Source organism: Bombus terrestris, chromosome 8, assembly GCF_910591885.1.
Source record: "Bombus terrestris chromosome 8, iyBomTerr1.2, whole genome shotgun sequence".
NCBI classification, from domain to species: Eukaryota; Metazoa; Arthropoda; class Insecta; order Hymenoptera; family Apidae; genus Bombus; species Bombus terrestris.
In genome coordinates, this window is record NC_063276.1 from 2152970 (window position 1) to 2223457 (window position 70488).

At 34.8% G+C, this 70488-nt stretch overlaps 7 protein-coding genes and 1 long non-coding RNA gene across 20 annotated transcripts in view; 3 read left to right on the forward strand and 5 right to left on the reverse strand.

Annotated features, from left to right (window-relative positions):
- Nucleotides 1–3533: 3533 nt before the first annotated feature.
- LOC100645006 lies at nucleotides 3534–28352 on the forward strand. 2 transcript variants are annotated; one of them, XM_048407936.1, is made up of 6 exons: nucleotides 3534–3950; nucleotides 6038–7127; nucleotides 23624–23767; nucleotides 25785–26086; nucleotides 26382–26638; nucleotides 27235–28352. In XM_048407936.1, exons 2-6 carry the CDS (start codon nucleotides 6815–6817, stop codon nucleotides 27983–27985), a joined length of 1767 nt encoding a protein of 588 aa, XP_048263893.1. In that variant the 5' UTR covers nucleotides 3534–3950; nucleotides 6038–6814; the 3' UTR covers nucleotides 27986–28352. The 2 variants fall into 2 exon arrangements, with proteins under 2 accessions (XP_048263893.1, XP_003397055.1); XM_003397007.4 differs by having other exon boundaries at nucleotides 3534–7127.
- Nucleotides 26051–27354, reverse strand: LOC125385529. The gene is made up of 3 exons (XR_007224913.1): nucleotides 27218–27354; nucleotides 26338–26511; nucleotides 26051–26187 (listed from the first exon to the last, which is right to left on the reverse strand). It is a non-coding gene; the product is annotated as an uncharacterized LOC125385529 (long non-coding RNA).
- LOC100645127 (ATP-dependent RNA helicase DDX24) lies at nucleotides 28343–31771 on the reverse strand. Of its 3 annotated transcripts, none has more exons than XM_048407935.1 (10): nucleotides 31644–31771; nucleotides 31267–31472; nucleotides 30391–31149; nucleotides 30161–30306; nucleotides 29775–30067; nucleotides 29481–29703; nucleotides 29317–29428; nucleotides 29048–29165; nucleotides 28792–28969; nucleotides 28343–28708 (listed from the first exon to the last, which is right to left on the reverse strand). In XM_048407935.1, exons 2-10 carry the CDS (start codon nucleotides 31450–31452, stop codon nucleotides 28423–28425), a joined length of 2301 nt encoding a protein of 766 aa, XP_048263892.1. In that variant the 5' UTR covers nucleotides 31453–31472; nucleotides 31644–31771; the 3' UTR covers nucleotides 28343–28422. The 3 variants fall into 3 exon arrangements, with proteins under 3 accessions (XP_048263892.1, XP_048263891.1, XP_012166340.3); XM_048407934.1 differs by having other exon boundaries at nucleotides 29481–29553; nucleotides 31611–31758; XM_012310950.3 differs by having other exon boundaries at nucleotides 31611–31757.
- Nucleotides 31772–32564: 793 nt separating this feature from the next.
- On the reverse strand, nucleotides 32565–35541 carry LOC100645377 (conserved oligomeric Golgi complex subunit 8). Its single transcript, XM_048407932.1, has 10 exons — nucleotides 35243–35541; nucleotides 35048–35119; nucleotides 34853–34977; nucleotides 34497–34772; nucleotides 34219–34432; nucleotides 33990–34150; nucleotides 33647–33922; nucleotides 33282–33470; nucleotides 33042–33197; nucleotides 32565–32958 (listed from the first exon to the last, which is right to left on the reverse strand). The coding sequence occupies exons 1-10, from the start codon at nucleotides 35295–35297 to the stop codon at nucleotides 32641–32643; spliced, it is 1842 nt and encodes a 613-aa protein (XP_048263889.1). The 5' UTR covers nucleotides 35298–35541; the 3' UTR covers nucleotides 32565–32640.
- Nucleotides 35542–35705: 164 nt separating this feature from the next.
- LOC100645493 (39S ribosomal protein L48, mitochondrial) lies at nucleotides 35706–37358 on the forward strand. 2 transcript variants are annotated; one of them, XM_012310953.3, is made up of 4 exons: nucleotides 35706–36018; nucleotides 36103–36154; nucleotides 36276–36409; nucleotides 36491–37358. In XM_012310953.3, exons 2-4 carry the CDS (start codon nucleotides 36152–36154, stop codon nucleotides 36780–36782), a joined length of 429 nt encoding a protein of 142 aa, XP_012166343.1. In that variant the 5' UTR covers nucleotides 35706–36018; nucleotides 36103–36151; the 3' UTR covers nucleotides 36783–37358. The 2 variants fall into 2 exon arrangements, with proteins under 2 accessions (XP_012166343.1, XP_003397059.1); XM_003397011.4 differs by having other exon boundaries at nucleotides 35745–36018; nucleotides 36103–36180.
- On the reverse strand, nucleotides 37036–42371 carry LOC100645249 (WD repeat-containing and planar cell polarity effector protein fritz). 6 transcript variants are annotated; one of them, XM_048407930.1, is made up of 16 exons: nucleotides 41934–42370; nucleotides 41617–41746; nucleotides 41351–41528; nucleotides 41078–41271; nucleotides 40863–40963; nucleotides 40614–40728; nucleotides 40341–40550; nucleotides 40088–40251; nucleotides 39890–39997; nucleotides 39608–39816; nucleotides 39407–39530; nucleotides 39171–39340; nucleotides 37677–39101; nucleotides 37405–37436; nucleotides 37196–37328; nucleotides 37036–37135 (listed from the first exon to the last, which is right to left on the reverse strand). In XM_048407930.1, exons 1-16 carry the CDS (start codon nucleotides 42014–42016, stop codon nucleotides 37050–37052), a joined length of 3462 nt encoding a protein of 1153 aa, XP_048263887.1. In that variant the 5' UTR covers nucleotides 42017–42370; the 3' UTR covers nucleotides 37036–37049. The 6 variants fall into 6 exon arrangements, with proteins under 6 accessions (XP_048263887.1, XP_048263884.1, XP_012166342.2 ...); XM_048407927.1 differs by having other exon boundaries at nucleotides 37405–39101; nucleotides 41934–42094; nucleotides 42184–42369; XM_012310952.3 differs by having other exon boundaries at nucleotides 37405–39101; nucleotides 41934–42369.
- A 2574-nt stretch (nucleotides 42372–44945) lies between these two features.
- Nucleotides 44946–58304, forward strand: LOC100644176. Of its 3 annotated transcripts, none has more exons than XM_020864110.2 (4): nucleotides 44946–45261; nucleotides 53336–53445; nucleotides 57008–57291; nucleotides 58172–58304. In XM_020864110.2, exons 2-4 carry the CDS (start codon nucleotides 53406–53408, stop codon nucleotides 58223–58225), a joined length of 378 nt encoding a protein of 125 aa, XP_020719769.2. In that variant the 5' UTR covers nucleotides 44946–45261; nucleotides 53336–53405; the 3' UTR covers nucleotides 58226–58304. The 3 variants fall into 3 exon arrangements, with proteins under 3 accessions (XP_020719769.2, XP_012166439.2, XP_048263908.1); XM_048407951.1 differs by lacking the exon at nucleotides 44946–45261 and adding an exon at nucleotides 51632–51779; XM_012311049.3 differs by lacking the exon at nucleotides 53336–53445 and having other exon boundaries at nucleotides 44953–45261.
- Nucleotides 58305–59503: 1199 nt separating this feature from the next.
- The window catches only part of LOC100645597, an 11189-nt gene continuing 204 nt past the window's right edge, over nucleotides 59504–70488 (reverse strand). The window contains exons 1-6 of one of the 2 annotated variants that reach the window (XM_048407950.1): nucleotides 70405–70488; nucleotides 69354–69456; nucleotides 61112–61147; nucleotides 60435–60684; nucleotides 59789–59969; nucleotides 59504–59677 (exon numbers count right to left, since the gene is read on the reverse strand). The exon at nucleotides 70405–70488 is cut by the window's right edge and continues 30 nt beyond it. In XM_048407950.1, the coding sequence (XP_048263907.1) occupies nucleotides 59651–59677; nucleotides 59789–59969; nucleotides 60435–60684; nucleotides 61112–61147; nucleotides 69354–69456; nucleotides 70405–70488 (681 nt within the window). In that variant the 3' untranslated portion in view covers nucleotides 59504–59650. The remainder of the gene's footprint in view (nucleotides 59678–59788; nucleotides 59970–60434; nucleotides 60685–61111; nucleotides 61148–69353; nucleotides 69457–70404) is intronic. The other variant, XM_003397012.3, reaches the window with a different exon arrangement.

The window sequence follows — 70488 nt, forward strand, 5'->3', positions numbered from 1 at the left end:
GTAGGAACCTTCCGATCATTGTATTTAGTCATTACTTAAAATCGCTGTACTTATAAACATTATTACGTGGTGAACAACATCGAGTACAATATGCTAACAACATTGTAAGTACACATAGCTACGCGTAAATTGCTACTGAAAACGAAACCAGTACGTTTCTCGTCGATCGTAAAAGTGTTGCTCGATATCTACCTTTTTCGTATTAGTATGTTAAATGGCGATGCAGCGGTCAAAGTACCGAACCTGTTCTTGCTTGATAATTTACGATGCTAATTTTAGTTGGAAATTTCAGTTTCTCGCTTGTTTGAGAAAAGTAGCTGAAGACTCCGTGGTACAGGTACGATGGACGTTAAAAAGAAAAAATCAGAGCCGAAAGTGTCGAGTACGGCATACGTATTGATGGGAAACGAGTCGCATAATAAATATCAATTATTGGATCGAACCACTTTGCACCTGTTGATATCTAAAGCATTGTACGCGAACGCAACCGAACGAATATCTGGCGTGCAATCTCTTCGCGGACGAGGATCGAATTTATCGGTTGCCGGGAGAGTAGTGGACCGTCATCGTCATCGTATTCGTGCGGTGCGCAAAGGTGCGGTCGCCACTTTACCGTGACACTAATGAGCAGAACAGCCGGTCCTGTGGCCCGTCCCGCTGTAATTGGTTAGTTAGCACATTTATTTCATATGAAAACGCCGAATGAAAAATGCGAAGCGCGTGCGTCCTAATTGGCGGCCGTGCCATTCTCGGCGTGAATCGTGAACAGATCGATCCGCACGATATCGGATCGTTGACACCGGTGACCGAATAACGTTGCCCTTAAACATGGCGCTCCGATGCGTGTTTTCCGTTTGAATGGAATACAGCCAGCCTAGCCATCGACTAATTAGCGATAAATCGATAGAACCAGTGGTATTTGCGAATAAACGGAATATAATGTTAGCCGAACGAGGTTATAACTTACACGGTAAGTATTAAAACAAATTGAAGGTAATTAAAGTTTGCGTTTAAAAAGATGTAAACGAGCGGTATCTTTTGTTTGATAAAAAGAAGATAAATATAGAGAAAGACATGGAAATAGCAACAAGTCGAAGATACGTAGATTTTGATAAAACGAAGCGTGCCATCTTTCTATTTCTTGAATCTCAAATTGCTGGACTATCGATAACTCGATTACATGGCAGAAAGGCCTAAATCCGAAATCGCGGATCATCAAATCCTCTGGAACACGCTAGAAAATGTGAGCACCATTCAAGCATAACCGTTGCGAGTACAGGTGCATTCGATGCAGACAACACGGCTCAAGGGACAAAAGCGTGAAATAATTGTTGCGCTCTATTACGATTCTTCGTCCCTGACCTTGACGCCCGTAAAAGTGCTTAATCGCGCATTCTGCATCATCATGCCACTCTCCAACGTATTTACTCTCTCTCCTTCCCTCTCTCCGTTCCTCTAATTCCCTCTCGCCTTTCTGCCTCCGTGTAGCCGTGGCAGCTTTGTCTTCAGACAGAAACACCGAAGCCGCCACACCCTGGGCTCTCCGGGTAATAATAATTGTTTGCGCGCTTACATCTAAAATGGCGTCCTTGTCCTTGCAAGGCTGCGCTCACACCGCTTCGACTCGCTTCTTTCCAACGAACCTCTGGCCAACACACCGTGGGAAGATAGCCGGTTCGCGATCGCAATGGACCCTCCGGCTTGCCTTGACTGATCCTTTCCACAGATTAGTCGTTATCTTCGCGTACCTACTAAACGCGACCGCGATAAATATAGAATTAAATGGACCGAGACATTGCAACAGACGTTGTATTAATAAACCCCAAGTTTCACGCATAGTACGTGTCGTACCATACCGCTCCGCCATCGTCGCCGATCTCTACTTCTAAGATCCCTTTAGTTCCGGCGAAGAAACTTTCGCGATGATAAGGCAACGCGAAAAATCCATGGTGTTGCCAAGCACTCCGATCGCCAAGCGAAACGTTCAAAGCTGTCTGCTTTGAAACGTCCTGTACAACGATGGCAATAGTCCGAATACGCTCGAACGAATGTTAAATAACCAAAAGGTAAAAGAAACTCGACAATGTAATAGGCGAGATTCAGCACAGCCTGATATTACACGGCGATATTTTACCATTTGTTTTATTTGGAAATTCTCCTATACCGTACCAACATTTTTCCTACCTCGAGCTACGGTCAACATTGAAAAGCATTTGAGACAATACGAATGACCATTTTGCTGGTAGTGCCACGGCCTATCCTCCGTTCGAACCCTTGTGTTATGTAGCCCCTTCTCGGATACAACGACCACGATACGCCTTCAATAGTCCAGATTTCATGGGTACGCCCAAGGAAGCTTGTCCAACAAGCCGTAAAGAAGTGTAACGGCCAAATAAATGCTACTATAATGCATTTCGAGGATACGGGACGCCAGCGACTTTGTACTCGTAAATGTTTATCACGATGAGCTGTCCCGGTTTTGTCTGCTCCATTAATAGCACCGTTTCAGCGCTTCGAATATCGCGACTGCATGCCAACGGACGTGTTCCTCCACCGAGATCCATTCGTTTCGATTAAATTTTTCTCTGTCCAACGATACCAGGATATCACGAAGGATCGTCGCCCTCGAAAAAGTGAAGATCGTAATTAATTTCAGAGCTGCGAAGCGGAATCGCGGGTTATTGCGTCATAAAGTTGAAATGGAACTTTTCTCCTTCGCGAGACGTTGAATCGCAGATATTACGCGGTATCATACCAATGGATGCCTATTCGTTTGAATCGTTGCGACATTTGCTTGGTAAATTTTCGGGGAATAAAAGCTGAAATTAAATTTGCTAAAAGATATAAATTGACACGGGTCTAACGTTCCAGCCTCCCAAAAATACGAAGAAAATTCAGGATTATTTCCTAACGTCGCTGCGTCGTTATCCGCTAGATTTTTAACTTAACCGTTCAATTAGCGCTCAAGTACTTGCCAACGGCACTGAATAAAATTCCATAATTTCCCGCCGTGCAACGTGCTCTCCTAAGTAAGACACGCACTCCGTACCAAACTGCAAAGTGGAATAAAAGCGAAACGAAATAAAACAGGGAACAAGTAACACGCGTGTTACGAATACTCGCCAAATTTGGAGCTCGCTAGCACAAATTTAACCGTACGTACAACGTACGCTACACCTTGTTGCGCATGATGTCATCTGGAAATCGTAAAAAACTGAAAAAAGTAAAATCCCTGGTTGAAATGTTTTGTACTTTTTATCCGCGGTGTCGTAATCAAGAAAGACGCTGCGTTTTGTCGCGCACTTTGGTTCGCACAATCTTTGGCGACGATCTGCGAGTCCGACTTAAACCTCTAATACTCCATTGTGAAACATCTAGCGAGATTACGTTTCAACCGGATTCTAACAATAAGCAAGTTCAATCAAAGAATTCATAAATTCGCGTGGATGTGACAACAGCCTCTAATGTGTTCCTATTACACAACCGTTCTTATCTGGCTGCTCCACGGTATTACAATTTCCTCCCTGTCCGTCAAGCAGAGAGAAGCGGTAGTGTAAGCACACGCACGACACCAGCAGGATATCTCGTTGCTCGGTGTGGCAACGATCTCTCGCTGTACTGTACGTCGTCGTTAGTCGTTACACGTCACGGCGCGCGCAATCGGCGAACAAAAGAGTGTGATTCTCCGTGATGGAGGAAAAAAGAAACTAAAAAAGACAGCGATGTAAAGAAAAAGATGGGAAAGAAGAGAAAAGAGGCATCGCGAAACGATCGTGCGAACTCATATCACTAGACGTGATGCAACGTGTACACGCTTGTTATTCTTTCGCGAGGAGATTCGTTCGACAATGAAACTCAAGGTCGTTCCACTTTCCAAGCTTCCCAGGAATCATAGCCGTTCCATCGTGATTTTTATTATCTGTGGCGCGCATCGTTGAGCAACGAACGAGGTGAATAAAATGATATAATTAAATATACATCCACCGAGACCAGGTATGTATCATTTCCCTTTAGTGTCGGAGATAACTGTATAAGGAAAGGTATTACGGGTACGAGTTTACGGGCGAACGTAAAGTTTTACTTTGGACGATCTTTTATAAGGATCGAGCTGCCTCGCGACTCCTCGCGTATATATTTGCTAGTGAGATTGCTTTTTAAGGCGTCACAGTTAGAAACATCACAGTTGCAACGAGCCTGAGATTCCAATATCAAAATAGATCAAAGTACGAATATTTCTCGAACGATGAAATATCATATACGTACGATACAGCCTATTTGAATGTAGCCAGAAAGTTACTCTACTCCAGAACGTTAATTTCTCGTCGCTTGTACAAATACAATTCCATATCGTTGCTACAATTACGTATTTAAAACCGATCGTCATCGATCAATGTTAGAAAGATCGGAAGCTACAAATATTTGTAAATAATTAACTTATTATGGATATTATAAATATCGTATAAGTTTTACGTAACCAAATTATACTACCGTTAAAATCTTGTGTAAGAGATATCTGGTGCAAATTTAGCATGGAATCTCTAGATAAGTATTTATGTAACGCGTCTAACGTATCCAGGAAAATATCAATAGAAATCAGAGGAACGCTCTTATGCTAACGGTACCAGTCAACCAGTACGTTACGCGCATAGAAACGTGAAAGAACAAAAAACAAATTACGCCTAATCCACTTCTCTACTGGTAGTCGTCTTGACAGACCCCACGCAACGTTAATAAAACCATCGATTTCAACTGGAAATCAAACCGCTTGGTGAAGCACATCGAACCTCGCATCGGTGATCGGTACCAGCACGAAGTAATCCGGATCGATTCCGCTACGATGATTCGCTAGTAACGAATATCACCGTCTTGCTCGTACCCTGTCAAACTATTGATACTCGTACACGGAGACGCATACACGCAGCAACTCCACTTACTACGGCCGATTACGTTTCTAGAGAAACTATTAAGGGGCGGTTCGCTTCTGTCGGAGCGCAACAGTTCAGCTTCGATACAATAGAGGACCCCTATTGAATAAGCCCAGATCCTTCGTAGGTTGGCCGTGGTATAGCGTTCGTGGTATAGCGTCCGTGAGCCTATGGTATAGCCGTGTATTCTGTTAACCTGCACTTCCACCGAGAGGACTTAGAGCGAAGTTCGCAAAGCGCTGCTGGTAGTACGGCCACTGACAGTGCTGCGTGTAGTAGAGGCGGTACGACGAATCGTACGATACAACCAGTTGCGAGCGTGTTAGTGTCAGTGGGCCTCTTACGCTGGGCCTCAGTCACGCCGGGCGTCAGTGACTTCGCGTCCGCCGGTTCGATCGGTTCTTCTTCTTCCGAGGCTTGGGCAACGTCGCCTCGTCCCACCGTGAAAAGCGTCCAACGAATTTCGCGCTCGCGACATCCTCCGCGATTCTTCTTTCGTCCTTAGGATGCGAGAAACTTTTTCAAAAAGAAATAAAATTGGAGAAAAACAGCGTGAATCTTTGCCGATCGTTGTGAATCGGACGGAGAAGGAAAGTTTGCACGTGCTCCTTGAAACGTTCTGCTCGAAGTATTCGATGAAGATTTGAATTTTGAGACTTTATCAAGTTGGTTTCTTGCCATCTTCCTTCGACGATAGATTCTGCTAAAGGCTACCAGGATGCGGTAGTTCAGCCTCGGTGATAGAGGAATCCGAGGGTGAGGATCGCGAAGGCTGCGAGGCGATAAAGCTAAAATACATGTTCCGAGGCACGTGAGAAGTTCCATTAAATCGTAAACGCGACGGGAATCGAGCCGCAGGAGATGCGATTGCTCCAACGCAGCCGGAAAGAGCGGACAGCGGTTGACACGTCGGTCGATCGATCGGTTGATTTGTATCGACGTTTCGCGATTAATAAATGGAGCGGAATTTTCGAAGCGAAGGAATGCCAATTCTGCAGAGCGAATGGCGTTTCCTGTGATCAGTGAGCTTTCAAAGAACTCGTGAAACCGATCCACGATCGATCGAACGAATCATCAGCTGTTTGGAAGAATGACGCAACGTTTTTCCTTAGCGACTGTCGTCGTCGTCGTCGTTGAAAAGGAAGGGATCGTCAACCTTGGTGAGCAGTGCAATGTCGAAGATGGGTCATTCGCGAAGGACACGAAAGCACTCGAGAAGAGAATTTACACGGTGCTGAGTCAAAGGATCGGTAACGCGAAGGATTAAACGAATTATCTCCGGGTTTTGCAACAACGACCATCGAACCGTGATCGCTAATCTCACTGCGTGCTGTTGCTTGCGGTAACAGTTAGTGTCCAGTGAATGAATTCTCGGTCGCGCTCGATGACTGCAACGATCGGCTTTCAGCTTGATCGAGATCGATTCTGAAATCTTGTCCCGCCCGTTCACGATCCGTCTATCGTCGATCGTGGAAATAATTATCCGCTAACTTCTCCGCAACGTTGAAGTGGAAAGTGACAGTGACGTCCAGATCCAAGTGACATAACCGAAGAAAGTGCCTGCTGAACCTGTTGCCGATTGACAGCCAGTTTCCGTCGACGTTCTGGGACTGACCAGATGACGCGGGGATAAAAATGCTGCCAAAAGTAAACGCGGGATTCGTTCTTTCACGACTACGATTCGATGACGTGCCGCTCTGGAAAGTTCTAAAGAAACGTCTCAAAGACTTTCTTCGTTACCGATACGCGACTCTCTCGTGAAATTCCTAACTTTGTCCATGTTGTAACGATGCAGAATCGTGTCACCGATTGGCGAAGAACGAACGGAACGTAGTGTCTGCGATCGAGTTAAACGAGATCAGTGAAAAAATAATATATAGTGCGGAACAATGTCGTCGAACGGTGAGTTTTCGACGATGTCCAGCGAGGAGGTACCTTCGCTGCCAAAGTCCCTGCCTAGTTCGAGGGAAGCGACGGCCGAGGGTAGTTCCGGTTCGAGCGGCGGCTACATGCCCCTTCGAGAGTTCCTTGATCGATTCTCGTTACCGAGAGTGGTCAGGCTCGAAGGTACCGGCGGCAGGCCAGTGTTGCTGTACAAACAGCAACAGAGATCGCTTCGGGTTAGTGCAACCCTATTGATCCATCGTTATCGGCACGACGTTAAAGTAGGACCGGAAATAGTCATTCCAGAGGGATACCCGGGTAAGTTTCACGTTCGTATTTCATAATAATACGGATTAGATATATACGTATGAATTAGATTCAAGTAGAGTAAGTATCTTCTTCGTGATATCGCACGAATATCGTTGATTTCGTAAAAGAGATACCTATACGCGTTAATGCAATTGCGATTTCATCACGTATCGTTTTTAACTTAATCGATTCCATAGACAAAGTCGATCGTCTTTGACCTCCTTTACCTGTTTAGGATGCCTAACGAGCATACTGCACACTCCCTCGTAATTAGACTCGAGGAGATTCGTTTGAACGTTGCGTCGGTTTCTTTCGCAAGAGGTTTGATTGCTCTCAGTTCTTTTTTCTTTTTCTTTTTTTTTTTTTTATTGAACGCAATTACTGTCATTTATGTTTGCATAATATATAATCAACATCTTCCATACTCTAAACTCGAGATGAAACTAATAAAGTATAGAAGCTCGGGATTACATCTATGCCCTTTTATTTCTTCTATCGTACGTCACGTATTTTTCATGAATCTCTATTTCGTTCGCAAGATTCGACGCGATATCAGTTTCGCTAACTTCCTATTCATCGTTTAACAATGTAAAATCAACGCCACTCTCCTTTCCGATTTTTCACCCGGGCAATGAGTCAGAGCTCATGAAACCTGTTCAATGGTAAACGATCGAAAAAAAGAACAAACTATTAGAGAAAAGGAAAGAAAGGAAGGATGGAAAAATAAAAATGAAAGAAGACATCAGGGTTGGTTATAATTGATAGTGAACCATAATCGTCGGCAGCCAGCGGTTAGCTCTTAATGGGCCCGGTATCCGGTAGACATTTTCAGGAAAACGTAAATTATGCCCGGTAAAGCAAACGGGAACGGTTGTGATAACCAGCTTAGATCACTGAAACAGGTTATACTGTATGCTCCGCGAATGCGTCGACAACGTTTGAAAGAGGTCGCTAATGCTTCGCGGCGAGAACCCGGTTGCTCGCTATCAGAAGTACCAGAACTTGTCCTCTCCTCCTTTTCAATCGTAAACCACTTTGTAGCAATAAGTTTGCAAAACGGGCACAGAGACCACGACCACGATCACGACCATGGTCTCGACCTCTACAAGGTAGATTTCTTCCCCCGAGCCTTCTCCATATTGGTTTTCTGACATTTGCAACGGAAATTACGAGGTAATAAACCGGAGTAACGCGAACCTATTAGTTTCAACCGATAAGAATAAAGCAAGCAAAGTTTAAGATCAGGGTGGTTGCTTCTTCCAACCACTGTCCCCGTAACGACGTCGGGTTTCTTAAAATAAAAAAAATGATCGTGAAATAAATCGATTCTTTACCCTGTTGTTTCTTTTTCCTTGTTGCTTTAATCGCACGTAGAGTTGCAAGTATATTTATCGGGTCGTAACATAAATAATATATCTCTCTTATTTTCTACATTTACCTGTAAATAAAAACATTTTTACAAAAATGTCGAGATAACGCGTTTATTAGAATAATCATGTACGCGTACGTCCAAACGATTTCAAGCCTATTTTAACCTCGGTCGAAAGCGATTATCCGTCCTCGACCTCTTCGGACGATCTAATGAAAACGTCACGAGTGGGCAGTGGGCATGGTGGTTAGCATACCTGCCTTGTTACTCGATAGTTGCAACACGACAGAGTTATTGAAGCGACGCCTAACGGATTAACCTGTCGATTGCTGGCCGCGACGAAAGGAGGTTGCAACGACGGTGACGTCAAGCGTCCAAGAAACCAGCTACGAATTTCGTTTTTATGTATGTGCGTCGCGTGCGGAGATCGTTGATTCATCGGGGAAAATTGCTACGCCGATTGCCACACTTTTACTATTAACGCCGATCGTGTTCGGCCCACGTTTCCAACGATCCGTCAATGAATCACTGTTTCCAGTTCTTTGAAACATAATCGAGAAATTACGCTTGGCTCTACACTGACCTTTCCATCTGGAGTAAACATTGATGCATATGTATAACCAGAAACACGAAACGTCGTTCACTAATGAGACGATGGAAGAGCACAATTTGAAACATTCGTCTCATATTATGAACCGAACGCTGAGATCTAAAATCTAGTTCGATCTGACGGATTGGAATATATTATACTTAATATATTATACTTAAAAATATATCGCATTTCGCATAAAATAATTGCAATTTATTATACAACATAATTGTTACGTGATATTATCGAGCTTAATCGTTGATTAGAATAGTAGACGCTTACAGAATTTTAATACAGAATTTTAATACAGAATTGAATCACGTTGCCTAACCTTCTAACGACCACGAAAATTTCAATGTACACGTACGAGATACGCTGCAAAAGACCTAATACATTTTCTCAAAAACAATAAATTATCGCTCTGGACGCGTGCCACGAGAGGAAAAACGCTCTTCCATATTGTCTCGGGACTTCTATACCGATACGGTAAATTATTTCAACGAAGGATCGTTATCGTCGACAATAAGGATGATCATTCCGTGGAACCGAGAGTTCGAGACAAATTGGTCTGCTCCAATTTATCGTAACAAATAGCGCAACGCACACGCCTAAGCGAGCTTTGCAGTCCGATCGTAAATATGCGGTTCGTGCTGGCCAGCGCAGGTTATATCGAACAGGCACTAACAATAAATTGACTAAGGAAACATTATTTAACGCCTACGAATTCGCTATAAGTGCGGCACAATTCACGATGAGCCCCGTGAGCATGATAAAAACTCGACCTATGCCCACGTGACAACCATGCTTCCATTCGTCCTTCCCCGATCGTTTAACACGGTACTGTACACGATGCAGTTCATAGTATTGCGATGTCGTGACATTATGTAACTGAATGGTTTATCAAATGGAAAGTACGAACCATTTACTTAAAAAAAAAAGAAACAAATATTTCTTTATCGATATCCTATAAAAAGAAAATCCGGATAATTCGTGTGGCTAGCATTAGCTAAGTATTTTTATCGAATTTAATCGAAGAGAACGTTTATATTAATTTACGATATATTGAAATTCCTCGACGAAATTGATTCCTCTCCATAGAGAACCGAAGAAGACGGATCTCTTTAAATGGGAGAATCGGAATCGCGTTTCGTTCTAACCAGGTGGCTTCATTAGGCGAATCGATCTCGCGTCAGGTCAATCAGCCAGCAAAGACTCTTTGTGATTCGCGTGCAGCAAGAAATTCTCAGGTGCCATGGCGAACAGAGCTGTGCTCGCGGTCCCGGCTAACTGTTCCACCGGCCACCACTTTTCCTTCTGCGTCATCGTGGAATTTCAAGCGGCACGATCGGTTCCGTTCCGAGCGGACACTTTCGTCACCCGACTAATCCCATTTGTCCAACGCACGTGCATGAAATGCACGATCGGTACACGCTGCTACGGCAATCGAATCGAATTACAGTATTTACAGTCAGTTATGCGTTACTCGCTCGGACGATCCTTCGAAACCTTGTTACTGAAACGGTACGAATCGATTTTTCCACGTCAAGGTTGCTCGGTAACGATCCTTACCGAACAGAATAGTTCGATTATTACAGTCGAGTACCCCGCGATGACCGCGGAGAAATTTTCCCATTCTGCCTTAATTAGTTTCAAGTGAAACGTAAACCCTAACGAATCTATTGATCTTGTTCTAAGAGAATCCCATTCCTGATGAAAAAATCGCGAAATGACGCTAGAAAATGATGAAATATAGAAGGTCGAATGCCACAACCGTAGAAAGTACAAATGAAACTCTAGGGAAAACTGACTCACTGGGCGACTCGACTGACAGCCCACGCGGTTTGCAATTTATGTTGAATTTTTTTCCATTATTAGCTAGGCAGCTATCAGATTATAAATTATTATAGTATATAGTTAGGTTAAACGTTATAAAAATACCATTATGTAAATACTATTCACGTGCTATTTAACGATGCGTTTGAAGGTAGTAATTCCTCACGCTTAATGATACACTAGGGTGTCGTTATATTAGAACGTGTATTTCAGTTAGTCTCATTGCAGCTGCAGGATCTTTTTGAACAAGTTTTTCGTCTTGTTTACGATATTAGTTAAATAAACCAGTTGTACGAGTTGTTTCATACAGCTAAATATTTAACGCGCATCAAGAAGAGATCCATTTAAACGATGTCAAATATTTAATAAGTTCCTAGTCGAAGAATTCGGACTACGTTTGATGCAAAATCTTAATCGAAAGTTAAAATATCGATAATGTACGCTAATGTATCGCTCGATCTTAAAATCGCTTTCTTATTAAAAAAAAAAAAAAAATGTTATATCTATATCGTGTCTTTTACGATATACATCGTACGTCGCTTTACGCGTTTACCGTAAAAATGCAAATTGACTGAAATTTGATTTACTCGTTAAAGATAGATTATAGGAGAAGAAAATTGAATAATGCAAAAACGCGTAAAAAGAGGATTCGCGTTAGCATTCATTGACCAATTATTAAAATTAGCTTCGTCCTATTCCCTATTTTATACTTTCTTTATAGGATCTATTTTACTTTCATTCGCGAGCAAGTTGAAAAAAACGAGCGTAAGCTGAATCTTAAATGCGTTACAACTTTTATCTAACGATGCTAGTAAAATAACAGAGGCCGTTCATAAGAAACGAATGGCTGCTAATTAGGAATATGGTTGTGAAGAAAGTTTATTATTTTGCGCGTTGTGTCATAAAACGACGGAGAATGTAGCCAAGATAAAACCTGAAAAGTAGTTTATGGCAGTAGAATGAGATGACTCGTAAAATAATTAGAAGTCAATATACAAGCTTTTTGCATACTACCATTTGTAAAGCGCGTATAAACACCAATCATGTCCAATTAAAGGAAGTGAAAATAATTGAGTCTTCAAATTTTACTGCAAGTTTATAAAGCTCCTATCATTAATACGATTTTATTCACCGCTTTAATTCATTTTATAGAATATTTATAAATTATCATTAGCTTTCCCGATAATTTCTAAAAGAAACGCAACTTTATATCCATTGTCTTCAATGACATCGATTTCTTTCTAATTCTAATTATGATCATGATCGTTTCGATATTTTAGTCGCAGAAAACATTTCAGAAGTGTATTCGTTATAAAAAAATTCCCTTTCTACGCTTTTCACCGATATATGTTTGTCATCGATAAAATATGTCACAATATGATGAAAGCTGTCCAAATTTTCCTGCAAAAATAAACGAATTACGAAACGTCCACCTGACCGTCCAATATAGACCGCAAAGTGCTGACGAGAAAGCAACAGGGAGGGAAAAAGTTGGGGATTGGATGCAAGAAATAATCCACTACGAAGCCTGCACCGAAAGCATGCTTCGCGTTCACCATAAATCATCGTAATCAGCTTACGACAGCGTGCAAAAAGCGGCGAGGATTTTTTCTAGGTTTTTCCTATGGATACGCGGCGTAACCAGGGGAACGAAATGAAGACATTTGAGAGGGACAAAAAGGGGCGTCGCGGTCTCCGGAACGTATCTCAAGTCCGGGAGGGTGCATCAAACTCCGATGAGAGTAGGAATATCCTGGTACACCGGTGCTGCCTCTCTACCCGTGGAAGCTGCTTATGAAATTGTAATGGCGCGCGCGGTCTCGAAGCTCCACGCCGATCAACAAGGACGAACGGTGTATCGATTTTAATTTCAGCAGATGGGAAAAACGACAATGCATCGATGCACCGAGGCAATTCCAACCCTACCCCTCCCCTTTCCTTCACTATCGAACGAAGCCTCCGTCCCATAGATTCCATAGACTATAGACGACCGTTGCCTCGATCCTCGCTTCGGAATCGGTAGTAAGGGGGAAATGGAATCTACGTCGAGGGAACTTGAACCTTCAACCGGGATAAAATTACTAGGGAAGATTCAACCGTGCATCCGATTCCAGGGGCTGATAGCGACGATGGACGATATCGCACAAATCACCGGCTCACTTAACTACTATTCGTGCAAACCCTCGGCTACGACTCCAGGCTCCAGTTTACAGTAATTTATTAGGCGTGTAAACCTCCAGCTCTGCACCGGGGTCGACGGCCTCGTCCCTCTCATCAGGAGACCTTCGGCTCCTTCCATTTTTTCCCCCCTTGTGCTCGCGACGCTGCTCAAATGCTTCTCCACCAAGAATGCTTTAACTCCCCTTCGTGCTCCACGCTTTTTGCAACATCGAAAATCATCGGCCGCGCTCCTGTCATGAAATTTACATTCCACGGATATGGGGAAACCATGTGGATGGTAAGAATAACGATCCGTTGGACAACCTGTTCCTATACGGATCTTTCAACAGATTCCATGTACAAGCGGAAAGCAAAATTGAAATACAACGGAAAAAGTTGCATCGGTATTTTTAGTTAAAGAAGAATAACATGTGCCTTAAATTCCTGATACCGTCGCTTAATACACGCCGTCTCTAAGAATCCTGTAGCCTCGAGTCACGCTGATTTAACGTTTTGATTAATAAACCGCTTCGCAAATGTGCTCCATTTGCGAACATTATAAATGATACAGCAACAGGTTCAATAAACTACAACAATGGGACTTTCGAATGACCCCTGGCCTGGAAATTTCTGGCGAATTAAATATGATTATGGAAGGTCGTTGCGAGTCTCCTCCATTCTCGTTTGTTCCTGCGCTAACATTTTCTCAAACGTCTTATGATCGTTTCGCCTGAACAATACACGTTTTCCCACATGGTTAATCCACGAATCTAGGATTATATAAGGAATTAAAAATCTACCGAATCGTACATTCCCATCGTATAAGACACTCGATATTATTTGAAAGGTTTAATGGAAAAGTGGCACGAGTTTACTCTTTCTCGGCAGTCTCTTATTTAGTTTGATACATCCGCTTAAATTCATACGCGAACAACGCGCATAAGAAGTGGACTGTAAGCATTTTGAAAACAGGCACGAGAAGGGGTACGATAATCATAAGCCATTATCGCATTTAACCGCTACCCTTAATTACAAGTTAATTCTAACCAGAGTAACTGGAAAAAAATGAAACGCCTAAAGGATATATCTCGTTACGGCTATCTGTTCTACCTTCGTTAATTGAGAAGTGTAGATAAAATGCATAAAAAGTGCAGGAGAAGCTTCTTACATAAATCGAAACTCGTTTTTCGGAACATGTTCGGTCAAAGGATGAATCGAAGAGGCATATAAAATTTGATATTCTTTTCATTGAAAGTAATCAACTTTAATAATTCAACAGTTGCGGAAATTACGTTGATTTTAAGTAGGAAAAAAGCGAAACTAAAATCGTCCAGCGATAATTTGTTGTTATAATCCTTCTCTTTTATCATTAACATAGCAGATACTTATCGAGACTCGAATACTCGCTTGATCAAGATATTAAAGGAAGTAATCTAAGTTTTTGTCGTATAAAGGAGCGGTACAATATAATATTTATACGTTAAAATATGAAAAGGGGGAAACTTTAAATTGATAAGCCATTGATCGACGTTCGGTTTTAACGATACACGTTATTTACACATTTATTATATGTATTTACATATTTATCGGTAAATGATACTAGTAACACACAGGTTAACGAACCGAGATCAGCTTGATCTTTCCTCGTTGTGGGAATTCTGGTCTCGTGCGTGTATTTAAAAAAGAAAAACTATCTTATTTCCGAATAAATATCACACTTGACATTAGGTTCGTTGAATAGTCTAGAGAAAGGTAACTGAACGTGGTACAAATGAAACTGTAAGCCGAAGATAAGGATCATGTTACTTTGTTGTACCGTTTGGCGGGCGTAAAACGCGTGTCTTTCTAATTCTGGTTGTTTGCGAAAGTAGCAGATCTTCCAGAACCGTGCGGTCAGACGTGGAAAAATTTGTATTTGAACCTTTGTCGAAAGAAAGACCTTCGAAACAGGCTAAAGCGCGAAGGGAAGAGTTCTGCGACCACAAGTCACGCCAATTTAACCTGTCCACTGCAAGGTCTACGCTCTACGGCTTTGTTCGCTTGACTGCAAATCAAGCTAGTTTTCTCTACTACAATGGGGCCTAGCCATTCAACACAATCGAGAATCGAAAAGCGAGCACAAGTTAGCTGATTAGAAATGAATTCTCCGTTACTTATCTTGGAATAGAAAACCGGATAGGAACAACACGAGAAAATAGTTTACAAACTGCTTGTAGAACTCACCGGATACGTGCTAATTCTGAACGAAATATTCATTAAGACAGTATTCTACTAATATTTTTAAACTTTTTGAAAAAAAAATTATAATTATAGGAATTATATGAATTATTGATTCCTTCCCATAACATAACATCGTGGGTTGATGGGTCAATGACCATTATATTTATCAAAAAGTTTGCTTCGATAAAGGAATTTACACAAAGCGATCTTGGAAAAACGTGTTTCGTATTTCTGAATATCAAAGCTCTAATATCTTGTCGGCTACGTGCATTTATCGAAGCCGTTGCACAGGTTAGAACAAAGCCATGGCCAGAAAAATATCCAATATTATTATTACAGTCTTTTGTAAGTTTTCTAAACATCATTCTATACGAGCAAAGCTATTTTACCGATCGTGGCTTCGACGATAGCTATTGCCTCGATTTTTAAATAACAGTCATTATATCCTAGACGTAGCCGTATATGGATTTCGTGAACCCACAGAAATGGACGACGATGAAGGAGCAAGGAACCATTCTCTTTCTTTCGATTCGTCTGAACCGTCCAATTTCTTTGAAAGGGTAGAATCTAGAAAAGGTAAGCTTCGAACGAATAAAGGTTGCTAGGATCGAATCATTGTTCGTGTATATCATTCCCTTCTCTAATCATTGGAACGATCACGATGTTACTGCCATTACAATTGCATATTTCCTGCTAAAATTATCGACTTATTTCTTATTCGTGGAAAAATACCTTTTATTTTGAAAGGCTCGTAATGCCATGTTCACGCCGACAAGAGATCGTTGCTCACTGACCATAACATTGCGAAATATAAAGTGTTCCGTACCTTGAAATAACGAGTAACATTATCGGTCGATCGAAATAATTATCATCGTCGATGTTTTACAATCGTTTCACGAAATTGCGTGTGAAAGCGTAATCGAGATCCCACATAATTAAAAAGTTATTCGATGAGGAAGTACTAACTCGTTTGCCCCATGTAAAAGACGTTTAGTCGCGCCACCTTCCCATATGTGTGTAATTATCATCTCAGGCTTATTCACTGGTTTAAGCACTTTCTGCCGTGATTAATGCGTAAACTACGTGTAGTATATAAACCAGTATGTTGTTGCATCGCCGATCGATTTTTTTCCAACCGTCGGAGAAAATATTCGACCATGATGAGCCAAGTTATTTATAATACAATAACGATAGTAAAATTTATCTATTTTGGATCGATTTTTCCGGCCTATGTCGTTATTTGTTTTAAGATACTACTAGGAAATGCTTAAGGATAAAAAAACTGCGATAATATTGTTGTGCAACGTTATTCCCTAACGGTAAGAGCGTGCAACGATCACTGTCGCTGGCGTAAAAGAGGCCTAACGTTCTCTGGAAATCTATCAGCGACAGAGATGTAGAAATGGTTTCGAAGAAACTATTTCGAATTACAACCGGCATTCTGGTGAAACACAATGGTCCTTTGACAAGAAGTAAATGACAAGCGTTGAAAGGTAAGCACGGCAAATATGAAATATCACGAGGATCCGGCTGAATATGGTGAAATTACGAAAAATCGATAACATTATGAAATCAGGAAGACACGTAACGTATCAAGATGTATCGATTTTACGGCGCATCTTACGTATCATGAAGTACGAATCTTACGGTACTGTGCACCAAGAAATATAGATCTTACGGTGCATCGATGATTAACGACGATGATATGGGTTTTAATTGCAGGATGTTTCGATTCCACCGCATTGGTATCGAGTTGCTCGTAAATAAATTTTATTTCCTCCCTATTTAAGTTTGAAAACGTTTTTGAAATTTCAAATGGACAATTTTCTTAAACGCGACAATACGTACGTATTAACTTCAATCTTTCTAAAACTAACGTAGCTTATACGGTAATTTATTTTCTCTGAGGCAAAATTGAATTTAGAGATATAAAACTTTGGGCCAAACATTTACAGGACGAACAATTGCAAATACAATCAACGTGTCTGAACAACGTTGTCTCGACAATTTCTACGAGCTTCTCCCGATAAACGGATATCTCGAAGCCGAATATCGCAAAAAGGGAGCGACGCTAATCGTTAGAACCAAAGGCAAACTCAGCGTGAAAGCATTCCAGTGCATGGGCATACCGAGACGTTTAAAAGTATCCGATCCCAAAGAGAAGATAGCATCTGGAATCGCGTGGACCATGGTCGATTTCATTGAGAAAGGAGCTACTCCTTTCACGAGCCGAGGAAAAATCCCAGTCAGAATTAATTCCTGAAGAGCGTTACAATGTGACGTGGACCTTGCAGGCGCACCTGGATCACGCGAACATCTGGTTCCTCGAGGGGTAACAACCTTAAGCATGGTTCCTTCGCTATTCTCCAGTCCATTCGCTACTTCAGTCCAGTTCCTAGAAAAGGGGAGGTTGCACGACACATAGCTTTATTCAACACCCGCGTTTTGAAAGTTGAACCTCGACACGTGCTGTAAATGGTTCTGCAATGCGCACTGTTTTGCAATGCATCGCCTCGTACCACGCGTGGACCGCTAATGTGTCACTTCTGATTACTCGAGCGAACGTGCAATAAAAATGTGGACAAAGCGAGTCAGTTAGACTTATGATCTTTCGTGTAATGTCTTTAATTTATTATAGAAACGAGAGTGAATCGTGTTACGCGTTATAAAACTGTTCGTTTACTCCTTAAAAATCATACTTACATTACTTTATCATCAATCATCGAATTATTCAGCAATTAAAACAAACATACGTATGTATTCGCGTCACTTATTATTACTGGCCATTAAAAATTTCCTTTCGTACTAACTTTTACTTTGACCGACGCTATCGATCTTCGTAGACGTCAAATCGTCGCTACTTATCCACGCGATCTTCCAAACATTCGAAACAGTTTAATAGCCGTATAAACAGCTTTGTATATAAATGTAAAAGTTCCGGAAACGATCTGCCCGATTAATGAATGCGGAATCGCCGAACAAAAAGCGAAGCATTATCGTGGGCTACGCTGACAATGACTTTGACACGGCTGTTCCGAGTGCTTTCTCAGAAGGAACATTATTCTCCTTGAATAATTAATCGAAAAGCTATGTAATTACATCATTAATTGCGTAACCGCGTGATAGCGTAGCATAATTAAGAAGTCAAGGAAGTCGATGCGAACGAAAGGAACTGCTACCGGGTTCGTGCGACTCCTCTTTTCCCTCGTTCGAGTTGGCTTTCCATTGGATTTTTCCAACGGATACGACGATCTCTTCGATTGTAATCTGAATGCAACACAAACGGCCGAGTCGCGTTAACTATGTCGGATGCGGGCGTGGAAATGGAAAGTGGAGGAAGCTCGCTTGTGCAATTCTCCGTTGATTACGAGAAGTACGCGTTTGCAATGTTTCTTTTCCGGAGTGAACACTCCCGAGTTTAGTGTTATTCCATGCTGACTGTGCACACTCGAGAACGATCACGCTCGATTTCTATCCGTTGAAATTTCCTTCAACCTATTTTACCTAGAGAATATTTTCTCTACGGAAGAAAATAAATAGTCAGCAGGGCGAGTAGTCGCGCTTCCGCCCGAACTATCGCCAATATCGAGAGAAACCTTTATCCTTGAATTCATTTACCTTGATAAATAGTCTCGACTCGCAGCGCGTGTCTCCGATTCCGAAAAGGACCCCATTGTCCAAATGCGTTCTTCGTGCTCGCGTAGCCGTATCAAAAACAAACTCCACAGCAATTACAAGGGAGGAAAGAAGGAAGAAGAAGATGGGCCAAAGATTCATATCTCCCCGTGGCTAGGGTCGTCTGGGATAGCCGTGGTGGCATTCCAGGACGAACGATCAGCGGACGAAGGTAGTGCAGCGGCGCGCTACGCTGCGCTGGTGCGCTCACTCGCGAGCACACGGTCCTTAAAGGCCGGATTCGACGCGCAGCGTGCGTGCATTCGCATCGTAGCGGCATTCTTAAATCAATTAGCGACGACCAAAAGAACCAGCCGACCTTCGATCAGCCGACCACTCGGCTACCGTGTCCCCGTTGCTGCGGATCGCTGCTATTACCGCCGCGGGGCGCGCGTCTATTCTATCGTCGTCCAACTTTCGAACGCTTTTTGCCGCCAAACCGAAACACGCCGCCGTGTATTTCCTTCCTACTAAATGGCTACATCCTTTCGTCCTTCTTCGGAAGACCACCGACCGCGAACACGACGGAACGCGAATCCCCGATTTATTTCAAGTCTCTAGGCCAACTTTTTCCCCGCCTCCACCGGGGACTCCAACAGGTAACCTACGTTTCTAAGTGGGCTTGGATAAGGGGATGCTGGGATACCTTCTACTCGATGATATTATTACGACCTGAATCAAAGGAAGATATCTCCGCTCTCTGGCGTTGATATCGAACGATATCGTTTGGATTGGAAATATTTCAATTTTGGTAAAAATCGGCAGAGAATTTTTGATTCCGTGGCTGATATAACGTACGTAAGACGGAGTAAACGGAGTAAAACGATTTAATTTACAACGTAACCCCATAACGAGTCAAAGGTTTGTGTCAACGTGATTCCGAACGAACGACGACACGGAACTCTCGTTAGAATTTAGAGGGTCGTAATTTTATTTTACAGGCCGAATGGCGCACGGTTCCGCGTAATTCCTCCATCGAAGCGAAGTACGTTACTCCTCGTAGAAGTTCGTAAATTAACAACAATACTAGAACGGTGTGTTACTTACGATCCACAAAACGAAATGGAAAATACGAAACGCGGAAAGCGTAAAATTGCCGTTTGCTTGTAAATCGTACGTAAGTTGCGCACACCCACCGATTCGAACGTTGCTAACGTCGCGCGACCACCAGTTCCCGAAGACGTAGCATGGAAGCCCGTTACGAATGACATAACGGCAACTTCGATCTTGCGCCAAGACGGAGAAAACGAGGCAAAACACGGATAATGCCGTGGACCGCGGCAATACCAGGAAGGGCAGTCGATATTTCGTTTCTTTGTCGGATCGTTGCGGTCGATTCCTAGATCAGCCAAGGGGACAAATCGAAACGAGAAACAAAACGAACGGTGCTGAGCATCAGGTAAAAGGCCTGAAGAGAAGGAACGGTCGCAATCGAGTCACAGTCACAGGAAAACAATCCTGCCCAACAAGGAAGAAACGCGGTGAAGAAACACGCAAACCCAAGTTACTTGGACGATGCATCGAGTAAACGGAGAAAAATGTTTATTACTTTAGGAATAAAATTGTTTTGCGTTCCGTTACTGCGCTCCCCTGTTCAAATCGTTGCATATATCTGTGGGTATATACTTTTATAGATACTATAAAATATTATGTATTTCCACAAAGATAATTAACACTATGTATAAATATGTACATCCATAAGTCTGATTGTATGCCATATTCTTGCTAATTATTGGTTTCCGCGGTCTTATTTTACAAGCTATAAACGTCAATTGCGAGCGCATTACGAAAGCCAATATTATACGCAATATTAAATACCTCTTCCACAATTGAAATCACTTAAATAGAACGTATACCCATCGAACTGGGTAACCGTTTGTTAAATACGTATCTGTACGTCTGTTTTAAGAACGAAGGATTCTATTACGTCGATCACAAAAGAGACTAAAAATTTATTTGACTTTCACGAACTTTGAAGAATGTCCTCTCTCTATTCAGAATGCCTTTCTATACGAATGCAACGAGGGTTAACTTAAAACTAACGTTCGAACTGTTCGAACGCGTTAAACTTTAGCACGTCAGTTCGTAATAGAAAAAAAAGGTAGAAAAAAGTGTATTGTCCCAAAGAATAAATGAAAAGAAAACGCAATAATCTGTCACATTCCGTGGTCGGCGGCTCTCGTAAGTGCAGCACCAAGGAATGCGACCAATTATAGCTAGAAGAAAACCGAACGGTTTCCGGCGTGTTCCATTGGAAATTACGCGAGGCATTCGCTAATTGCCCAGCAGAAGCGCGCGCGCGCATCGATTCCTTTCCCCCAAGTTGAACGCCGGCAGAAATCAAAAGACAGCGATCTCTCTGGCAACATTTTAGGTTCGGTTAAACTGTATCATAATTACCCGAATCGCCGGCGTAACTCGCAGCGGCTGTAATAACAACGCGAGATAATTTTATATGCATAACGCATATCGGTTAGCGGATGATACGAGGCCACACACCGTATTCACCAACGCGGTTAACTATAATTTAAAAGCGTCTTGTTATATTTCTTCTCACGTTTCTCCTTACCCATCGTACAGTACACCGGAGCCGTTTTATACCCGTGCACAGTTCGGTATACAGAGACAGGGTAGTAGAAATCCTCGTCCGGTACACGTTCACGCGCTATCGCGAACCCAAGAAGAGCGTGCTCGCGCGCATGAGGGTGTAATATAATTCAGTGCCTCCATGGCGATGGCGTCCTTTCGTTCGACCGATATAACGCGCGAATTACTTGCACGTAATATACTGCGAAACAAAGCCCGTTAACGTCACGAAACGGTGAGCTGCAAGATATTTTGTTTAGTGTCCCGTAACTTATACTGTCCACGCACGACTTTGTAAGAGGCAGGGTAATTGAGTACTCGTACGAAACGACTGCTAATACGGCCGGCTGTTTTTACGCGCGCCAAACCTGAACGTAAATCTGTTCGTCCAGGGCGATATCTGAAAATGCCCTGGCTGATTTATGGGCCGGATCAGCTGCGCGAATATATCAGCCCAAGCAGGCAACAACGTACCGACCACCGCCAAACATAACGTGAAAACTCAATTTTTGCCAGACACTTTGTGTCCCGCCGGTATGTAATACATACTTGCCCGTACAAGCAGATGGAAAACGTTCGACTCGTGTAACTCCGCGGATTAAGCTTGTTCGATCAGCGTACTACATTGCTTCTATTTACAATCATCGTTATACGTATACTTGCAAGGATATTCAAATGGAGCGTGACTATCTTATTTTGTCGATGCTTTTCATTGTAAAAATTGGAGCAATTGTACGATGCAGAGAGAACGAAAAAAATTTGTCTAATAAGAAATGTAATTAAAACTGGGGAAATAGTACATTCAACGTTGTTTATAAAATCGATAGTTAACGTGTCGTTATGGATATACATTTCTGCCATTATCAATAAAATATTATTATTTCTTTAGTTTATTACGTTTCCATGTATCCACTAGTCGTAGTTATATCAACTCTGATCGAATATTATTTACATCCATATTTACTTCAACATTCTCTTTGTGCTTGAAATTATACGCTCGTAATTTAAACTGCATCACCGAGCCAGATTGCCTCATTTCATTAGCATAATCTTCATAAATCTTGGATAAAGCTTTTATCGCGCATGTAAGTAAATGCTGATTCTCTACGTTTCACACATTTCTGTTTCATCTAACTATTATACGAAAAAAACGGATATCGAAAAAAATCGCCCAACTTTAAAAGAAATAAACCCTCTCTAAATACTTTGTTCCATTGAATGAATAAAATAAACGTACCTATGATTTTGTATAAATGTTGTGTACAATTTCTAATTTTCTCGTGTCATTTTTACCAATACTCCTAGTTTTTATCCATAATTATTTGAATATTCGTTCACAATTTGCAGTTACTTTGACTCGATAATTTTATGTAAAATATATGTTGCAGAGTAGGATGATTCCTCTACTTTGTAGAAACTAATTTAGTCTACTATTTTATTACTGACATTATTGCTACCCGCTGCATCATCCATTATTCATAATGCAGCCTGGTAGACGATATATTTAACAAATTTTTCCAAGGAAAAAAAGTTCTGCCACTCAACCTCGAAACATTTTTTATAATGACGATAGAAGAGCCACGATTTAAGCGATCTGAATATTAAAGTGAAATGCAAAAGAAAATATCAAAGTTTGGTATCTTTATAAGACATAGAAGAATTAATCTGCAAGCGTATGGAAAAAATATCCAAGAATAATGAAACGTAAATGTCAGTTCTCTTATTAATAAATTACATTGGCACATTACGAACAATCATCAATGGTCGTTCCCGTGTCTGAATATCATTACTCTCGAAGCAATTGAGCAGTGAAATTTGCATTCAATCGTCGAAAGTATTATCCTACACGCCTAATGCTTCTACACAAACCTCTCCCCTGAAATATTATCATAGGAAGTATACGGTCTGACGACATTCCCCTTGCGATTCTCTTTGCAATTTTCAGTTCTTTTTTTCAAACAAATATGATCAAGTATAAGACAGTTTTGTCGAAAGACAACGAATGTAAGATTTGTTATTTTCACAGCTATACAAACACGTACAAAAATGAACTTCCATTCTCTTCAATTTCAGGATGGTTTTCTGTGATATCTGGCAACAATACAACGGGTAGTGCAAGAGTCTACAGAAGAGTCGATTCCTTAGTACGAGCAGGGGTACCAGCGTTTCTTTTGGCTGCACCTTTAAGGGCATATATTCTGACCCACTCGAAAATGGGTAAGTGAAAATATTGTGAATATGAAATACGTGCTAAGCTCTAAATTCGTTCTTCTATTACATATACGCATCATTCTTTGAGGTAACTCGTTAATTGTATAAATTAACTACTTGAAATGTCGCGTTCTTTGGAAATTTAATTAAGCGTGTGAAGCGAGAGTACGAAAATGGAAAAGGAAGAAACGAAGAAAATAGCGATAAGAGTGTTAAATAACAATACGTTGAAAACGTAAAAAGATCTATTAAATATTTAAAACAAAAGAGCAAAAGACTCAGAGTCTAACAGGATATAAAATGTAGCGTAAATGGAGAAGAAAATAGAAGATAATCTTAGTACAGAAAGAAAGAAGTTAAACGCGAACGAAGAGAGTAAAGTGAATCAATAGCGTACAAAAAAGTAGCAGAGAAGGCAAAGAAAGCAAAACACAGAGAAAGGAGAAAAAAAAGAGAAATAATGACACACATGAATGTAATATCGTAATGACAAGCGGCAACGTTCTTGACCTAAATGCATATAAATATCAATGTTCGTACCCTGATCTGGTAAAAAGAGAAATATGGGGAATGCGCAAATTATACGTTCCAAACGGTAGCAGAAAGTTAAATGCGGTAAATAGAATACATATATATGTGTGTGTGCGTGTGTGTGCGTGTGTGTGTGTATGTAACGGCGGAAATACGCAAAGCAGTGATATAAGAGGCGTACCGCATGAGCATTAAAGTCTCTGTCTTTGTCATACACTTAAAATTGTTGACATTAATTCTAAGAGGTACTATATTATATTTTCTATTAGACAAGAAATTATATTGTCATCGAAAATTAATAGGTAGGTCAAAAATATTCTTCACGATAGTACCTCTGATAGTACTTCTCAAGACAAATTCAATAATCTTTCATGTGTATCACCGGTTTCAATTATTTATTGAGATAATGGACTTACTTTGGTGGTTTTTGAAGAAACTCCACTGGATTAGGAAAGAGGGATGATGGTCTTGCTCGCGCCTGAAAAAAGAAGGCGTAAGAGGTTATTTCATATTGTAATGATAATCAATAATATTAATAAATGAACGTGTGTTAATTAGACAAACCTGCAGTAGCATAGGAAGACGACAAAATAGGAGAATATGTAAATAGGAATAATACACATAATAAATCACGCGAAATAAATTAATACGTCTTAACACTACAATTGTTGACATCTGAATATCGCTCCGCGCGGCAACTTCGTCTTTCGTTTCGTTTCGTAGTGATGGGGATGTCGCGGCGGCAAGTCGAGCACGTTTGAATCGACGAATTCAGCAGTAAACACACTATATTTCATACAAAAAAAAGAAAATACATTTAAGAGGTGGATATACAAGATGAATGTATTAGAAAGAAATATTCGTTCACTACTTTAATTTAGTTAAGTGTATAAAATTCATTGATAAATAAAAGATGTACATATGTATAATTAAATACAATGTCTTTTAGCATGAAATAAAGCTATGTTTCACCATATAATATAGAAATATGTATTATCTATATGCTTATTTTTATGAACTATTGCTTTTCATGATAATATTTACATGTATATACATATTATATACATTAAAATTAATCATTATTACTCGTAGATTACATTGACTCACATTACTATGGTTATATATTATTTAATTAAACATATTGTTATTAATAATCTCTATCAACAAAAATTTTGTGCAATCAAAAGAGCACTGTAGAGGAGATTGTTTTATATTTCAAAAGTTGACACGTATTATAATTAATAGAAAAAGAATGAACAAATTAATATTGTTTGTAAGATTTATGTATATAAAATCATATCGAATCACTAATCATCGTAAAAATTATTTCTTTTATTATTTTTATAGTTTTATTTTGCACTTACATTTCCATATTTTCTTTTATTCGCATTAAATTAATGATTTTGTACTTTTCATGTATCTCAATTTCGTCCTTGTAATATTTCTTAAGCATCAAAAACTTTGTAATTAAAAGTTCTTTATTTATTTGCAGAAAATGGCAATTTACGAGCTCATTACACAAAAACCACGATCAGAGCTGGGGAAATTCTACGATTAATAGCTGTTTTTCAAGACACAAGGAAATGTAGTACGGTTTCCTTCGGAATTTCCGGCAGCTCTTCCGAAAAGGATCAGTACGCTCAGTGTTTGGATCCACACGGTCGAGAAGTGTTTGCTCCCTTATCCGCAAGAGGCGAATTTTATGCTATATGTCAGAATGGAAGTATCGATACCGGAAGCGATGCAGTATTATACAAAGTGCATCACCTTGCGAGAAGACCATTGCCTCTCAGGGTAAGTTTATTCCATTGTTTTCTTCTATTCGTGTTTCTTTCCATCGTTGCTTTCCTTTGATAATGTTTTATCCCCCGTATCTACTATGAGATCTTGTATATCTGAATATTTACAAAAATTTGTAAACTTATTAAAAATATAATGCTTGAAGTATATAAATAATCAGCAAGTACTATAACACAAACAATACCATTAATGTTAATATAAAGACCAATGAATTAATAATAATATTAAAATTAAATTCGTCTTACCATTTCTTACTGAATTACATACTTAAAGGTTTTGCCATTTTCAGGTCCGTTTGATAGCCGGTCCACTACCTGTACCATTGCCAAGGGAATATGGTGGTTTAATGCAACTGGAAAGTTCGACTCGAGGGCCAATTGTTTTAGGATGCATTGTACCGGAAAGACCAGTTCACAATCCTGAAATGCTTGAGTTAGTTGTAACCGGAAATGGAGCGCCAAGAGTAAGAAGAGCTAGACTAGGTTATCCGTCAGAAGCTAGACTTTTGGCATCGCCGAAAATGCAACGATTATTATCTGCCTGCAGGTAAATTAATTTTACATTGATCATCGATTATTTATACTATACATGTTTATGCTATATTATTTTTTCAAACTGATCAGATGCACGAGAAATTAAGCGCATTCTCATTATAACTAATCAGATATAAAATTATTTGAATTATTCAAAGAATAAATACATGTTAACACAGAATATAAATGTGTCATGTTCGCACAATTTGGCTTATGATGTTACTATTTCCGTTGTTTGAACCTAGTTGTTTGAAATTTAATTGATTGACCAAAGACTCAAGCAGAATATTAATTATGGACTATTATTAATGTACACCTGCTTAATGAATTTTTTTATTGTAATGTAATTAACTTCATATTTTATTTTATTCATAGATTGCAATATCAATTTTTTATAAATCGATTGTTTCTAGACCGATGTATCAAGCAAAGATCGATTTCATGTACAGTATGCGCACGTACATGTACTGATAGGTAAAAATACAATATATGCAATCACTGTTAGAAAATAATATACCGTACAACGTCCCGTATTACCGCGATATTCAAAGGATGCAAAACATTTGTAAATATATATTCTATGTGGCTTAACCTGTTCTTCCACTTTAGCCGGGCTGTCGGAGATCGTGCAACGGAACCAAGAGTGGCACCTCTGAAACTGCATCCAGTCGGTGAAAATCTTAAAGAGATGCATTTGAAGAAAATCAAGCCGAAACCGGAAACGAAGCCAATTCTACAAAGCTTGAAAGACGGACTGGAACAGTTGAAGAAGAGCACCGTTAGGGAGAAAAGTCAAACTAGACAAAATTGTCGGAATGGATTTCTAGATCGAATTTCAAAATTTGCTCAAGGTGGTCGTAGCAGAAATCCTGCAAAAAAATCGGCTTCGTTTACGTTTGCAGTGAAACCAGAAATTGCGATGAGGTGTCAAGAGCGTTACTCCAGTTTGGAGCCAGAAACTACCTCCCATCCGAGTCATTCGAACTCTTCCAAGCAACCTGTACAAAGATCAGCGTCCACCAGTGTTTTAGAAATGCCGGCAAATGTTGAATTACAGCCCAATTATTCTCGTGTTAGAGATAGTCTTACACCAGTGCCATCCCTTCCCAAGTTAACCAGGACCAAAGCTGATGACATTTATGCAGAAATTTGTGAGAATGCGGCTGCGCAGGTCGAGAAGTGTCCCGGAAGTCATGTGATGGCTAGGATCAAAATTATTGTTAAAGGCCGTGATTCGTCCACAGCTCTGCCAAACAAGATTGGCGATGACAGTAGATACGCAAACTCTATGGTAACGAACAATCAAATTGATTCGATTATCAGCACGGAAGACGAAGTTATTTACAACACGATATTCTGAAAATGAAGAATTTTACTATTATAAGCTAACCGGCTGTGTTTGATGATCGAGAACCCGTTGATTATTTTCATCAACGTACCATTAGAAATTGAAACTGTATCATATTATACAAAAAGCACTACGAAATAATATGTAATATTCAAGAAATCGTAACAATTGCAGGTACATATGTTTGCCATACGTACTAACACTAGTAACGAAAACGAATAAAATTTTAAGAATAAAAAGCTCATCTTTTTTCTAAGAAGAAAAGAAATTAATCGAAGCGATGTAATATGTGCAGAAAAATACCTGATCAATTTTTCTTAAAATTTGTTTTACTGCAAGAAAGATAAGATGTACAAAATAAAACAAATATATGAGAAAAGTGTATGACATCTTTATTTACAATTCATCCCCTTTTATTTTAATAAAATAATTCATATTATACTTTATTTCTACTTTTTTTTTCTTAGAACCTTGGTTTTAAAAGAACTTCTTTTTATATGAGGCTTTTTATTTCTTTCTTTCTTCTTCTTTGGAATTTCTTCTATGGCCTTTTTCATTATATCAATGGCTTTCTGATTGTCATCATTTAATTTAAGCTCAATATTAACATCAGGATACTTTCCAGAAAATCCTTTTGGAAATAGCGTTTTCGACATAAGCGATGCCAATTGATGCTTCTTTTTTTTTAACTGATGCTTTAGGCTTGCCTTTTCTTCCATTTCCACTGCTAAATTTCTAAGAAATAATATCGTTTTTGACATAGAATAAAACATATAGTAACAATCATTATTGATGCTTTTAACCAAGTTATATCTTACTCTTCGTCCTCCTCTAAAACCAAATCCATTTCTTCAACTGCTTTACGTAACCAACCGTTTTTTGAATTATCTCTACGACATTTTAATTCCAACTTATCAATTTCACGAGCAATCTCAACTCTCTCTTTAGTTGCAATTAGCAATCTATCTACTACAGGAAACATAGGTATATCTTCCGCTAGATATAAAAAGATTGTATTCATATTAAAAGTTCAAATTATCAAACAGTATATCATTGTTTAGTTTATTCACTTACTACGACCAAGTGTTTTACACAATTTGCTATAATATTCCTTTTCAGATGGTTCCATCATAAGAACTGTTATACCATCTTTTTGTGCTCTTGCTGTTCTTCCACTTCTGTGTACATAACTCTAAATAATAATTACAAGTACAAAATTAAGAGAAAAACTTGTATTTTAATCAGATATATTATAATGTGATGCAAGCGATTATTTCATCTATATTACGCCGTAACATTGCGTTTAATTAACGCTAATTTACTTTATATCCATTGACACATACCTCACTTGTTCTAGGAACTTGATAATGTATTACATGCTCAACATTTGGAATATCCAAACCTCTTGCAGCTACATCAGTAGCTATTAACAATCCGTTTTCATCAGCCTGAAATCTGATTCCTTATTATGTATCTCAAAGTTGTATGTGTGTTAAAGAAAATTTACCTTTCTAAATTTTTTAATCGCTGTCTCTGCTGCATACTTGCATGTAATGGTAAAGGTTTACAATCAAGTATCCCTAAAAGAGTAGCTAAGCGTTTTACACAACCAATACTATTACAGAATACCAATGTTCTACCAGCATATCTTTTTAGGAAGTAGTAAAGATAGTAATCTTTATGATCTATTGTACATGCTATTCTACATTCTGTCAAATTAGTTGCAGTACCTGATGAATAATTTTAGTTATATTATGCTAAATTCATTATCTTTCAAATACATAACAAAAAAGTTTGCAACCTGATTTTTTTGTAACATCAATAATTTTTGGGTTCTTTATTCCTACTAGTTCCATAATCTTTTGTAATTTTTGAGCAGGTGTAAGCTTTTGTATCTTGCTTTTAGTATGCTTCCTTTTTTTCTTTTCCAAATACTCTGGAATATCATGCACCATGGTTAATGTAGCAGAAAATACAAATGTTTGTCTTTCTTCCACTTTTTTTTCATTCATATTTATTTTTTCCAGTAGTTGCTGCAATTCTTGGAAATGTCCCTTCTCTAACATTCTATCTGTTTCGTCAATAGCCAAATACCTATTTTATATTGCATAATATGTGTAAAGTAACATTATTTTCATAACATTGCAGATAATTATGAAACTATTTAATAAAGAGGAAAAAACTTACTTAATAGAATCCACTTTACTAAGATGTGGATTACCTTGTTGTATCAATTCCCATAATCTACCAGGTGTTGCAATTACAATCTCAGGTCCTTTACTTAATATTCTTTCTTGTTTAACTGCAGCCATTCCCCCTAATACTACAGCTACCTAAATAATATCAGTACTTAATATAATGAGTACTTAAACAATTCCCAAGACTTACTAATTAGTAGTACTTATCAAAACAGTTACTTTAATGTCTGTATATTTGATTGCTTTAGTTAGGTGATCCTTGATTTGAATAGCTAACTCACGAGTTGGTGTCAATATTAATGCATACAGTGGCTTCGTATAATTCTGTGTTTTGCTCATTTTTACATTATTAATTACACGTACACAACCTATACCATTTTTATTAAGACCTTCAATATGTTCTTCATAATCAGATTCAGATGAGCTATTATCATTTTCCACCATTTTATTTTCAGAACAAATCCAGCCTTTGTTCTTAATAATTCCAGTTATTTCTTCCCCAAATTCCATGTCTGACTGTTGGGATTGTTTATTTTTTAATTCCAAAATACCATTTATAATTGGAATTCCAAACGCCAATGTTTTTCCACTGCCTGTTTCAGCTGCACCTAGTATATCTCTATGTCCCAATATTGCTGGTGGCAAAGTTAATGCTTGAATAGGAGTTGGTTCGTGAAATTGTTGGTCTTTTAATGCCTTTATTACAGGAGTAGGTACACCTAACATATACCATTGTTGGGCATCAATGTCATATACATCATTTTTATCCTTATTGCATTCATTAGAAAATTGATCATTATTATTAGGACTAATATCTAAACCATTTTTTGGAGACAGACATTTTGGTATCTTTTTAGCCTTTCTTCCTTCTAACTTCTTTTCTAAAGATTTTGTCTTCTTAGCTTTTTTTAATAATGGTTCATTAGTAACTATGTCATTTTCTACCCATACATGGGAACGTTTATGCTTTGGTGATACCTAGAGATTAAATAATAAAATACAGAAATGTACCAAAGTTTCGCTTTTAATGATAATAAGTATTATCATATCAATTTAAAATGGCAATATTATTGGAAAATATAATTTATAATTTACCTTAACTTCTTTGCTATTAGTTTCCACATTGTGGATTAAAATCTTTGTCTTGTTATTTTCTTTTGTTAATTTATAATCAGTTAGTTCCTCAATGCCAATCAAACCTTCAACATTACCAGCAAATACAGAACCTTGCAATTCCAGTGGTTTCCACCCACTTGAATTATCGTGTCTCTTTTTTGGCATAGCTATGACACTAACGCTTTCTATAATTAATAAATAATAATTAATGAATGGTAGCAATACTATTCTCAAATGTACATAACCATAAAACACGTGGAGAGTCGAGTGTTCAGCTCAGTAGACACAACAATACTATATACATATATGTATACAGTACATACTATCTGATACCATGTATATAGATATATAAATACATGTGTATAATGCTCGTTCTCTATTTTGGATACTGGTTCTGGCTGACCACTTCTGGCGGTAGACAACAGAAAGGGTGACAGAGTAATAGAGCTTGCATCCTGCACTCAGAAGATGGCGCGGCGCACGTAAGCACCTGTTTCTTAAGCCAACTACTACATCCGTCCTGGTCCGTCCGCTCATTGCTCATTCCTGCGGTTGGACTGTCAGTCGTCACATTATACCATAGCTAAGAAATCAGTATTTAATATTAATAAAATATTTAAATATTTTAAAACAATATATAACTTGATATAATTAGTCATGTAAATAAGGCCTGTTTTTAGGCCTACACAAACATCTGCAGAAAGAATACAATATCTATATACCGAAACAAAACAAGACTGTCATATGTTAAGAATGCGTTTGAAAGCATTACGAGAAAGACATTTACAGGAAAAAGTGGAGATAAAAAGATTACAAATTTATTTACGATGTTATTACAAAAATTTCGAAAGTTATATTAATGAAATGTCTGAAGAATATTTAAAAAAAAAAGTAAATTGCTTACGTTTTTAATGGATGTAGAAGAAAAAAAAGATGAAGAATATGAAAAATTACTTTTAGAAAAATTACTATTAGAAAAATAAAAACAACTAAACAAGATATATTAGATAATATTATATTAATTTAATTTCTGATGATTGTTATGACATAATTTTTACAAATACGCGATAAATAAAAAGAATAATTCTAAAGGAATTTCGAGTTTTCTATATAATATATGATATAGATATATGTTTAATACATAAATAAAAATTTATATGTTATAAATACTTCGTTAAATATTATTTTCGCAATGTTATAATTTGAATATAAATATTTCAATTACATAGAATGCATAATATTTACCACAACAGGAAATTGTTTTTACATTCATACAGTTAATCTAAAAAAGTATTTTTTTATTTACAATATTTTTGTATACAACAATATGCAATGAAACATAAAAATTTACAATTATCTATTTTGATTTTCACCATTACCAGTTGAATTATTTGTAAGAATGTTACTATCTTCAATCAAATGTGTATTTCTTTCTTGTGAATCAGTAGATACAGTTTTCTGTTCTAAAAGTAAATGTGACTGTGACATTTTCAATTTCTCCAATTGTGAAACAGTTCTATCTATTTCTGCAGCTTCGGGTAATGACAATATTTCAGAGGAAGTTCTTTGTAACAGTAGTGATTGTACATCAGACACTGGCAGATTTTTCGAAATTGGTAATAAAGGAGTCAAAGGTTCCAAAATAACGTCTCTGTTTAAGTATGTTATTCCCTATAAAAAATGCAGATTATTTGTTATATATATATAGTGTTACTATGTGATTCATTTAAAAATAATTTTGTACATTTTCTTACCTCTGTTTGTAACAAATTTTCTGAAATGCCTAAGTGAATTGCACTTTGATTTGGTGGAAAAATAACATGAATACAGTACTGTACATAAGGAACTAATTGTTCACTCAAACATTCTATAAATTTGAGCATGTTCTCCCTTTCTGAAGCTGCAAAAGCCTGAAAAAAATATGAATTGTATTAGATATATATTTATTTAATTTCAAACAATTGGTAAGATACAAGTTAAAAATATTAATTTACCTGCTGTTCTTGTTTATAAAAAAGTAATATTGACTTTGCTACATTATGTAAGGACTCTTGTAAAATCTTTGTACAAAAAATAGAAAGTGCTACTGGTGGACAAAGTCGTATTTCATTAAAAGCTGATATAAGTCCATTACAATATTCAGCTAACGGATAAAATTCAACCAATTGCTCTGGTGGATTCTCCTGTAAAATATGGTTTTCATTTCTATTATAAAGTGTAAATATGACACATAGATCCATTTCATTAATTGAAGAGAATATGGAGTGTCACTGACTTATTTTTTCATATAGATTTACCTCCTTTTGGCTTGTACCACCAATTCGGTGATACTCTGTATAATAAAAAGACAATTACTTACTGATTTAATTGTAGTAGTGACTTTAATAGTAGTCTTTTGTATTTTATTAATTAAGGTAAATGATTCCATATCACTCTCAAACTTTTTTGTTGTCTTGCGAATACTAGACTCAAATTTTTCCCCAATAACACGTACAAATATATCAGACATTCGGCCTGTAAAATCAGCACCTACTCTACCAAATGATAAACCAAAATATGTACATTGACCCAAAATAGAATCTATTGATATCACACCAGGTAAATCTTGTTCTAAAGTCATTAAAAATTGGGATATCTAGAAAAAAATTAATTATACTGTATTGAAGATATATTGTCAAAAAATACATAAATATCCAATATACCTTTTCTTCAACCCAATGATGAAATATAGCACACTCGTTTACAGTTAGATCTCTTCCTGGTGTTATTAGTTCGTCATCATTAAACATAGCTTTATATTGTGTTATTATATTGAATAAATGTATTCTGGATAATTCTATAGTTTTTGTGATATGAAGATTAGCTAAATGGAAATAATACACATTATTAAATTGTCTATTTGATATAATGTTTTATACGAAATCAACCTACGGTCTTCTTTGGGAATAGCATTCAAAAGACTTTGAAGCCAGCTATCACGTGCTTGTAGAAATTTAATACGTAATTCAGGTTCTGTAAAAGCATCCATTGATCGTAATAATCCAACAAGTTGTAAACATCTTGCGAGTGGTAAATCACCTCTTAATGAACCAACAACTTGTCCCACCATGCCAGACCAACTGTTTTCAATTTCTGTCACTATGGACTAAATTATTAATAAACAACTTGGAATATATTTTGTTACATTCTGTAAGTATGTTAAATTATACCGATATAATTGGAATATCTCCATGTTTAGTTCCTAACTGACGTGCATATTGAGATAATTCTAATGCTTCATTATATTGATTACTCCTTAAACAAGATTCCATCAACTGGGGCATTTCAAGTACTTCAAGTAATTCTGCATTTCTTGTTAGTGTTAAGCTGTTTATTCTTCTATGTGTATTTATGTCTTTTGATGTATCACAAAATGATTGGCACTTTCCCACAAATTTAGGTATCTCTTGTACAAGTCCATCAAGTCGATTTTCAGTCTCATTAAACTTGAAATTAAATAATATATTTTTATTAATGGATAGACTAATGAAACTATAAAAATTACTAAAGTCTGGAACATTATTACTTGTTTAAATATTTCTCTAGAACTTTCTGCTGTCTGAATAAATGTCTTATAATTTGCAAACACCAACTCTTGTGTAGTTTGCAATACTGAAGTTTTCTCATCATTCAAATGACCAGGCTCTTTATCTAAAAAAAAATAGATATTTTATAATCTGTTTTAAATTAAAGAATTACATATTAGGAAAAATTGCCTTACTGAGCTGATCAACATCGTAACCACCAAGTTTTGATAAGTATTGATAAAAATCTGGATTTTCCTTCCATAATTCTGTAAGAACGTATAACATTGTATAATTATAAATAAAGATTTATTTCAAACAGGTAGTTTAAATGCGATATATAAATATTGAGAAGTGGGTTTTTTTCTACTGTAAAAATAAAGATAAGTTACCTGGTATGCCACTTGGAAATACGAGATTTATTACATTTTCAGTTTCGATATCCATTGTTTATTTAAATAATACATTTGTACATACGACTGAAATACTTAAACTATTATTACGTACTGCATATTGTATATATATCTATAGGTTACACGTCTAGAATATCGTTTCGTATCTTGACAGAATACCTCGATTGTAACAGTACAATTATTGGCTGTTGGTTGAATGAATAGTATACAAGTCCCACAAGGAAGATCCAATGAATTTAATTCTTGACTGGACTACTGTTTAATGTATTAGTCTCAACTGTATGAAAAACTAAATTGTAACAAAAATAATTTAATCAAGAAATAAGAATGTGTAAATAAAATATATTTAAAAACAGAGAGTTAAAATAAATTGAATAGCTATATTAAAATAGAAATTTTATAAAGAGTTTCGATAAAATTTAATGATTATGTACCAATGTTACCGTTTATTTTTTATGCTTTTCAATAATAAACGACAATTTTAATGGATTTTATAAGATATTTTAATATAAAATAATTTTTTGTAAGTATGTATATCATACAATAGTGTAATAGTACCATAGACATATTATTGTGGACATGTGATTATTACCTGTTATTTCATACATGTAATGTCTGATATCTAGTTATTAACTATGATACAATTTAGTTAAAATAAGTGGTTATAGCTAAAATTATTTATACTGAAACATTACACAGTAACCTTCAATAATTCTTTCATTTAATACAAAATGATATTAAATGTTCTCAAACAGGTAAATACATCTCTTTTTCACTCAAAATGAGGTTATATAAATCTACCGTATTTGTGAAAATAATTATTTAATCAAATTATACAGGTTACAACATACTGTCGACGTCCTTTATTTAATGAGACAGTGAGATTATATGGTATATATGAACCGCCGTATTTAAAGGTTTTCTATGAATAGTTTATATTTATTAAATTATACTTTATATTAAATTTGTACTATGATTATGTTTAATATTTAATTTATTTGTACTATTGTAGCAAAAAGAATATGAGATACCAATTTGCCCTGATTTAAACATACAAATTAGAGGATACAATTATCCTGTACTTGAGAATTATCAAAGCTTTGTTCACAAAATAGCAAAAGTATTTAATTTTACTATTGATCAAAGGTAATATTATAGCCATATTTTTTAGTATACAGAATTATTTGGTATTATACTATATCATAATGATGTGTTCTGTTTTCATAGCTTTCCTATGCCACATAGAGAATATAAGATAAAAAGATATAAGAAAGGAGGTACTATAGTCGATGCTGTATATGATTTAAAAATTTATGAGAGAGATATACAAATATCAGATATGTCATCTATAAAACTTCCTATTCTTATTAGAATATTAGAAGCAACTTTACCCGAAGGTGTTTCTTTACATGTTGATAAATATGATCCATTATTGGAAAAGAAACGTCTTATACCAAATAGGGATTTGATTGATATCAAGAAAGAATTAGATGAATTAATTCAAAATAAAGGAAAATAAGAGTAATAATTACTAAAAAATTATTAATTTATATAAGAATAAAAAATTAGTTTTGTGTTGTAACTGGAAAAAATATTGAAGCAAGTTTTATAATTCATATAGCAATAAATAAATAATTCAGTTACGTAATTTGAAAATAACTTTTATTGTGTAAAAATTATGTACAATATAAAAGTATACATGTGCTTATTCAAGTTTTATGTATATGTAAATATAGAAAATATATATACATATATATATTTTCGTATTTAAATTGAAATCTTCTTTTTATAATAGTCCAAAGTGTACAACTTTTATTTTTGAACCTTCTTCTTGTCTTGAAGATTCCTTCTCTTTGTCATTAATAGTTTCTTCTATAAAATATAATATTATATATTTGAACATTATTATAATTATTGAACTATATCACTTACTTGGTAGTGGTTGAAAATCTTTAAGATAATCTTCATTTCCGAGGCACAATGGAAGACTTTCTGCTAACTCCCGTTTAGGATCAGTTAAATGTACTTGAGTAATTGTGGAACGTTTTTGTTTATGTGATTGACCCTAGAAATATAATAAAAAAAGTGAATATCACATATTTTTGATATCTTTAATACTTTACTTACGTTTATATACTTACTGTACCAGGTACTAAAATATGTGTAACAGTATCTGAAAATTTAACCTTTGGTTTTTCATTTGTTGTTAATGTTGTATCTGTGAAGGTAGGAAAGGAAGAACAGGACGTAGAACTAGAAGTAGATGGTGATATGATAGGTAGAGGTGGAATGTTGGAAGATATCTTAGATTCTTTACTAATATTAGTATTTGTACTGTTTTGTGGCGATACTAATTTTGAATGTCTATCAAATCTGTTTTGTGCGCCATAAGTAGAAGAAAATTGTGAATTACCTAGTCTCATATTATTAGAGGAATGCATATCAATGTTATCACAACTTCCATGAAGTGAAATGTAACCAAAGTCATAATTAAATCTGCACCTAGACTTAATATTGGTATATTTAGGTTGATCTTGTAAAATATTGGATGCAGAATTTTGTCTTTGTAATAAATACGAGTTGACGTTTCTTGTTCTAATAGATGAAAATTTTTTAATCGATTCATCAATATCAGCTAATCCTGATGTACTTCTAGATAAAGGAAGATTTTTTTTTGGAAGACTTTGAAAATAATTCGTAAATGAATTTGTTAAAGAAGGTGGTGGTGGAATATTGAAATCTACTTGCTTTTTTCCCAGGAAAGGTTGCTGTAATTTCACAATACTAGGATTATCATCATTATTAAAATTATTTGAACTGCCATTACATGAATCTTTTACTTGATTGTCAAGAAAATTAAATGAAGTAGATGCAAGATTGCTATGATTGTTATGTAAATTGCATGTTAATTTATTTGTTACAACAGAATCAGAATGTGTTTTAGATACAAAATTACTGATTGTAACAGATGGCTTAATATTTTTTAAAGGAGATGAAACAGTATTTGAGTCAGATTTAGTAGTTACTAAATCATTAAAAGATTTATCATATGGATTTGAAATATCTGTACCAAGTGTACTAAATGATGTAGACATAATATTATTATCTATGTTATCTAATGAAGATTTTAATAGATTAGAAGAAACATCTGATGTAACTGATTCATGTGTCAGACTATTAAAAGGAGTAGACATAAAACTATTTTCTTGTACTAGATTCGTTGTTATTGTATCATTAGGTATATTATCAAGAGGCAACTGCATTTCACCACGTAGGACTTTCTTCAGTGTGGTATCTACAGAGTTCTCATTAATTCGATTAGATATTCCTGTTTTTCTTTCATTTAAAGACAGACTCCCAAATGAAGTTGTCATTAAATCATCAGAAATGTTATTTAAAGATTGTGAATTACTGGTAGAAGACATTGTAGATACTGATGTTGGATGTGCATGAATTTTATATAGTGGTTTGTTGAATGATGTTGATGTAAAAAATGTATTTGGAAGTGAAAGGTGAGATGAATGATGGAAGGAGGTTGTGGTAAGAGTATTATTAGATATACTGAAAGATTTTGTTTCTAGATTACAGTCAGTTTTTTCATTAGGTGATATGTCGGTAAATGAAGTAGATAATAAATTTTTATGAAGGGTATGTGGATGGAGAACTGGTAAGGGTGGAATTTGGTTGCTAGTCTCTTTCTTATAATTGTGACATTTTGATTTTATGTCAGTTTGATTCTCCTTTGAAAAATTGTCACTTTCGTCACTATAAGATACTTCTCCTTTATCACTTATTGAATCAGAACACAGTGAACAGGATGCTCTAGAACATGTAGAATCTGAAAATTGTCTTTTATAGTATATTCCTTGAATTAAAATGTATAGTAGGATATTTCATTTATTCTTACGTGAACTACTGCAACTATTTGATCTACTTAATATGCGTTCAGCATTTTCTTTTGCAGCAGTTGCCATTGCTGTATCATTTACAACTATTGCATAAAAGTGTATATCCATAAAAAGATCATGATCATTCAAATCTATAGCAAGCCTAAAAGCCTTTTCAAACATATGATACCTACAATATCTAGAATTAGTTTTATGTGTTACACAAACGTTTTTGAAAAGTAAATATATGTAATACCTTAATAAATGATGGAAGAAACGTCTTGTTAAATCTCTTATTTCGTCTCCATATTCTTCTTCAATAGCTTGACTTATTGGTTTAATAGGTACATGAAAACTGCCTAATGCATTTTGTATAAGATCTAGAGAGTCAAATTATATTATGTTTACGTTATATTATCCATTACAAATCAATTAACACTACAGAAGTATATCTTACTTTCCCGTTCTGTTGTCAATGGTAGTTTAAACAAATAATTTACTATCTGATTTAATGCATGCATACATGCACGAGAATGAGTATCCCAATTCATAGCTAATAGTAAAGAAGTTGCTTGTTCAACTTGTGATAAAGATAAATATCTCTTGACTAATACATCACCAGTAAAAGAATTTCCTTCCAACATTTTAAGAACACCAAGAGGTCCTCTATAAATTTATTATATTAATACCATTTTTACTTGTTACTTGTATTATAAAAAGAACTTATATAACGTTATACCGTTGAAAAATTAACAATAATAAAGAATTTCCGTGATTATGTAAATTAATATAACAATTTAAATCAGTTTTTTTATTCCATTCCATGCGAAGTAATGCTGGTTGAATTCTACAATGTAAATAGATGTTTTGTATTGTATTATATGTGTAGCAAATGGTGCTATTATATCTTGGCAAGAAAGTAAAGTTAAAATAATACCTGAAATATGAAGATAAATCAAGTATATTAGCTTGTGCTGCTTCTTCAGTCAATGTTTGACTTTTAATACAGGATAAAGCAATGTCAAAATGTTGAAATTGACCTTTATCATTTCCAACAACAAATATTATTCCATCACTATGCCACGATGCCAATGTAGGTATCTTAAATATATATACATATATATATATCATTTTGAGCATTTTAGAAATCATCGTTTTAGTACTGGACTTTACATATATGCATAGCTTACAAAAGCTGCTTTTACACTAGCAGTAGTAGCTCTAGTCTGGTCATAAATTATAACAGAACCATCTATACAACATAATAACAATAATTCTTGAGTTGGTGAAAATTTTACACAACTTGTATGTGTAGGCAATGATACAGAAACCACTGCTATTCTTTGAAGTTTATCTTGTTGAGAAACTTCATACGTACGCCACTCTATAGTTACTTCACCCTATAAAGTAATCAATTGTATCTATTGTAACATTATAGGATATAAATGATACAATACTATTACCTTTCTTGAAACTTTTTGTTCTACAGAATGAATAATATTATCATTACATGCATCAAACATTATACATAAGGGATCAAATTCACTACGTATATAACAAATTAATTCTAATTTTACTCTGAAAATAAAAATACATTATCTATAAATTAAATTTGCAAGAAATTAATATTTTTATTAAACAGTGGATAGAGATAAAAGGACAGAATTAAAACAAATAAAATTAAAAACAAGGAAGAATCTCTTTTTGAATACCCTATTAAACGATAAAGATGTATGTTAGCACGATCATGTTCTTTTACAGCAGGACTCCAAGGATAAACTTCATTTATAGTAGATTTCCACCAAATTAAAATCTACAATTTTTAAAAGTTCATTACAAATTCAAGAAAAGATAACTGAGAAGTTATTAGTTACAATATAAAGATAAAAGATCTTAATTCGATAAAATTTTTCACAAATATATTTACCAGATCTCCACATTTATTGGTTTGTACTTTTTTGTCCAATCTGCGGCCATTAGGGCCAAAGAGATCAATCGTAGATAATTTTGGTTCAAGCTTATTAATTTTATCGAAGACATGTCTTTTCGATCTTGTAAAATGTACAACAGAAACTTGGTTATCATTATAGATGCAAAGAATATAATTTTTTGTGATTATCACTATAAATATAAATAATAAAATGTCTACAACTCTTTGAATAAGCATATAAATGTAAATCATATAAAAGTATACAATTACCATCTGATATATGTTCCAACAGTTTTCCTATGAGATACTTATCAAAAGTTATTTTACATACATCACCAGTGGCAATATTAACTTGTATTTGTATTAATAACGCATTGTTTAACATTAATTGTAAAACACAGTCATCATACCACTGACAATGTACAATTGTATTATCCTTCAATTGTTCCTATAAGGATATAATTGTTCTTATATTATTTAATATATAGAACGCAAAACTAATTATATTTGTTCTTAGTATTTGATTAGAAGTTTACCTCTAAGTATTTGATAGAATCTTTTAATTTATTTCCTTTTTTATTTGTTGGTACATATATCATACCTCGTTTCTGACAATAAGATTTTTTTGCTTCTTCGTGTAAATGATCAATACGTTTATCATGATATCTATAATAGTAATATAAAATTTGTTCTTGTTATAATAATAAAAAGTATTGTATAAAAAAATTATTTATTTGTAAAACTATTACAATATTTTAGAATGCAAATGCAATACTACTATTTTGTACACAGTTTTATTAACATGTTTCTTTATTAGTATAATTTATGATACGAATGAATTAATTTGTCTCACCGAAATGCACCAAAGTCTGTACTCTTTATATTAATATTGTCGTCAAAAGTCCATAAGTTTACTTCACCCAACAATGTAAACATTATAAAACATAAAACGCTACTACTCTAAAAGCATCGAATATTCATATCAAACTGTATATAAACAAAGTCACGTTGGGTCTAAAAGGGTTATGTTGTGTTACATTAGAATCAAATATAGTTCATTCATATATATATGATAAACACAAAAGGCACACTATTTTATTTACTATTATTGGAACTTGTTCTTCACCATTTTGTTATAGAATACTGTATTACCGGTATGTCACTTAGATTGCAATTGCAATGTCATTCATAAATCATATGTATCACAAGTATAGGATCATAGACTTATAATATAAGTCCATGTATAGGATGGACTTAATGCACTTTTATGTCGGGAACTTTAGAGCCCGTTTACCATTTTAGTATCATTCTCAACGTTACCGATTCAGCATATGTCAGGTGACCCTCTCAGCATTTCTGTATCACGTGTCACATTACCGATTCATTATAGTAGTGTGAATTAAAGCTACATAAATTTCCTATGAAATTACAAATAGGGTACACGAAATACAAAAATAACAAAATACAAAAGCTCTATACTTGTAGAACATTTATTTATTAATTTTTATTATGAAATAATTGTTGACTCCGAATAGGCTCTATTATAGAATACCAGTTGTTGAACATAATAGAAATTATTTTGACGAATAAAATCATATTTAATAGAGAAGAAACATTATTTCATTGAGTATTGTCAAAATTATTCCATCAGATCCGATACGATTTCACAAACGAAGCTTCGATCTAACTATGAGTCTTAAAATTAAGGCTTAAAACTAAAAGTAAATCTTGCATCGTCTCATGTGGTCGGTCGATTGATAAACTTATTGTTCTTGAAGTTAGAACTTAAAATAGGGAGCATAAAACAAAGGAGCATAAAACAAATGTCAAAGAAACGATATTTAGGATGATTTTAATGATAATTGTTTAAATTACACTTTGTTTCGAGCTTGGAAACGAATCGAATTATGTATTAGGTAGTACTGTTTCGTGATTACTGACGCAACTGATAAACCGATGATCTATCCAATAAATTGTGAGAATACACCATATGTCCGATAATAATACTTCGATTCGACACGGATAGTATATATGTGATTACACTTGTTGCTACCATATCACGTAACAATATTAGATCTCGTATTTGCAGAAATAGAAAATTATATATCAGTCATTTCGTTTTAAATTTCACTTCAGTTATATCTTCGTAAGTAGATTTGGTAATTGCTCGTAACGAATCAAATATATCATTAAATGAAATTCCATATTACTTTCATTGCGATAAATAAATTGAATCTCGTAGAGTATTACAGTATGTAAAATGCTAAATCAGTTGTTAATTTTATAGAAACTGGAAATTAACGCGAGTAAAGTGCCCTTTTCAAATTTATATAATATTTACGCGTGTCCCTATGGTTTTGATTTCTATATATAATATTTTCATGTAAAATTATTCATTCTTTTTTAAATGCACGCCGTTCTCAATCTTTCGATGATATTTATACAATTCTATCTTTAGCGCGCCAAATAAAAAGAAAGAAATAATAGAAAAACTACGACGATATTTGACGCGAAAGATTCATCAGGCATTGAACTTACTTTCACAAGACTGATTTCTTGTTATCAGTTGTTTCATTTGCGAATAAGCAAGCGAAAACATAGATTTCATCGATAAACTTTGTCATATTTAGGCGAGTAAATGCTATCGATACGCTAGTGAAATTATATCATTGTATAGATATTGATGCAAGGATTTGAATTGTTGTCGCGCGTGTTTAGACTGATTTCTATATTATTTTCTTTATATGTTATTTTCCATTGTAGGTAGAATAGAACAGGAACCATTATTCATTGCATAATGAATAAGCTTTTTGCATGAAACGTTCGTGTGCGACGAAACTTGTTTCGATACCGTGTACATATATTTAAACTTCTTAGAAGTAGGTATTCTTGGCTAGGTACCAACGTTCCATCGTTTTAATTATGTACCGTTTCAATTTCTATATCCATTGGAACAAAATATGTTACTTTTAACTCATATCGCGTTAAGTTGTAATTAAATTCTTAAAGATCTATAGAATTATCGTATCTGAATCGTTAATTGCAAGTGTTGGGTGAAAAAGTAAAGCAAGTTGTTGAATCCTTTAATTTGGAATTGAAAGTTTCTCGTGCTGTTATTAGTCCTATCTAAGAAATGGAAAGCATTATTAAAATTTGCATCGTATAAAGGAGGAAACTTACGATATTAACAATTTTTGTATTAGAAATCTAGATTTCATTGAAGCGATTTAAACGATGTAGAATTTTTATTTCGCAAACAGAAAAAGAGACAAAGGGATAATCAAATAGAAGTTACACTCGCTAACATAATGCACTTTAGTCTATAGATAGATGGATACATAGAAAAAAGGTCATACAAACGATCGAAGTTATAGAAAAATCTTACTTTTTCTTAGAACAAATCGTCGGTTTTTGGAAAGTATATTTTTCATTTTTTTTTTATATATCTTTACATAAAAAGATTATATTTGTTCAAGATAAGCATGAAGATTAGCGATCAGTTTACATTTTCTTTTGTTGGTAACAAAGGGGGTTAATGTTCTTGCCATGATAGTTTGATTATAAAAACTATATCCAAGATCGTTGAATATCAGCTAAAATTTCCAAGCTTAAATCCATGACATACACTTAGAATCAAAATAGAGATCTGTACACCCTTTCTAACGAGTTCCATCAACCTTCAAAGTTACACGACCATATGTATATGCAACATGTATATGCACACGAAGTACAAAGGAGTTCACTAACGAACGAGTTAAATGTCTCCGCGATTCCTGTCTCTTTCAACGAATTTTATCAACCCGCATGTTCACAACATATCAACACCTTGTATATAACCAGTATTATATACCACCCACAGTGTCTGCGTAGTCAGCGTGATCGACTCAGCAATGTTCGACTGCGCCACTCTGGTTTCCGCCCTCGTAAAAGAAGGACCGCGTAACGTCTCCTTCGTTCATTCGCAACCACCTGCTCATCGAGGAAGCATCGGATCTTTTGGTTCGGTCTGCCAGTTGCCGATCGAATCGTTGGACCGGTCAACAGGAGCGGCTTCCAGAGATACAACTTGCACAAGAAGAGAATGAAGAGCAACGCGACTTCCGGTCATCCGCTGTCCGTCTTTGTATCGGTCTGCACGCTAGTGGTTGTACTGTCTGTCAGCAAGACAGCTTACGCTAACAGTGAGTATTCTTGTTTATTTTACATTTTCGGCTGTTTTAGAAATTTTATCCAAATACATTGTCAAAGAGTACCTTTTTCTGATCGTTTCGTTGCGTTTATCGAAGATACAAAAAGTATCGCGATTCTTCTCTATACGAGTACCTATCGGTTATTTTTGTATTAAATATTTTTTATTATTATTCGTAACGTTCTTCTGTAGGCTATGTATCGTTGGTTGTCGCGCTTGTCAATTATAATTCTGTTTTATAAAACAATCACGTGTTTTCCTATTGCTTCGAACTTTCTTTTATTCGTCATTCCATGATATTTTAAAGCGGAGGGTGAGTTACGAAATAGAAGATTTTGATTAGAACGATCTCGACATTTACTTTCAGAGTTTAGATATTATCGGCAAACGTGTATCGTTCACCTTCGTAAATTTTTCTTTTTTTTTGAACTCTGGTAAAGCAGAGAGCGAGGAGTTAGTGGTTTAAAGCGAAGCGAACGTTGTGGAACAAGATGCTCTCGCGCGAATGGTTCAGACATTTTTGTTTTTGTAATGGAAGTACTCGGGTATTATTAAAGAATAAAACTTTCTTCTTCCATAAATTTCCTTGAATTCTGTGTTATACGGGAGTTTCAGGGGCGGGCTAAAGATTTTCTCATTTTAGAGAGTAAAGGTGATCATAAAATAAGGTACATCGATATTTACCGCTTGTTTCGAGCAAATAATTTGTTTTTTTAGACCAAACGAAGGAATGTTTCAAGCGAAGTATTTCGAAGTGAGTTTAATGTCTTTATTTAAACGTAACGTAAAGGAATATTAAGACTTCGAAGGCGAAATACGAGAATGGGATATTATTTATTTTCCTAAAAATATAAAAGTAGGAAATTTCGGATCTACTCGAACAATTTTATTATCTATTTTATTAATAATATTAATTCCCACCACACACGTTATCAGGAACATTTCCATTCCGTACATTTCCCTCCTTACAATCTCCTAATTTTCCACCCGTATACCGCATATTATAATTAGACCTTGGCGAGTATAATTCAATTTGTTCCGATCGAAGTTTAATAAAGATCTCGGTGGTTTCACGTTTCGTATCGTTTAACTCCCCGTTTCGCGAAGGATCGTGGCGCGAAGCAGAAAAAGGAACGTTCTCTCGTTTTTAAAAGAACGCGACTGCCAGTAGGCAAACGTACAAGAAATATGACAGCAGCTGTTACAATTGTGAATGAGAATCTTTGATATTCGCTCTTTGTTGTTCGCAGAGAACGAACTTTATTTAAGAGGAACTTTACTTCGCGCTGTACCGCAGAAAAGCTACATCGTAGTTTAATAGATATCGAACGAATACTTAATTCTCGGTCGTTCGGCTTGTAACACGAACTTAAATTAGTTTCATCGTGATAGCAAACAAAGATTATTGGCTCAATGTTACGCGTTAATCCGAATGTTTCATTATAAACGAATTACTTTTTCCTTTAGTTTGTTGATACTCCATCCCCGTGATCGTTTCATTGCGTTAAAATATGGAAAGAAAACTTTCATACGGCATGCCATACGCATAACCTTTCGATTTAACTTTAACGTTTATATCTCTAAACTAAATTGTACGCTTGTAAATCAAGCGAAGATACACCGGGCTATATCGTACGATAAAATTTCCAAGCAAATTGAATCGGATACTTATTTTTCTTGAAAATTTCACCCTGGTTTCACCATTCTGCAAAACATCTACAGAGCGATGATCAAAGAATAACGTAAGAATAATCACAGTTATATTCGATGTGTTGAGGTTATTCGGTATATAAAGAGAGAAAAACGCGTGGATAAAGTGTAAGATACAAAATATATATTTGACTTGATAGTGGAATACAGGAATACAATTTGAGCTGGTCCAGATCCGCACGCTAGCAATGTTACTTTATGACTGAAAACCCCGAAGCCAACGTCGCCTGTATACAGTTTATGGTCTGCCTCCTTGCTATTCTTTTGTTTATATGCTGTCGATGGCTTCAGCGTTTGAGAAAGCTAAAAAGACCAGATGTGGAGTTTTCCTAGAAGTGGTGACCACTTCAACACGATGTATTATAGTTTTTCTTTTCTTTCTTTTTACGTATAACGCGAACATTTGACAGAACATTATTAAACTTGTACGTTTCTTTTTTTAAATTGTAATGTTGGTAATTCTCTATCAACTTCCTAATTATTCAACGTTTTTTTAATCCAGTAGTTGCAACTCCGTTGAATCTACGTCCGTTCGTCATTTTGTAAAATACTGAACATTTTGTAACATACTGAAAACACAGTTTAAACTTACGTAACAATTGATTCGGGTGGTAAAGACACGAACGAGCGTGCACGGTTTTACATTATGCCTTGGTGTTCGCGCGTAATTGGATTTGTTCATATTTGTCGATACTTCCGTTGCTAATTAATCGTGCACTCCCTTCGGTCAACTCGATTCTACGTTTAAGTGAATCGCAACTAATGATCACTTTAATCGACGCGACGCGAAACGGCTGGAAGGAAGTAAATATCTCGCGTTGCTGTCAATAAAACGATTTCTTTTTGTGACAAACTTTCCTCCCTTCGTAGGGGATAATTATGTAAACGGAGTAGAAAATATAGTCATAGTGAATCTTTCAAATTTTCTACCGATCGTGCGAATTATCGGAAGTTGCTATAGAAATTAGATCAATTTGCTGAAAAGCGATTTGTTTTCTGTCGAGCGCTTGTTGAAACAGTTATCAGTTCTCGATGATCCTCTTGATAAAATAAGCTACGGTTAATTGTGAACGTGCTGTTGATTTTGATCTTTAGACCAGTCCGATATTTTTCTGCTTTTATAAGCAATTATGTGCCGTTACTCCTTTCAGCGAATATAACGAAGAATATTTCACTAAATGGATTTAGAATACATTGAATTTACTTTGAAATTGCAGTTTATTTACTGCTTGGTCTGTTCATCGGTATCCCTTTAATATTTTAAAACGAAACTTACTTACTTTCGATGAAATTAGACTCGATCCTATAATTTTCACAATTATTTTTAGAACGAAGGAGCTTTTTCATACGTGACTAATTACACACCAGAAAATGATAATTATTATTATCGTTGCTTTTAATGGCGTTATCGGATAGATTCCACGAATTCACCGTAAATTATTTTGTAGACGGACTGTGCGAAATTGAACGATCGATTCTCCATTATTATACAAAATCTGCTAACTCGCAGGTATTCGTACTCATCTGTTTAGTACACGTTTTTGTTTCTCAGTGGCACAATTGTTAGATCGCTCGTTAGTTTCCATTGATGGCAGAAATCGAATTATATCCTTTGACGTTTCTTACTTGTAACCAATGCGATTACTAATATGACGTACGATGAAACACTATTAAGCAGGCAAAGTAAGGTTCAGTAAATGTTCTACGACGCTATACGTAGAAAATGAAAATGCAAGTAAGAGAGATCGAAATTCGAACGTATATAAAATATCTAGACAAATGAATAGAGAGGAGGGCATTGAATAGAATTTGTTAAATAATAAACATAGATAATAAACAACATAAATCACGTAAGGTTTATTTGTTTCACAAAAGTAAATCACAGAAAATTTAACGAACGTAATTGTAAATTGAGTTTATTCGTGCAATTGTTTGAAATTTGTGGAATTAATGTATGTTGGAGAGTAAATACGAAACGATAAATTATTTTATCGCAAGGGTATGTAAATTATTTCGTAATTATTAGTTCCAAGCTTTCAATGTTTCTTTGTCACACTTTTTCTACTTGTTTTATCGTATTTAATCGATAGCTAACAAATCTGTTTAATTAGTTTGTAAATACATTTTTCACAGTAGCTTAACGACCAAAGGATATAATCGAAAGCTTTAAAGACAATCCTCTTATATCTTTGTTTCGTAATAGCAAAAACCGATACATACATATAACTGAAATGTTAACATCTGACAGATGTACGTTGCAAGTATCATGTCCGTACCGTATGACCGACCCACGTTTTATTTATCTTGTTTAGTTTTTTTGCAAATACGTGGTCGACGTTGTAGTTGTTATATCACTTGGTTATCGGTGACTAAAGAATCGTAGAAATTTTGATCTATCCTTTTGAAAAAAATTGTTTTCTATGACGTATAACATGATTTTTATGGTTAAAGTTAATCGAGTGTAATTTAAAGTACCGAGCTCGATTCGTAAAATACTGTAACGCGAAACGTAAAACGATCGAAGCTCTGTCGATCAGAATTTGTCTGATGATTCTAGAAAATAGTATGTAATCAAATTTTACGGCGATTTGTTTAATTAAATCGCTTTAAATTGGCCGTAAATATACTTTATATCAAAAAGTCGACAAAAATAGAACTCGCACGATGTCAAGGGAGATACGCGTATAATATGCTAACTAGTTTCTCGTAACTTTACGCTGTTATCGAGATGCGGAGATTGGTTTGGAATTTTTAAAACTGGTTTGGAATTTTTTGAATACGACGTTCGATGTTCTCTTTTAAATATAAAATGGTAAACGAAGTCGTGTAAGATGCTCGTATAGAAAACATGTATCATGTTTTACTTGTTCATCGACGCATCGAGGAATCCATAAATTTATAAACCATTAATTCGTAAGTGTAAACGTTATTCGTTGAGTTATCGCATTCTCGGGCCGGTTTGCTCGTCAAATTTAACGTTACTTAAATGGAGCTAAAGAGTTACTTCAAAATTTCGTAGATGCAGAGGAAATTGGAAATCATTTAAGCATCTTATATATTGGCAAAGTAATTTATAAATATTTAATAATAAAATAGATTTTTATATACTGACAGCATTTTTCTTTTCAATGGAAAAGAATAGCTTAGTGGGAGCGGTTCTTACGTTCGTAAGTACGTAGTTGCGTGATCCTGGTTTTAGTTCACTGAAGATGCACAAGATATTTTATAATACACGAGACACAAATAACAAAAGGCAGAGAAGTAATAAAAGTTCATACAAGTACGAGTTCTATTCATAATCATTTTCGTGTTCGAACAATATGCAGCTGCTTGTCACATTGCAGTGAGTGGTCTAATGAGCATTATGATTTCAATGTAAACTTGTGGTTTTCGTATTATAAGCGTGTCATACGTTTAAAAAATTCCAAGTATCCATTTGTACTCTAAATAATAGCGAGTAATTTTCTACAAATTATGTTATACCGAACAAGAAGGTTTTAATTAATTTTTAACGAAGAAATTACATTTTTAAAGAAACAAAAAGTTATTAACGAAGAAAATGTGTTTCAATTATATTTCCATTAAACTTTACGATTCTTTTATCGAAAGGAAATATATATCCTGAAATTGAAAAACATTTATATTTTATGCATATTTTTATCTCTAAGTACAGGAATATTTCATCGCAATTATAAAGAATTTTACCTCCTTACATTGGTTCCATTATTATGTACCTTTAATCGTCTTACTCGTTGTAGTTCCATCCGATCTAAATCTTATTACTCACGATAATTCGATGTATGGAAAATATGATGGGGATGGATTTTACTTACCAAGAACTCAAAAGTATCGTATACCACCTCAATAACGTCGATGATATATCATCGGCTTATAATACATATCTATATATATAATATAGCCCTTTACTACAGTATGGAAAAGTATCAATATCTGATTAAGTATGAATTGATTCAAATAAGAAAAGTAAAAGAACTATCTTTGAATACAATCTTCTTTTTTCTTCGTCTATAGTCGTAATAAATACGATTACGATTTAACCACACGATTTATTAAGATAAATACGTATAATATTGTATAAATAAATAATTACGTGACTTTAGTATTTTGTACGGCGAATAGTATTCCATTGAAAGTGAATTAACAGAGTACGCGATTATATCAAATGATTTTTTACCAGTTAGCATAAAGATCGATCAACGAAGGCAGACAGGCATTCCTCTATAAAGATTTTCACGAATCGGCGGTTATTTTACTCCAACGAGTTAATCTTGTCCCATCTGTGTATAACGTAAAGTATATTGTCTATGTAAAACGATTTTCACAAATGAGAAATTCGTTCTTAAGTCTATAATCCTACATTTTCTATAATTTTAAACAAAAGACGTTTCAAAAAAGATCGATTAATTGTGTTATTCCGAAACTTTCGATTCATTCACCAACCTTATCTTTAATTTAGGAATTACGTTAAACAGACGTTCATAATTTGCCATGATTCTTCGAATTTCAAAAATCAATGGACGGAATAGGCTCTTTCTTTTAAGGTTCTTCTATTTAGACATCTTAACCAAGGGAATAAAGCATCTTTCTCGTTACTTAGGACGTACTGTTATTTCCCGAACATCTGGTTCATTAACAATCGCTTTTGTTAGTAGTTCGTGAGTAACTAACGTGAAAGCATCGTTCCAGCCAGGTGCGGCACGATCGAACTTTCATTTGCCCTTTATCTTTAATTGGGCGAGCGTTACGTCTTTCGTTAGAACGATTAGGATTGTATCGAAGGTAACCTACGATTCAATTTTTCCAACAATTGGTTTATTAGTGGAGTTCTGAACATACCGAGACGCGATTATCCGAACAATATCTAGCGTTGCATAATTTCGATAAAACCTGCATATTGTTTTACAAATAAATGGAGGATCCAGCGATATACATATATGTATTTGAGTGTAATATTTACAGCAGAATATTGAATACAAGTGGAAGTAATATGGTAAAAATAATTAGCGTGATAAAACGTTATTCAGTAGAATGGAGAATGTATGCTTCATTTGATTCATTTTCTAACTAGTCAGTTTGCAAACAATAAACTAAGGGGAATTTGTAAAATATTTATAAAACATTAATAACACACGGGTATATGAGCAAAAACGACGATATAAATCGATATTCAACAAAGTATAGCGATTAACATTTACATACGTAAGTCGATTATAAGTTTTTTTTTTGATATAATTACTACGAGAAAGATCAATTATCTATCGACTAATTTTCTGTTTTATTATTACACGTAATTTCCACGTGTATTAACAGAATTAAAAAATGATTAGCAAATATATAATAAAGTCAACGAAGTTACGCCTTAATTACGTTAACGGTACTCGTTTCCCCATCGATTGAAGTTCAAAGTAATTTATAATATATGCAAGGGTAATACCAAAGAATCTACGTAAATCGACTATTCAAGAAACAAAGAAAGAATTAAATCGTTTAACGAAACAGTTTTTCATGCAGCGAATTAAATTCGAAAGAAAAATTACCTACTTTCTCGGGTATATTAAAAGGTTTTCCAAACGATTTCCAACGAAACGTGAAAATAACGTATATGCATCGTCTTGTATCATCTTCATTATATTTTCCAACCTCGATTATTTATTCAAGCGGTCGAGCATCGATGTCGGTCAGTGGGGCAATCTCGCGATGAATAAGAGACGGTTTCCGCGAACTTGCAGGAATTTTGAAATTTCGCGAAATTCTAGAAATCGGAAAACAATGGAATACGCTCTCGTTACGCGATAAACGATAACAATCATTAGATCTCTAGAAGAATGCGAATACTCGGCACCAGTGTGTTCGTTATCATCGTTATTTAGTAACGTGATATTGTTTCACTCGTTACAAACTCACAATGAGTACTTACGGTCGATCGTAAAATTAATGAACAAGTGCGTCGTGTTTTTCCAATAACGTCGTTGCGTAACGTATGTGTAGGTAAGATGATCTTTTCTTTTGGCGAAGGTATATACTCGTTTTTTGATTTGATATTTTAGAAAGAAAAAAGAAAAAAGAAAAAAAAAGATTAAAAGGAGAATGCACGTAGGTAAAACACCTTTGAAAAGTCAAATAGTGAACGACACGTATAGATATAGCAGGACAGAGTTGTAAAATTAAACAAGAACATTTAAAGAAGGTAATACGATATTCTTTTTGATGGTTCCGATGTAGCGATTCGAAAATGTATAAAAATTGGATAAAATACAAAGTATTCAGCGTGCTTTAAACGCGAAAGGCAGATTTCTACGGAGACGAATCGCTTTTATTAAATCACTTGATTCCAGAAATAACGACGTTTCTACCTACAACGAGGTCGGCAAGTTGCTCCATTTTTACTGTTGCCTTTCAAGAACGATGTTTCATCTTACCTGCGTTGACACTGTGACTCTGGGAGGTGAGATCACTTTGAAAATTCAGTACGCGTCATGGAAATGTTTTGCATTGTTATTCGGGACAATATTATCCTTGACTGCCCAATTATCTTTGGAGACGAGGAACGAATCTGGCGTTCGTTTCGCGAAAAAGAATCGAACGCGTTTTTAAGTCGGTAAATCGCCTTGCCTGCATTTTCTACAAATATTTTACAGCGATTTTCCTTTTTAATAAATGCACGAATTTTATTATTTATAGAGAACCGAAGCGGATTTTATTTTGTTTGAGTGCAATTTGGGTTAAAATTTGCGTTACACGTGAACGAAGCAAATAGTATTGAGCCAATTTCGATTTTTATCCTATGTAGCGTCGTAGTATTTGTAAAAATTTGTAGGCAGTTTAGTAAATATTTGGCGAGCTTTATTTTGCAAATATTCATAACGAACGAGGCAGTGTTTGCTTCGTTTTTCCCTTAATCTGTGGATTAAAGTAGGAGCGAAGTTAAAATGAAAGAAACTGAATCGATTCAAGTTTCGTTCTGTATAAAGACTCGCGGTATTTGTTTTAGTTGTTGCATAATGATTGGAGGCTACGATTTAAAGTTGAAATTAATCACGCGATCGAAGAGTACAGCCACATTAGACGTATTCTATGAAATTCAGCTACGAACGATTTGAACGAAACAAATCGATGCAACTTTTTTATATTGCAAAGAAGTTTCGAAAATTTGTACATTTACGGGCGAACCAAAATTCGTTGACATTCGTTGTATAAAATGTTATTAAGTTTTCACCAATTGTTTCCGCTAGAAAATGTTCACGGTTAATATAATTGTTTTCCTTTTGTCATCCATTCGTATGATACCGCGTACGGGCGCGTGTGTGTGCATGTATGTGAAAATCTATAAAATTTCTATCATTCTGGCTGTCACAGTATTTCAGTCGTTGGCTTTAGCCAACTAAGTAGGAGCAGCGTTTGATCGACTTCAACGTTTCGTTTCGTTTCAAAATTTGATAGAAATCGACAAATACGGAACAGATTTAATGTAAAGGAGCTAACTGCGCAAGCCATAATTGCATATAACAGTTACCGCACTTTATGTATTATCAATTTTTAATATCCACTCGATGTACTTTTATTCCTTAGCTCGTTATCAACGTTATCTCATAGTTTATTTTCTTCTAAACCCTCTCACAGTGTTCTTATCCATATTCTCATTTTTAAACGAGAATTTTATTTCATTTAAATCCTTATAATTTCGTGAAAACGGAATGTCTAAAATCTAAATTAACCTTCCATCCTATTCCAACTAATATCTTTTGTTAGAACATTTTATTATTTAGCTCGTTTCTAACGCACGTTTATGCAATCGCAACCTTTAGCAACAACGAAAAGAAACGAGCGTTAGTGAACCATCGCTTGCCGCTACAGACGGTACAGTCTTGTTTGTATGATCGAAGAAGAGAATTCCAATTACTTTCGCGTTTTCGTTTGAATCTACTTGACTTTCGACTCTCTATTCGATCCCTTGACTCTTTCACGTTGTTTAAAAAAGTATTCATATTTTATACTGTATACTACATGTAGCTATTAAAAAAGTTACAAGTCAAACGATAAACGATCGAGCTTTTTTTATATAGAAGAACGTAAATGCCCTCTTACAAAAATAATTCCTATATAATTTTTCTATTCGCCTTGCCTTTCGTTGTAGCTAACTAAAAACGAAGGAAAAGCAAGAGGAATCATTTTTGCGATCTGTGTAGTTTGCCATTCACAGAGTAACCTTTGTGTAAGAAAAAAAGAAAATCCTTGTTAGCAACGAGCTCTCTGGCGATCGAGTCCCTTTAAAGAGCTTTCGAAGCTTTTAAAACGCGCGAACAGCACGAGGTAGGGGAAAGAAGCTCGAAACCGTTGATCGATTAAAGCCAGCCTTCGTTTAAGATAATAATTGAGTGAATAAGTTGGAGCCCTCGTTCGATCCGTTTGATTTTTCATTTCTTCTGCGGATCACGTACGACCAATCACGTCTCGTGTCACGCTTTTTAGTTTGTCATTTAGTTTGCTCTCTCGCGCGATACATTCTTCTTTCTTCCTTTTCTCTTCTCCTCCTTTTCCTATTCCGCTCGATTTATGATTTGCTTTCAGGAGATTCGATTGATTCGTGCCGCGTAGGTACATTCAACTTTAAATTATTTAAACTTAATTATTTATTAAATTATTTAAAAATTAATTAATTATTTTACAACCTTAATTATTTAAATTATTTAATTATTCACGTTTTATTTCATCGTAACATGGAATACGTTTTATATTTGTGAATAGGTTGCGAATAGCAGGAACGAACGTGTAAATGGTGATACAATTTCGTTTATGATTTCTTATTCGTACTCCTGTTTTAGTTTGATCGTACGTAAAGTATTTATATTAAAATTGATAAACTCTATAAGGTAAATCGAATAGGAATATACTATACGACGCGTGAAATACACGCGACACTGGTTTACGACTGAAATATTGAGAGTACATTTCATTCATTATGTAATCAGAAAATGAAAACTTACGTAGCATGTAAATTTTGGCTTGGTTAAGGGGTAATAAATTGTTCAAAATATTTTAATGATTCGTGTAATTGTTAATTAAATTGTACAACCTGTTGACAGAGTCTCTGCGTTTAAATCGAGATGTATATCGCAATAATGCAAGATGTATGCATACATATACATGTATACATGTATATTTTCTCTTAATAGTCGATTATATTTCTCTACTTAAAAGATGGTACTGTACATTCGAATTTATGGGATTACGTATTTATCTTTATATCTGCCGTCTCTTGCAGGGCCATTATTTTTTAAATTTTACATCGTCTAAGAAATAGTAATTACTAAAATGGATCATATAACTATATATGTTCTATAAAGTATAAAATCTTTCTTGTTCTACGTTCTATAGAATCAATTTCGAAGGTTCCATATTAGGAATTCCCGTTCGTGATCCGTTAAAAGCATTTATTTTTTCCACTTCATATCGCGAAAGGAGAAAAGTAAATTTGAAAGTGAAATTAGATTTTACGCTTCCGTTTATCAGCTTTTAATAGTTTGACATTCCATATGATATGCGTTTTCTTTTGTGTTATCTTAAATGTGTTATCTTAAATCTAACGAAATTTTTATACCCAAAAATAAGCTCGGATATAAATTATGTTTTTACGATGCTTGTCGATGGTTTGACACCTTGTCAAATAAAAAGTTTGCTCTTGTTAGCGAAAGGTATAAGCCTGGATACCAGAGGTCTGAAACAGTTGTAAAATAGTAAAATACGACCGAGTATTTTCAAATTAAACAATAGTTAAATGGTCTGTCACGGGTTAGAGAAGTACCGCAGCTATTTTCTACTGTTAAATCGATCGAACGTACGTTAGAATTCTATATCATACTCTAAAAGTAACATTTATATTTCTATATATTTATGAAAACTACAAGGAGTAGATTGTAATGGTAAACTATATTTTATGACAAATGTCTTTCATTATAAATGTAAATGTTTATTATAAATGTATGTGATTTAATCATTCCTTCTCTTAGATTTTAATTTTACAAGTTTGTGTCGCTTATACGGACAATCCTGTTTGGGTGGACACGGCAAGAGGTTCGATTCGCATATACAAGGCAACGTTCTTCAAGAGAATCAAGCAGACGCGGCTACCAGTGACAAACATCAAGAGATGGAACCTCTACGGCTGCGTAACGAGTTCGTTATTCCTGGGAGGAAGTTCGAAGGACAAGAAGAGATGCTTCTTCCTCAGACGCGTAGGCAGGATTCTACGAGATTCGACCCTTTCACTTTGTCGTTCATCGTTCGGCAATGGGTATGCAAATATTTGATTTCATGAAAAAGCAAAAACGAATGAATAGAATCGTCTATCAGTAACTTCAACAATGCGGATACTATCGAGTTGCGGAACTTGGTTAAAACGCGAATCTTTTATCTCAAGATCTTCTGTTGTAAAACTATACCTTCACCTGTAGCCATCAGTAACTTAAGTATTTTTAAGTTCTATCGTTATGGAAAACCTCATTAAAAAGTTAACTTTCTTCGGCACCTTCCTTTGTAACTTTTATACTGTCTATAGTGGTTTTGTATGCTAATTAAGCGCAGGATTGGATCAGAGTATCAAGCTTCTACCTAAGTCACATTTCTATTTCCATTTATGTCCTTCTTTCCTTCCTTGTTCGTCTTCCTCTCTTTTCCTCATTTAAATTTCAAACGTTCTTTATATAAACGTGAGTTTCACATTATTCTAGTAAATACTACTAAAGGTACTGTTTCTTGGAATAATTAAACGAATGAATTATGGGTTTAACGAATAAATGGAGAGGCATAGCAAACTGAATTAATATGAGGTTTAACGATAGTAATAAACAATGTAAGCAAATTTTATTTTATACGATAGATTCTTCGTTGTCCGAAAATCTATTTATGTAAAACGTCTTACTATGCGTACAGCATATTTCTTTCATTATTTGGTATGAAATTAGCACACGCATTAGTAATTTTGTATAATATCAATTTCAAATCGTAACTATCGTAACTTAAGTGTAGGATGAACTTGTTAAAAGATGAATTATTAGATGTTACGGAAGTATTAAGTTTATAAAAGCATCGTTCATTCGTTTTCACGCTTTATTCGTAAGGAACTAAGGAACTCGATTAATCGGTGATACTAACGATTCGATTAATAATTGCAGTTGACGTCGCAACATCGCCTTCATCAGCCGGACGTGGAGCTTAATAACAATTAAACGGATAAGCGTTTCCATTATACTTTGAATTCGAGACGAAGAATTTGGAAAATATTAGATATCAAAAATATGTGAAAATGATAAGTGACAATATTTTAACGAAGTATCTTGGCTGTTATCGTATTATAATTTTACCAATTCTTTATGTTACGTTTCTTTATATTCCACAAGTAAGATGAATTTTATTTTAACGATTCGTTAATATGTAGCATGTGTGTATTTTATTTTTGTTTGCGTCGAACGGAAATTAATAAATAGAAACTATTGTACTTTAGTATTTCCACGTGTATTCGCGGATTTTCGTTTTAACATTAAATTATTTAATATAATTGTTAACGTTCAAATTGAATTATATGTAAGCATAAAATAGAACGAATAAAATGTTATTCCTTAAAATGATTGTTTATTTTATTTAATGTACTTTAATACAATGTGAATCTTAAATCTCTCCAATGTTAAGATCTCTCTATAATACTATGTGACTTGGAAGTTATATACATACATGTTCATATTGTATTTTGTAAATTTTGCTTCAACCATTTATTACTGCGCTATTCTACCTTATACATTGTATATTACACGTGTTGCTGTTCCGATATCAAATGATTTATTTATAACAATTGGGTATCAGTTTTCATCTTCTCTTTCCACAGTCTGTTATTCCTAACACTTGTTGCGAATTAATTTATCAAGAAGTTTGATACGAATGTCATAAAAGGTGGTTAGACTGTTTCATAATTAATATCAACTTGATGATTTTCAAACGAATATATGTATATTGGTATACATACGTTAAGGAGTTGAATTATTTTGAGAAAAACATAATGATAAATGAATGCGAATAAAGCAGCTGTGCAGTAACAATTAAGTTGTATAATATACATATATTCCGGACGATTAATTGACATGTCCATAATTTATGGAAGATTTCGTCGTTTGTTTGTTTTATTTGTATTATTTTCTAAGAGTTGTCTGTATTCTGTCTCAATTTTCATAGCGATCACAAAGAAAAATGTCGCGAAATAAACAGATTTATTATCAGCATTTATTTTATTTGTTATTATTTACGTTTTTACTTCTTACAGGCATTAAATGAAAATTATTACAAAATAATTAAGCTAAAAACAATTATTTATTTATCCTATTTAATTGCAATTGAAATTCTGACATTTAATTTATCATTGAATAATAGAAAAATTATTTTTGCTTGCATTTTGATTAGGATTGGAATTAATTACATATGCGTTTAAAAGATAAAATTAAGGTTTATACGTTAAGTTAGATAGGACAGTCGTTTGATCTTTATTCTTGAAACAGAATCTCTAATAAATTAGCTTAAACAATATTCTTATTAATCCAGTTACAATACGATTATGACAATTTCTATTTTACATTATATGTATTTTATAGTAATGCTTGGTTGTTTTATTCGAAATCACCATTTGTATCAGTCTGCAAACGAAAATAATGTAATTAATTATGCATAATAATACGTAGAGTCCTGTGTTATAGCTATGTAGAATTTTATATATCATAGAGGTTCATGATAGCGAATCAATTCACCAGAAACTTGAACAACTCTACGTTCTGTGGTTTACTACCATGTTGATTGTCCTCGTTATTCGGTATCAATAATATCTCAGGAATTTCCCTCCTTTCGCCGTTGGTATTTCCAGTTATATCTTGCATGTTGTTGGTTTGTTTCCTTTTTCCCAGATTCATGTCTTCGTTATTATTTTGATCCCTGTGAACGTTAACGCAATCAGATAAATCAAGGCGAAAGAACTTTCAAGTAATAGATAAGAAATTATAATGTTTTATAACATGAATAATTGTAATTTACACTATTTATCAGTAATCTACGACTTATATGTATATTACAATTATCATAATCATGATTAACATATGGAAAGTAATTGGTGTAAAGAGATTTTCGATGAAACTATTTGTCTATTTTCATCTCTTTCAGTTGAAAATTTGTATATCACGCTAGTGATAAATATTTCCAATATTTATCGCATAAAATACAAGCTAGCCGAATTAGAAGAAGATACTCTAAAATTTATAGTAACTGAACTCAAAATATCATAAGCCACTTATGATTCAAAATTGTCATTTGGAAGTTAAGAATTAAAGGACCAGGTAGTTCTCTTCTTCGTGTACTAAATCGTTACAGTTATATGTCTACCTTTACGTATATTTTCCTTACCGACTGGGTTCATCGCTAATAAGTTGTGCGTTAAACGCATCACCGTCCCAACTCTCTGGAAGACTAGTTTTTAGTTTGAGAAGTCTGTCCCATTTTGCTTTGTATTTATTAGATATCGATGGTCGATCGATCAAACGGGAAAGTATAAATTGTTCTTTTGTAAGCGACGGTATCTCTTGTTGTATTTCATTCGATGTTTTTAACGGTACTAAATATGCATTGCTATGCCCTCCGCTTCGTTTCCCATGAGCTGTAATCACGGAAAAAGAAAGTTAAATAGCGCGACAATGCGTTCAACAGTATATTAAATTAATATTTAGTTAGAATTGGTAAATATTTAATAAAAAATCGTAGACTACGATCTAAGCTACTATCGCGATACAGGCAAAAGGGTTTTATCACTTTGGACAATAAACGACGTTATAAAAAGGTATACATATTTTACTTCGTGGAAATCGTTGTATTAAGAACGTAGAAGGAAGCTCGTTTACTTCCTAAATTGAAATGTAAATTTTATTCATCTGTCTGATGAATTTGTGTAAAATACGGTTTCTATGGAACGAAATCGTGATGCTACTTCGTAAATTCGTATATTGTCAGAAATATCAAAAGACTAGCGAAGACTTTATTCTAATGAAAATGTCCTTGTAATTAAATAAAGATGAGCGAAGACATACCTCCCCAACATGAATGTCCGTACTCTAAACAAGATCCTGTAACAAATATTTTATGATTAATTTATGATGCAGAGTGTCTTTTGATTATGCTTATATCCGTAAATTAAGTTTTTATATTAAGTTCGTGAAACGTCATTGTTTGTTAAATTAGTAAAGTCGTTTTCGGGGCCAAAAAGTGAATTTCTCTCGTACAAGGTTCTATGTATTTCGATCTCGCTTTTTGAAATTCTATAGTTCGGAAATCGCTTAAACATTGGCTTGAAAGAAAATGCATTATTAAAGACACTTCAATATCTCAAATGGAATTATTTCGAAATTGAAAAATTCTTTGACAGCGTATCTCGTATTCGAAGTTAAAGATACATACGCATAAATATATGTAATAATAAGATATATTTAAAAACGCAACAAACACGTAAAGGTTTCGTTAATCGCGTAGAATTGATTAGTTATTCGCCAGATGGATGAAACAAGTGCAAAAGGAATACAAGTAGTTTCGATGAAATTTATGGAAACCAGTTAACTATGCGTATATATTGCGTACGTGTAATAAATGTACGATATGATATACGATATAATAAGATAATCTTTATCTTGTATTTCATTCTGAACGATAATCTTAGGTGGGCGACTCGATCTCATTAGGATATTCTAAATTAACGTTAGAATAGCGCGAGTGTAGTGATGGTATCTACAGGATGAACTGGGTTAATTAAAAATTCAACAGCGCGTCTGAGTAGCTTCTATATGTACGGAAATGAAAAGCCTCGGAGATATGATTCGACCCTATTGAAAATGTGACATGCGAATGAATCTATATTCTTAAATATCAATAAAATCGCTGCGTGCATAATATTTTATCTTTCTGCGTATACTTTGATGGAACTTTTTTTACTTCGATTTATAACTTGCAGGTATTAACGAGATAATTAATGGACCCGTGTATAATAATGTATCGTATGAAGCGATACTTGGTTCACGTTAAGTAATTAATAAAAGGTTATAATATCACGAAACTGTTGGCCTTAAGCATTTATCGTGGAAAAAAGAGCGCAGGAAAAGAATGAAAAAAGAGAAATAAGAACGTAATAGCGTGGTATTTATAAGAAAATAATTACGATAAGGCAACTGGTTACCAGAATTTGACGATGAAGTAATTATACAAAGATGTGGCATAAAAAACTAATTAATTCAACATAGTTCCTTATTAAGCACACGAGGCGAAAAGCATTTTACGCATAGAAAAGAATTTTCTTCTTTCTTTCTTCTTCACAATAACCTACATTCGTTTCAACTTTCATCGCAGGTATTTCCATCGCACAATTCCCGAAAGGATGAAAAGGCGAGGTTACAAAGGTCTAAATAGTTTGAACACCAAGTAGAACTCCAAGTAAATGTACTAAAAGTAATTCTTAAATATCAATTTTAATAAAACGGCAACTTAGAAGAAAAGTACTTAATGATGTGGACTTTCAACGTAAATCATAAGAACGTCTACTCGGAACCTTAGGAAATCGTGTACTTTTCTTTCGTGTTTCTAATGTCGAACATTTTCGATTCTCTCACGCGTCTCTATAATGTAATAATACCTTAAACACGTTTCCATAATATATTAGTATAAATCACAGCAGTATCATAACAAATTGAAACGTTTAAATTCATCCAACATTATCGAATGATAAATTCATTATTCATAGCCTACAGAAGATAATATCGTAAAAGTTCCGTGTATAATAACAATTTCCCAATGGCAACAAAACGTCCTCTGGTATATGTCTCTAGTGTGCCTTTAACGAACCTCTGTTTTATTATTTTAAACTCGTGTTGCCGACTATCGCGTTCAGTACGATGGATATCGTACTATTTTATTAAGTTGGTATTTCTAATATTACGAATTTTAATTCAGATCAAATAATTTTACATTAATAAAAACAACGATTATGGCCCAACTTGTGCATTTCGAAAAGAACACGGACCAAATATTTGGCATTGTCTCTTGATTATATTCGAATAGAAATTCGGGTGTCGTGTGTAAAAATCTTAACCGCTGTAAATGCTCCGACTTCATTTTCCAGTAAGCATTTATTTTTTATATCTGTTCTCCTCAAGACATTTTTCCATAAAAATGAACAAATTCAGTAAAAAATAGTTTACGATTGAATATCAATAAACGAAGAAACCGTATCTACTATAGATAATAGATCTCAATTTTTTAATTTAAATTTTACTTGAAAATTACGACAGTACTATAATTATATTAAAAAGTAGTAGAACAGAAGGACAATAGAAATAAAAGGCCGATAATAAAACAGAAGAACGAAAGAAGAAATTCTATTTTAATTCACACACCTATTGAGATTTAATATTTACTCCAAAATATTGGTGAAAAATTCATAATCTCCTACGACAATTTGATTCCTGATTTTTAAACGATAACATATTCAACGAGTAATGAATGAAGCCCAGAATATCTAATTGACATACCAATACCGATCTAATGAAACACATATGTACGTACATGAGACACACGGATTGAACTCGATATTATACGAAATACATTGAACTGACACAATGTGTAATTCGAATACACGTGTAGAAGAAGGTCGCGAGCGATAACATCCATTTCCATATCTAGTTGCATCGGCCAGCTGACAAAGGCAGCAATTGGTTTTCACATTTCACCGTTCACAAACGGATCATCGTCGTGTCTTTTCTTTCTCACGCACTTTCTTACCGTCTATGCACCGGGGATTACATCTTTCGCAGGCAGAAACGATATATTCCCTTTATTCTATCAAAGATATTCGCCGGACATGTAAAAAGATATTAGAACGCACAGAACATATTGCAAAAGAAAAATCAATCAGCCTGGTTTCGCTCTGTGCTAAAACCAATTTACCAGGTGTATTCTGCAAACTTTTTAAAGATTTCGTTGATACGTTATTTCAATTTTGTCTAACAAGTTTTAACAACCGACCACGTCTTCGAAGTATATTTCAAAATTAAGGGAGTATCGCTTTTCGGTGTTCAGATTATGTCGGTCGTTATCCGTATTACACGCGACTACAGCGACCTACGACTCTACCATCGACTTTACATTAACCTACCACGCAAGCAATTTAAACAGCATATTCACAGGTTATATATTTAAAAGCACTGGCAATCCCAAATGTTAACGTGACGTAAACGCGTTTTCTGCGCACTGTTCTGATATATTTTGTATTTCATATTTCATATAGTTATTTGCGCAAATCTTATCGAAGAGTGTTATGTAAATGTTAAAACGTAGTTAAACGTTAATTCGTAAAATTGAACTCGCGGTTCTCCATTAGGAAATGGGCACGAAAATACTACCGGTAATAAATTTTCAAGAGATATTACTGGAAATAATCCAACAGAAATAACACTTGAAACAAATAGGAAAGTAATAGGAGATGGATAAATGGATTTCGCATGAGTTGAGAGATACCTACGTAAAAGTTTGTTGGACGAACGCGAAAAGCCATGTTGCTACTTCAAAGGACTAAAGAGGGATTCATTTTTAAAAAATGTATATTGTTCGTTGCAACGTATAGGTAATCTTGTACGATAGTCGAAAACAATTGAAAAGTCAAGATTTAATATTTTAATCAGTTAGCTGTTGCGACTTCCTTGAAAACTAAATGTGTCGCAAATAGTAAGCAATGACGAGTATACTCGTCAAACATAGAGTATATGTGGCTGTTATAACGTAAAATTAATTTGCAACGAGATGACTGTTTTATTTTTTAATTTTATTACCGAGAAGGTAACAAAATTTCTTCGCGACGAGTGTGAGCGTGAAAAAACACCTAACTGGTTAATCGGTGAACAATTTTAAATTACAGAAGATTATGTCCAACAGTTTTTCTTATTTCATTCCGCAAAGTATCGGGTATCTACTGGAATATCGATCAACAAACTCGCGAGGCAACAAAACCTCGGCTCCCGAGGATTAGCTGCAACAGGTTACCACCACGAAACCGTTGGAACGCGTGAAGTTGTTAATCTTACAACCTGTAAATGCGGATTTTCTCTATATATAATTAAAATTTAACGCCGCCCGATGGAAACGAGGATCGCTAAACTACAGATGATCCCATTATCAAAGTTGCACCAACTTTGTTGTTATTGTTCGTGTTAGATCTTCTTAAGCTATCCTTTCTCTTGTACGTACGTTTTGCATTTAATAACAGTCTCTTTCTGGAACTTTCAATCACGATTAATAATATTCAGGAACTTGTACAAAGCGCCCCACATTCATTTTCGTTATTTATGTTTTCCGATATTGAAATAAGCTCACAGTACAAAATCCTTGGTTTTTTTCGAATTACGATGGTAATATTTACGGACTACAAGCACGATAAGAATTACATTTCCTGTTATTTTTTTTTTTTTTTTTTTTTTTTTTTTTTTTTATAAAGAAGAAATTTTAAGCAAAACACTCTCTATTCTACATTACATTACAAAAATCCGTTTTATTATTAGCATATGCTGATAGTCGACTTTTACTCATCAACGTAAGCATCGATTGTCTGTAAACAATTGTCGTAACGAGGTGTCAATTTACGCTTCAAAAATTTACGTTCAATTTCCCCTGAGTATTTCGAAGTTGCTTTCTTCGTTTCGTTATTTGTGCTAAAATATTTTCCAGCTACATCATTTTATACTAATCGTTAGCCAGAAGCACGGACATTTCATCAAACTCTCTATGAATTGTTCACTGGTTATGATTCTTTGATCATCAAAATTGGACGTATTTTTTTGTGCGGTGTTCCATATTTAACATACCGTAATATACGACTGACTGATGCAAACGAGTGGGAGAACGTACTTCGCATTAATAACCACGATTTATCCGGGTAGCTCCGAACTTAATTATCGACTAACTTAGGTTTAATCTCCATTGTATTTCGGTGGTAAATTCTACGAACTCGAGAAGAAACAAAGTTGGAAAAAGGAAAACCATCTGAATTGTCAAGCAAATTAATTACAACGGAAGTATGATTAAACGTAATGGCAAGGAATGATTTTAAAAGACGAATAACAAGCCGTATAATAATTCCAATGTAAATTGAACTGGAATTTTCAGATAAAAGTTGAAGGAGTCCCGCTAGATTATTTTAATAACGTGCAATCAAAATTGTAGTTCGTACTTACTGAAATATGTAGTTCAATATTGAATTGTTAAAAGTACGAACCCGTATGATCATCAACTACAAATGTGCGTTCATCAAGTCAATTAATTAATCTTGTGATATTAAATATCGAACAGTAAAACCTACAAATTAAATTTGTTGCTTTACAGAAAACTATGGCAGCTTCTTAAAGACCCGTATAACAAGGGATGAATATCGTGCAAAACCTACATAATAAACGTTACGATCGTAATTGTACGTGATCGAAAAATCGTCTTGTTTAACTCGTAGAATGTAAATAGTTTATTTGTCGCACGCATAAATCAATAACCTCAATTAAAAAATTTCAGTTTGTTTGCACGTGAATCAATATCATAATTAAACGTAGATTTATAAACGCAGAAAACGTGTGATTCTTCGTCTCAAATAATTTCTACGTCGGGCCAAATATAAAACGTAAAACAACGAACAGCTAACGTATTTCACAACGTCATTCATCGTCAGGATTCTGGATGATCTACGAACGCTACCCCGAAAATAGGTCATTGTTATGAAATTTGTAATTAATGTAATTTTCTATTTAGTGTTCTGTAATATATACAAGATTTTTAACAACGTGTTAAGCATAAATAAATTTGAAAAATGGAAATAAAAAATTCGAGGAAAAAAAAATCGTTACCGATATTAGCAAAGAAATTATGTTATCGCACAGAGGAACATCATTATCTCTGCGAGAATCCAATTTTGTCATACGTGTCTTTTTTTCGTTTATAGATATAAAACATTCACGAATGTGAAATATAAATTGACCTACATTTTTAAATATTCCAGGCATGTCTTGTATTACGTTTTTATTTCTTAGTATAATTCTTGTTTCATTATTTATCAAGCTGGCATATTCTCAGAATGATTTGTTTATCGCGTTCGACGTATAGTTAAAACTCTTACCGTACTATCACTCGTAGATAGGAAATTACATTTCACACTGAAACAAACGAATTTATGACCTCGTTAATTAAAACGTCCTCCCTTTATGCAAACACTGTAGCTACGGTATTATGAATAACGCATTTTGCTAAGCACGAATAAAACTTTGTTAATTGATCGGAGACGTGACTCTTATTATTGTAAGCAGACGGTATCGGATAAACATATCCTTGAAAATTGAAGGAAACGATATGTTTGATCGAAGGATCAAAGACTGAAAAAACCGCTTGAGAGAAGATCGAGAATCATATAACTTTTTCATTTGTACATCTTGTTTTTCCTTCGCGGATCAAAGTGTTAGCTTGTTTTCATAATTTTTTGGTAAAACTTGTGCAATCCATGGCGTGTCTAATAAGCTTACACCAGAGGAAAGGCAAGACTGGGGTGTGCCTTTCGTTCTTGTAATTACTTCCTACGTCGGAAATAGCATTAATTGCGAGAACTTTTTCTGTTGAATGTTTCATTTCGATATAATGTTAGCGAGTACTAGACAAAGTTTTTTTTTTATCGTGTCACACAGCATGATCTTCGTCACAGAGATCTTGATGATCTTTGCGCGTGTACCAACTATCGTTTAAATAAAATATTTCGTTGTTGTAAACAATCCAGACTTTGAACAAATTTTTAACGCACTGTAAAGATGATATACAGGTTTCCTTCGTCGTTGCTCGGAACATTAACAGAAGCCAGAAGTCATGTACTTACGATCTTAAATCCTTTAGCTTTGAAAAGAAGTGACATTTCAAAATGACGAAGTGGCTCTTAACGATCACGACTGATCAATTGATTTGCGACATAGGATAGTTCACTGTACAAGAGTTGTCGATTACGTCAAAGTTTGTTCACGCTAATCTCTGACCGTTAGGAAGCTTCTCTGATTGTTTTATCATAGCAACGAAACAGTGAAGTGCAATAAATTCGAATCGTTATTTCTTCTTCCAGTGTTAATCTTGTAATAAACTGAATAAACGGCACTAATCGTTTACAGACGATATTCAAAATTATATTTTGTTTCGGGTGACGAAGTAAAATACGTTATTGACATTTGCTCAAATTGAAAATGTTTCAGTTTCTGTTTCTACCACACGAGTCATACGAAACTATGCCTTTTCTGTAAAATTAATAATTTAAAAGATAATCGTATCAAGCATTTCAAACATTCCTACATATTAACATATTGCTAAAGTCAATCTCGAAATGTAATACATTTCTTAAAATATTATACGCAAATAATTAAATGCTTTAAACGCCCATTGCCAATAGAAAATTTACAACATTTTTCGACAGCGTCGTTTAATCTAAAATTTCAACGCCATTGTGTCTCGCGATGATGCTCAACGAAGGTCAGGTTTGATTTTGATCTGTTTAAAACGCAATACAGCATGGCTTTTAAAATAACAAGGCACAGCGTTAAAAATACAATTGGTAATTTATAAACTTAATTCCTCGGATTACTATAATACGATATAACTATGTTTTCTGTTATATATCTATAGTACCTATAGTACTTACTTCTGTTCCATATGTTCTGTCACTTTCTCAAACGCCATAATAAGAAAACGCTTCTAACATATTAAATCAATTTACAGCTATACGCATTTATCTTACGATTATCAACGTCAGTGAGAAGCTACTAAAACAAGTACGTAATAACGAAACATGGATTTAAAAAATATGAAAAGTCAGCGATGCTTTCGAAACAGTCGAACTTGTGTTCAAATATCCTGCCTGTTCGTATGCACGTAAACATCCGATGTTTCGAATTCGATTAAAATAAAAGGTACCTACCCTCGATTGTGATCTTTTGCAATATGTTTTTTTCGATATAGCAAAAAAAAAAAAAAAGAAAGGAAAATGTTTAATTACTCGAACGAAAAATAGCCGGTAATAAGGACTCCAATCTTTCGTTCAAGCCCTCCATCTGTCCTGCGTCATCTCGCCGGTAGTAACTTATTCCCCGAGGAATAAGACAATATTGAGAAATCAAATTGAACGTCTGATAATTTTTGGCAATGAATATTAACTATGATATTTGCTATAGTATTAACTATGAACGAATATACGATCGAAAAATGTGATACATAGAGGTTTATACATACCTGCTGCGTAGCCCGCGAAACAAAAGATTATCATGAAGGTCCAATTGCGTATAAGAACCGCCACTGAGTTTTCGGTACCGATCGCCATGTGACCAGTGATGTTCTACATTAGCGATAAAGAAACAGGTAATTAAATGTTATGTAGATTTATAATGTGTATATGAAGAAGCTCAAGATACCATGAACCGTGTCGTATATTTTCGAACGTGTATAACGATAAATGTTCGCTTGATTCGCTTTTGTTATCTGTTCGTTCGTCATTTCGTGCAAATTGAAAGATAACAAAAACTATTCTATACATTTTGAGCAACGACAAATGTCATCTTATGTGCATAATAGAAGTTATATACATATTTTCAATTTAGAAAAAAAACGTTTCGTGTAATATGATTCGAAGGCAAAAAGAAAAGATGACTGAAAAAAATGAAAGGTTGAAATTGTTTAATAAGTAAAAGGGAGGAAAATTTTTAATTAATTTAATAAAATTTTTTTGATTAAAATCGTCCGCGTTAAAACAAGGTGTAAAATATTAATAACAATTTGTCGGTTATATTTGATAAAAATTTTAAATTAATTCCACTTTGGTGTAACAATTCGGCACGTCTCTTCAAAAAAAAGTCAACGAAATTAATTAAATATAAATAAAACGTATGATGCACATTGCAATCGGTTCGCCAGATTTTCTATTCATCACTTTTCTTCCAATTCCTTCGTTTCTCACTCTCCGAAATTAACTCTCTCCGTTTGGAAAACACAAAAGATGGAAATTATTTAAATAATCAAGCACTTGTTTGTATCGCGTTTGAACGTAAAGCCTGTTCAAACGAAAGCGAAAACAAAAGATCAATTAAAACGTTCGGAAGAAAATGCGACACAAATGACAAAATGTTTAATTGAAATTTTTAGCAAACTGACAATACAATTGAACTTCGATACAGAAATCCGTATATTTTACCGTACGATAAGCATGTTACTATATGTCGTGATAAGTGTTTGAAAAAGTATAACTTATCTCGATTTTTGAAAAAGAAAAGAAAAACTACACTTGTACCACTTTTCCACTGCGTCCCTTCTCCTCGATCGACAGAAAAGCAACTTTTCCCAAACCGATTCCCTGTTTATCACCTCTTTTGTT

What these genes read in the sequence shown, in the direction of transcription:
- LOC100645249 (XM_048407927.1), bottom strand. Translation starts at nt 42,016, where the DNA reads ATGTTTACATTGTTGGGTGAAGTAAACTTATGGACTTTTGACGACAAT. An exon ending in ACAGACTTTGGTGCATTTCG is followed by an intron (nt 41,747 to 41,933) that starts GTGAGACAAATT and finishes TTACTATTATAG; the next exon opens with ATATCATGATAAACGTATTG. An exon ending in GATTTATCTTCATATTTCAG is followed by an intron (nt 39,998 to 40,087) that starts GTATTATTTTAA and finishes TTTACATTGTAG; the next exon opens with AATTCAACCAGCATTACTTC.
- LOC100645006 (XM_003397007.4), top strand. Translation starts at nt 6,815, where the DNA reads ATGTCGTCGAACGGTGAGTTTTCGACGATGTCCAGCGAGGAGGTACCT. An exon ending in CATTCCAGAGGGATACCCGG is followed by an intron (nt 7,128 to 23,623) that starts GTAAGTTTCACG and finishes CTTCAATTTCAG; the next exon opens with GATGGTTTTCTGTGATATCT. An exon ending in TCTGACCCACTCGAAAATGG is followed by an intron (nt 23,768 to 25,784) that starts GTAAGTGAAAAT and finishes ATTTATTTGCAG; the next exon opens with AAAATGGCAATTTACGAGCT.
- LOC100645127 (XM_012310950.3), bottom strand. An exon ending in AGTAAAGTGGATTCTATTAA is followed by an intron (nt 30,068 to 30,160) that starts GTAAGTTTTTTC and finishes AATATAAAATAG; the next exon opens with GTATTTGGCTATTGACGAAA. An exon ending in CGATTAAAAAATTTAGAAAG is followed by an intron (nt 29,429 to 29,480) that starts GTAAATTTTCTT and finishes ATAAGGAATCAG; the next exon opens with ATTTCAGGCTGATGAAAACG.
- LOC100644176 (XM_012311049.3), top strand. Translation starts at nt 45,162, where the DNA reads ATGAAGAGCAACGCGACTTCCGGTCATCCGCTGTCCGTCTTTGTATCG. An exon ending in CAAGACAGCTTACGCTAACA is followed by an intron (nt 45,262 to 57,007) that starts GTGAGTATTCTT and finishes TCCTTCTCTTAG; the next exon opens with ATTTTAATTTTACAAGTTTG. An exon ending in CGTTCATCGTTCGGCAATGG is followed by an intron (nt 57,292 to 58,171) that starts GTATGCAAATAT and finishes TAATAATTGCAG; the next exon opens with TTGACGTCGCAACATCGCCT.
- LOC100645493 (XM_003397011.4), top strand. Translation starts at nt 35,995, where the DNA reads ATGATATTAAATGTTCTCAAACAG. An exon ending in TATTAAATGTTCTCAAACAG is followed by an intron (nt 36,019 to 36,102) that starts GTAAATACATCT and finishes CAAATTATACAG; the next exon opens with GTTACAACATACTGTCGACG. An exon ending in AATTTTACTATTGATCAAAG is followed by an intron (nt 36,410 to 36,490) that starts GTAATATTATAG and finishes CTGTTTTCATAG; the next exon opens with CTTTCCTATGCCACATAGAG.
- LOC100645377 (XM_048407932.1), bottom strand. Translation starts at nt 35,297, where the DNA reads ATGGATATCGAAACTGAAAATGTAATAAATCTCGTATTTCCAAGTGGC. An exon ending in CTAGAGAAATATTTAAACAA is followed by an intron (nt 34,773 to 34,852) that starts GTAATAATGTTC and finishes TTTAATTTCAAG; the next exon opens with TTTAATGAGACTGAAAATCG. An exon ending in TGCTATTCCCAAAGAAGACC is followed by an intron (nt 34,151 to 34,218) that starts GTAGGTTGATTT and finishes ATTTCCATTTAG; the next exon opens with CTAATCTTCATATCACAAAA.